The sequence below is a fragment of the Rhipicephalus sanguineus genome, chromosome 9 (assembly GCF_013339695.2).
Source record: "Rhipicephalus sanguineus isolate Rsan-2018 chromosome 9, BIME_Rsan_1.4, whole genome shotgun sequence".
NCBI classification, from domain to species: domain Eukaryota; kingdom Metazoa; phylum Arthropoda; class Arachnida; order Ixodida; family Ixodidae; genus Rhipicephalus; species Rhipicephalus sanguineus.
The window spans coordinates 150,413,221-150,483,772 of record NC_051184.2 but is presented as its reverse complement, the minus strand read 5'-3'; the positions used below and the strand labels follow the sequence as shown (position 1 = coordinate 150,483,772).

At 46.0% G+C, this 70,552-nt stretch overlaps 2 protein-coding genes across 2 annotated transcripts in view; one reads left to right on the top strand and one right to left on the bottom strand.

Annotated features, from left to right (window-relative positions):
• Positions 1 to 10,329: 10,329 nt before the first annotated feature.
• Positions 10,330 to 51,167, bottom strand: LOC125759999 (uncharacterized). The gene is made up of 4 exons (XM_049419545.1): positions 50,027 to 51,167; positions 46,359 to 46,463; positions 10,913 to 11,345; positions 10,330 to 10,451 (listed from the first exon to the last, which is right to left on the bottom strand). The coding sequence occupies exons 1-4, from the start codon at positions 51,032 to 51,034 to the stop codon at positions 10,330 to 10,332; spliced, it is 1,668 nt and encodes a 555-aa protein (XP_049275502.1). The 5' UTR covers positions 51,035 to 51,167.
• A 12,879-nt stretch (positions 51,168 to 64,046) lies between these two features.
• Positions 64,047 to 70,552, top strand: part of LOC119405914 (uncharacterized protein K02A2.6-like) — a 7,206-nt gene continuing 700 nt past the window's right edge. The window contains exons 1-4 of the mRNA XM_037672739.1: positions 64,047 to 64,130; positions 64,221 to 64,931; positions 67,380 to 67,729; positions 69,290 to 70,552. The exon at positions 69,290 to 70,552 is cut by the window's right edge and continues 700 nt beyond it. Coding sequence (XP_037528667.1) covers positions 64,047 to 64,130; positions 64,221 to 64,931; positions 67,380 to 67,729; positions 69,290 to 70,552 — 2,408 coding nt within the window. The remainder of the gene's footprint in view (positions 64,131 to 64,220; positions 64,932 to 67,379; positions 67,730 to 69,289) is intronic.

Below are 70,552 nucleotides of genomic sequence, written 5' to 3'. Positions count from 1 at the left end.
CCGTTTTTTACAACCTTCGAGTGCTTCGACGAAAAATTTAACAGCGGTTTCGAAGATCTAGGAGAATACTGCCAGCACACGTTGGTTCGTCTGGAACGTTAAGAAATGTCTGAAATTGTATTCCATTATTCTGAGGCACCTCTTTAGTAAATCTCAGCCCACCTCCATTAATTTCAAATTTTTCGCTCACGGAAGTTACCACCTTTTCAAGGTCCTCACCACTACAAAAGATCAAGTAATCGTCCACATAACGAACACCTTAATAACCGAATTACCTAAGGCGCCTTCCAAAAGATTGTCAATCTTGCTAAGGTATAAATCACTAAGAACCGGAGCAACCTTAGAACCAATACATATCCCTGATTTCTGCACATAAACGCCTTCCTTCCAACCTACAAGCGTCGACTTTAAATACATGGAAAGGATTTCTAGAAAAGCCCCGGTAGAAACACCACATTTATCGGTGAAAACGGTCTGGTGCGCTTGTTCGTTAATACATTCATTAACACAATTTAACAACTCCTCATGCGGCAAAGAATAATACAGGTCTTCAATATCCATACTGAAAGTCTTACAACAGCCGGGGTTCTCCTCGGAGAGGAACTGCACTAGTGCCTGAGAATACGCATACGAAAAGGGTCTGAAAAACTCAAAGAGGTCAAGCAGTTCTGCAAATAACTAGATACAGCGACTTGCCAGGTGCCTTGCTCTGAAACGATTGCTCGAAATGGGATCTCGTTCTTATGTGTTTTGGCTGAAAAAAACAATTCTAAAGTAAGTGATTTAGCCTTCTTGACATTACAAGCTATTCTCTCAAGATTATGTCTTAACAAAAGGTCGACAGCACGTTGCCTGACTACCGATGGCTTAAGTTTTACCGTCCTAAAATTCTTTTCTATGGCTGTTAATGCTTTTTCTGAGAACTTTTTCTGCTTTTTAGAATGAATACTTACCAACTAGCTCAGCTCTCTGTTATTCTAAGCTTCATTTCTAGTACTCTGAGCCCTTTTCCGTGTTCTCCTACTTATCTGAACAATCCTGCCTCTTTGGCTTCTTTAATTGCTATTTGCTTGGTCCGTGCTAGAGCTTTTTCATGGTTTTCTAAGAATAGAGTTTGCCCAGTTGAAGTTCAACTGTTGTGCGGGTTTCTGCAACCATCTACCGGACATGCCAGGAGGATATGTGCCATATTGACTGCGGAATCATGGCGTCAAGTGAGATTTTACCAGGAATGCCTCAAGGTCCGTTGTTCGACTTCGCGTGACGATCGCCGCCAGAAGCAGATGTACGCCGACTGGATGAGGGTAGCTAACCAGCATGCGGAATTCATATGGAGGGTAAAACTTCGAGAACTTCAACCATGTAAGAGGAAGATTATTTCTACTGTTTCATCGCAAAATAACTTGCTAGTCCTTGGAGGAGCAGCCTTAGATGATAGTCACCGTAAAACCCTAGCCTTAGGTCCTAAATACTGTTTTAAGCCGAACCTGAAACCAATAGACGTTTTAAGTTTGCCGCGTACAATCACTAGACTTGTTCCTGAAGAAGAGCGTTCCCACTGCATTTCAGACTGCGTTGCTAGCATCAAGGGTTCAAATATGCATCTCAAGTGTTCTGATCCTGTCCAGCCTTTGGTTAATTACTGTGTCGAAAAGAAACTCAGGCCAGTAATTTCAGATAAGGAAGGGTATTTTGTAATTATGCCGGACAGTTTGTTCTCAGAAAAAGCATTAACAGCCATAGAAAAGAATTTTAGGACGGTAAAACTTAAGCCATCGGTAGTCAGGCAACGTGCTGTCGACCTTTTGTTAAGACATAATCTTGAGAGAATAGCTTGTAATGTCAAGAAGGCTAAATCACTTACTTTAGAATTGTTTTTTTCAGCCAAAACACATAAGAACGAGATCCCATTTCGAGCAATCGTTTCAGAGCAAGGCACCTGGCAAGTCGCTGTATCTAGTTATTTGCAGAACTGCTTGACCTCTTTGAGTTTTTCAGACCCTTTTCGTATGCGTAATTCTCAGGCACTAGTGCAGTTCCTCTCCGAGGAGAACCCCGGCTGTTGTAAGGCTTTTAGTATGGATATTGAAGACCTGTATTATTCTTTGCCGCATGAGGAGTTGTTAAATTGTGTTAATGAATGTATTAACGAACAAGCGCACCAGACCGTTTTCACCGATAAATGTGGTGTTTCTACCGGGGCTTTTCTAGAAATCCTTTCCATGTATTTAAAGTCGACGCTTGTAGGTTGGAAGGAAGGCGTTTATGTGCAGAAATCAGGGATATGTATTGGTTCTAAGGTTGCTCCGGTTCTTAGTGATTTATACCTTAGCAAGATTGACAATCTTTTGGAAGGCGCCTTAGGTAATTCGGTTATTAAGGTGTTTCGTTATGTGGACGATTACTTGATCTTTTGTAGTGGTGAGGACCTTGAAAAGGTGGTAACTTCCGTGAGCGAAAAATTTGAAATTAATGGAGGTGGGCTGAGATTTACTAAAGAGGTGCCTCAGAATAATGGAATACAATTTCTAGACATTTCTTTAACGTTCCAGACGAACCACGTGTGCTGGCAGTATTCTCCTAGATCTTCGAAACCGCTGTTAAATTTTTCGTCGAAGCACTCGAAGGTTGTAAAAAACGGTATCGCCATGTCTTGCCTTAAATCAGCCCTCACCAAGTCGTGTGAGCACAAAATGAGTGATAGCTTTAACGCACAGGTTACGCGTCTTTTAGATGTAGGGTATCCTCGTGATGCAGTGGCCACGGTCGCTGAACGTTTAAAGAAGTCTATTGTGTTAAGTCCGAGCATGGTTGCAGAAAGCGATAAGAAGAAACGTGTCGTAGGTATACCGTACATTCATTGCGTGTCTCACAGGCTAAAGAAAGTAGGAAGTAGATACGGCGTTAATGTTGTTTTCACGGCTGCCAATAAGCTAGGTAAGATTTGCGCCGCTGTGCAGAGGAAGAATGAGCGAGTAAAAGACAAGAAGCGGACCGATATTTGTTTCGTAAAACACACCAACAAATTCACTGATTGCCGTACGAGTGTGGTGTATAAGATCCCTTTCAGCTGCGGCCGCTTCTACGTAGGACAGACGGGCCGATGCATCAACCAGAGATTATTAGAACATAAGAGATCGCTAACAGGAGGCTCACCTTCTAATCTATCTTTACATTGTCGAGATTGTAAGTGCACGCCAAAATTCGATGAATGCGCAGTGTTGTACCGTCATAGAAATGAAGAAACGCGCCTGATGATAGAAGCATGGCATATCGAGAATAGTGGTAACGCATGCGTGAGCCAACCGTCGATTAACTTGCATAAAGATGAAATCAAATGCCTTAACAGTTATCTTCAACGTAGACCGCCACGCGTGCCGGATTGATAGGTTCGCCTGTTGCATGGGCATGCGCAGATAAGTTTTCGTGCCTTCTTTCTTTTCAGCCGTTGTGCGTCTCTTCAGTTGTTAGTCGGCGTTTGTGGTGTCCTGACTTCTTTCTTGTGTCCTTGTTTGCACGCCCTGTCTTTTTAGAATGAATACTTACCAACTAGCTCAGCTCTCTGTTATTCTAAATGACGTTTCTTGTTGTTTTCTCTGTACGTGTTTAACTTGTGTTCTGTGTACTACGCACTGCTGTAGCACGACTGAAATAAAGTGTTTACTTCTTCATTTGTATACCAGCCCATATTCGTGCGCAATGAGTTCAATAGCAATGTTCATGCGAATACGCATACGCAGGTAAGAGTTTAGCACAGATCTTTCATCGATTGATTACGCGCACGACAGTGATGCAACAAGTGTCCGGTTATTTTATGGAATAAGTGTCTTTTTTTTTTCAAACTAATAATGTCCGCTGCCTTCCATCAATCTATAACTCCACACAAACACTCATGCTAATGTAAAAAAAAAGGATGAGGTTTTGCGTGAAATTATACGACATAAATGTAAGGCACGCCATCGGGAATAATTTTAACGTCTGGGTTCTTCAAAGCGTACCTAAATCTAAGCACACGGGTGGTTTACATAAATTTCGCCCAAAGTTAAAACTGCGCGCGGCAACTCCGTTATATCACTGCCGTGTCATTCCACTGTCTGCTTTTTTTTATTTATTTTTAGGGAACAGTTTGAGTGCCGAAATGTCGGACTTCACTTGATAGAAATATTTCGCTGTAGCGGGACAACAACCGTAGAATAAAAGGACATCTTAAGCAAAGCTACAGCTCATCATGAACTACAGTGCCGCAGACCTAACAACAACGCGAAAGTGCATGAGCCTCGTTTTTGTTTACCACCGACTCGCTAAAACGCTGCATTCACACACTCTTTAATGCTCCACATGTTTGGGGCTATGCCAAGCGCACTTTAGGATGTGCTTGAACCAGAAAGCGGCACCAACACTGAAATGATTCTGGCGAACGAAGGGTAAGACACCAAAACACAGCCCTCTCGAAAGTCGTACCATGCAGCCGAGCAAGCCCATTTGCTTCCGTACACCATGTTAGGTATACGTACGAGCAGTTAAGCTCGCGCTAACGTAACAAAACAAACCGCTCTTTGAGAACGTGCATGACGTACGCGCACATGCAAACACAACGTGGCTAGCAGACGACGCAGGGAGCAATCCACACTAGGCGCGCTTCAGCCAGTAGCCGCCAGGTGGCGACTCCGCTCGATCTCGCGGCCAATATATTACGTGCCGAAAGTACGACAACATTACTATGCACGCCGTGGTGGCGGACTTGGGATTAATTTCGGCCACCTGGGGTTCTTTAACCTGTACGTAAATCTAAGTACGCTGGTGTTACTGCATTTCGCTCCCATCGAAATGCAGCTGCCGTATGCTGGAATCGAACTCGTGACCTCGATCTTAGCAGCGCAACACCTCAGCCTGCTAAGCAATCACGGCGTGTCGCATGCAAGGTCAATATAAATGCTCAGTGCAAACATGCAGCTTAATTCTGTTTACAGTGAGCCGCGACGGGAAATGTACCGCTATCAGCTGAATAAAACAAACGTAGTATTCACGGTACGGTTTTTAAACTGGTGTATTAAGTGAACATGCTCCGCTGCTGTCACATTACAAACGGTTGACTCGGAAAGCCAACGCACAATCTCGAAATGTAGTAGAGCGGCTGCCTCTTTGTTGTAGCTTCGGTTCATAAACGCACTTCCCTTTCAAACGAGCACGGTCATCGCATTTCTCCCCGTTAATAGTTCGTAATACTGCGTACGCAAAAACTGCTTCAAGGTGGCAAGATCGCGAAAGTAGTGCGGCGAACTCTTGACGCCCCTGCTCTTCACACGGTAGAACTTGACGGCCAGTTCTTCGTCGTTTTTAGACTCAGTTCACAATGCAGCAGCACTGCATGCCTGCTTTCCGACGAAGGAACGGAGCGTGAGAAATGCGAGCAGTGGGAAAACCAAGGAAGCGCGACCCGTCCGAGCCTCTCCTCTCTCCGCTGGGGAACTTGAGCGTGGAAAGTGTCAATCACCTATGGCACAGACCCGTGGTAAGTGGGTGTATATGTGCCACACGTGTCTGGAGGAAAGGGTTTGACGACGTACGCGACAGGATTTTCACGTTATTCATGTCATGACCAGACAGGCATGCCCCTTCCATGCCATTTGCGGAAGGCGATCACGAGCACACGGACGTAGGTGGCTAGAAAGATAGATACATAGATAGGAGTGCTCTAAGTGCCTTGGGAACACTAAGAAATTATTTGCATTTAAAATGCGGCAGACCCCACGCATTGTGGTAATCAATTTCATGCAAAGCAGACGGTGAGCAGGAGCCTATGCCGGATTTTTGGTTTGAGCCAAGCATTGCAAGGCGATTCGACGTCTTTGTGTGAATTGAGTAGTTATGCGCATATCGTATGCTTCTCAGGCACGCCGAGTACACTGGCGTGTAAAGGGTCCGACGTAATGGTCCGGCGTAATGTCGACACTCGCATTGGAACAGAGGCGCCAGTTTCATCACCACAAGATGCACGCTACGGGGTGACGATGTGCATATCGTACATAGAAGTAGTAGGTCTGTTCGTGCTACGCTTGACTATAGCTTGAGGAGTCATAGATATAGGTTCAATTCAATTCTTTATTCACCATTAGTACAGAAGGAGGTCCCGGAGTTACAAAACTGTCAGGGGGACCTCCTATTAGTCATTTGTCAGTATCAATAAATTGCATAATGGCAGAAAGCAGTTAAAGAGTAAGAAAAAAAAAAGATGCGAGATAATAATAAGCAGGGCATATAGCAAAAAAGAACAATGGAAAGAACCAACAAAAGGTAATTTTGTACAAGAAACGTAATTCACGAGAAAATAGTACAGAACTAAATATAGACGATAAAAATTGCAATCAACGTAACTTATATAAACATAAGGTATTGTCAAAGAACACGGTGTACAGGTCATATATAAATAATAAAACATCCGGACAACTAATTTTAGCGAAATCTGAAATTTCTAGAAACAACAAACCAAAAATTGGAGAAAAAAGTTCAACACAATTTTATGATACATATTATAAATGAAACGCTTTACGCATATAGTCATAATGAATCGATAGCGAGCAATGTTGTTAGTAGGTGTGACTTCATGTGTTTTTTGAATAATATTGTTGTGCGGCATGCTTTAATATCTAGTGGCAAAATATTCCAGTATTGAATGGCAGTGAAAACAGCTGTGAATTTCCCATAATTTGTGTTTATTCGGGGAAGTAAAATGTTGCTGTTAGATGAAACTCTAGTGTTATTACTATTAGTTAGAGCAGATGCTTGAAATGTATCGATAGCGGTTTCATAGTTAAGTGTGCGATATATTAGTAAAACCAGTTTGAGCTGAACCGTGTAGCGTAATGGTAGTATGCTTAATGAAGTGTAATTTAGTACCGAATGAGACATGTAGCTAGAAAAATTTATGATCCGCAAGGCCTGATTCTGTAAATGTTGTAGATGTGTTAAATGCGTGCTATATGTGTTTCCCCAGACGGAAATGCAGTATTGAAGATGGCTATGTATAAATGCGTAATAAAGTGAAGTTCTGATATGCTGTGGGAAAAACGAGCGTGTTAAAATTAGTACTCTGATACCAAAGGCGATCTTTTTCGAGATCATTTCAGCATGCAAATTAAATTTTAGATGACGATCGAGCTTGATTCCAAGAAAGATGACTTCATGTGTAGGTGACAGAATATGATCATTAAGGATGAGTGAGGGTGCAGATGGGATGACACGTTTATTTGTATGAAAAAGCATGAATTGGGTTTTAGACGCATTGATACGAAGTTTGTTTTTATTGCACCAAGCTGATAAGTTGCTCAGGTCACAGTTGAGTCGGGTTATTATGGTACTCATGCAGTCGCTAGAAGTAAATATAGTGGTATAGTTAGGTTCTTCTCGTTTGTTCCGCTCGCCTCGCTGGTTGCGCGACATCTGCCGCCAAGGAAGCCGAAGGCGAGAACTTTTCATCTGCTGGCACCTTGAGGAAACGACCGCTCCGACATCATCTGGATAGAGACGTTTATTCGTTTCTCTTCTCTCCTTCCTCTCCCTGCACCCCTGCTTTTATTCCCTGTCTCCCCATTCAAACACTCTTACAGTCCAATCGGAAAGCAGGAGTAACTCTCTCCTTGTCTCCCGGTCGGCCGCCGCTGAACGCACCAGGCCCGGATTCCTCCTCGCCACCTCCTCGCAGGAATACCGCCTCTCGCCCGCTCGTCGGTCCGCCGCCGCCGCTCATCTCCATTTCACCCGGTTTCCAGAATGTTCGGCCTCATACGTTGACGGGTCGTCAATACAATAGGCCCGTGCATCATTGCCGCTGCCTTTGGCTGTCACAGCGAAGGCGCAAGTGTGCCTTCCGTCCCTGTAGCCCGGCTCGGCCACGGTCTCCTGTAAGGCACCATAATTGAACCCCTCGGGAGACGTGAGTCGTTGCATCCTTTGTGACCAGCGGACAGTATTCGTTCCACCAACCGGAACTACCGCTTCCGTGTCGGCGCGGGTACGCCGGCCGCGGGGCGGGTAACAATATGAAGGTATTCGGCGAACGTACGAAGTTCGGCCCCAACACCTCCCCTCCAACTGTGTTGCACTGTATCTATGACATGCGACACACACACAACCGCATATTCACACATGTTCACTGACTCGACACGTGAGGCACCACTGTCACTCGTACCTCATTGACTCTGCCCAGCGCACGCGCTGACAAAGCATGTACCCCCCCTTAACTCGCTGTCCCTTTTATGCATCATCGTTAGGAGTCACCAACCGCGACATTGCGTCAGCATTAGCGTTTAGACACCCCTTTTTGTGTTCAATTTCCAGGTTATACTTCTGTAACGCCAACGCCCAGCGTGTCAGCCTCGCGCTCTGCGGAGTGGTTAGAGTCAGAAATTTGAGTGGGTTGTGATCGGTAATCACCTTGATTTTAGCGCCAAAAAGCCAAGCGTCCAACTTCCCCAGTGCCCAAATGATTGCATAAGCTTCCTTTTCTATGGTGGCCCATCGAGTCTGAGTCGGGCTAAGCTTCTTGCTCAGAAAAGCGATAGGGCGCTCCTTGCCCTCCCGATCCTGCTGTGCCAGGCACGCACCAACCGCGTAATCGGACGCATCTGTGGCGAGGATAAATTCTTTCCTCGGATCTGGGGCTTGCAACGCCGACGCCTGCACTAGACAGTTTTTCACCTTGTCAAAAGCTTCCTGCGCCTCTGTATTCCAAGGTAATTTCTGCGGAATACGTCGGCCAGTTAGGTTGGTCAGAGGCATAACGACTTTAGAGTACTCGGGCACGTAGTCCCTATAATAGTTGGCTAGCCCTAAGAAACTCCGAAGTTGTCCCTTCGTTTCGGGAGCCGGTATCTCCTTTATCGCCCGAACCTTCTCTGGATCGGCCCCGTGCCTGCCTGATCCCACAACATGCCCCAAGAATTTCACTTCTTGTTGTGCAAACCGACATTTGCTTACGTTTAGCGTCAACCCTGCCTTCGCCAGAGACGCAAGCACCTTGTCCAAATGTTCCAGGTGCTCGTTCCAGTTCTCTGAGTATATCGCTACATCGTCAATGTAAGCGCAAGCGTAATGTCTATGTGGGGCCAGTACACCATTGATGACCCTCTGATAGGTGCTGGCGGCATTCTTTAACCCAAAGGGCATCACTTTCCATGCGTACTGGCCTGAGGGAGTGGCAAAAGCAGTACAAACCTGCGCGTCCTCGTCGAGAGGTATTTGCCAGTAACCCCTGGACATGTCTAGCAGAGTTATGTACTTGGCTTTCGCTACCTGGTATAACAGATCAGTCGCCACGCTCATGGGAAATGCGTCTGTCTCTGTTATTTCGTTCAGTCTCCTGTAATCGCAACAGATGCGGATGCCACCATCCTTCTTTGATACGCAGACCAGTGGATACGCGTGCGGACTTTCAACCGGGTATATCAATCCCCACTGCTGGAGCTCATTTACCTGCCTGTCTACCTCGTGCACCAGCGCCACCGGCACCCTGTAGGGGTATGCACGTCTCGGTTGCTCTCCTGCTTTGATTTGTATTTGTGTGTTCCCACTTTGCAGGTGCCGGGTTTGTTTGCGAATACCCTTGGATGCCTCGCGATTAAGTCTCGCAGCTGTTCTCTCTGTGTGATCTCAAGATGTGCTATTTCATCAGGCTGCAGCGTCGCCTGCGCCTCTAGCCCGCATGGTGGGACCGGAACCTCTCCAAATTCCTGATCGCCCTCGAATATCACTCCTACTGCAGTTACTCGGGTGTGATATGAGCGGAGCTTGTTCGCGTGAATGGTTCTGCGTGAACCGTCATCGAGTTCAACTAAATAACTGTACGGTCGCAGTTTTCCGACTACAGTCATCGGTCCCTTCCACTTTGCCACTAGCTTCCCCTCTCCTTCCTTCTCGAGCCATAATACTTGGTCCCCTGTGACAAACTGTTTGTCTGTGGCCCTCAAGTTATAGCGTCCTACGTACTCCTTCTGACTGACTTCACTTTGACGGGCGGCTCCTTCGCTAGCTTCTTCCAAACTACTTCGGAGCTTCGCAAGATATTCCGCTGCTGGCATACCCAGTGATTCCGGAACTTCCCAGTCTCCTGACCAAGTCCTTTTGAGAATGGATAGGGGCCCGTTCGGCACCCGCCCGTACATGAGCTCGAACGGTGACCGCCCTGTAGTCGCGTGTGGAACCTCACGATATGCCCATAACAAAAACGGAATCATCCTATCCCACTCGCGCCCGTGTTCACTGACTATGTGAGAAAGCATTCTTTTGAATGTGCCGTTCCAGCGCTCCACTAAGCCGTTGCTTTGCGGGTGATCAGTTGTGGAAAACCTCGGTGTTGCCCCCAGTCTTTGCAACATCTCCTGTGTCAACCTTGACGTAAAGTTGGTGCCCTGATCTGAGCAAATTGTCTCTGGCACCCCATGTTGAGAAAATATCTGCAGTAGCGCGTCACATGCAGCCTTTGCCGTTAGTGAACGGAGGCATACCACTTCTGGCCATCTGGTATGTAAGTCCACGACACAAATAGCATAGCGGTGACCTCTAGCCGAAGGGGGTTCCATAGGACCGATGCAGTCCATGTTTACTGTCTGAAACGGCGCGCTGGGCCTGGCCAGTGGCGTTATCGGTACCCTATCTATCTGCCTCGTCGGAGATTTCACCTGACATCCATGACACGATCTACAGTACTCCTTTACGTCTCGCGACATCTGCGGCCAGTAAAATGAGCTTTTCACCCGTTGTAGTGTTTTCCGCTCTCCTAAATGACCTGCCCATGGTGAATCGTGAGCCATTTTCAGCACTTCTTTGTGCCTGTGCGATGGTAGCACTAGCTGTTTGCACATGCGACCCGCGAGGTGTTCCTGATGATATAATAGCTCGTCCTGAACAAGCATACCATGCGTTCCGGCCTTTGCCTGCGCCCAAGCGTCTCGCAAAGCCGGGTCTGCTTCCTGAGCCTCACGAAACTCCTGTCGTTTGCTTTTGACCGGCTCGGAACCTTCGCTGTTGCTCTCCGCGGTTATGACGCCCACAATCGCCCGTTGCTCCTCGAGTGCCTCCTCTGACAGCTCTACCATGGCTTCGGTCTCCTCGACTGCTGAACACTCGTCTGACACTATGTCACGCTTAACCCTTTCCTCGAGAAGTTGTGCGTAATCGTTGGGCGTGATCAGCGCGTCCGTGCCGTCTAGCAGCTTATCTGTGATTGCACAAAGCACGGCAGACTGCACCGCCTCGGACATCACGTAAGGATTTCCTTCAGTAGCTATGAGCGGCACGTAAGCCAACTCAGCGGTCACCTGTTGCCCGAACGCTCCCGTCAACTTTATCTGCGAACCCGTACCGTTGTACTGAGGTACCACTGCCTTTCTAATGACGCTCACTTCTGCTCCTGAGTCTACCACTGCGTTTAATGACCTACCTGAGCTCTCAGGTGTTACAGTTTCTAGTGAGGGTTGTTTCAGCTCTTTACACTGCGACAACCTGTCTGTCGTTGCTATTCCTAACCCGAATGCAGAAGCCGTCACTCTCGCGACCATTGGACCGTTTTGTTGTCGTCCTGCTGGCCTAGCGCCTTGCCTTGCACCTAAGCCCTTATTGGGGCAATTCCTGGCAATGTGGTCGGTTTCCTTGCACTCAAAACATCGCCTTTTCCACTTCCGTCCGTGGGTATATCTACAGGTGTTTTAGCTTTCTTTTGCCACTCCTCGATATTCGCCTTCTTTTGTGCTGTCTTGCACTTTTCGCTCTCCTCGAAGCTCTCCGCGAGCCTAGCGACACCACTGGGTAGCAAAAAGGCCTCCTGTTGATTACAAACGACGTGCGCTCTCGCTTCCGGGCTCAAACATTCTTTCAAGCGATCCGCGACCACTAGCTGCTTGAGTTCCTCGAACGTGCCTACCTTTGAACTCTGGACATAATAGTCGAAATAATTCTCAAGGCGCACGGCAAACTGATCCCAGGATTCCTTTTCTCCCTTTTCGATCCCGCAAATAGTCTCTTGTACTCCGCCGCCGAAAGCCTGAGACCCTCCAAAATGCTTGACTTAAGCTTAACGTAAGCTTTTCGCTCCTCTGCTGTCAGCCTGCACAGCAGCCCAGGCGCCCTTTCGCTTAACTGTGGCAAAACTAGCCCGGCCCACCATTCGCTCGGAACTTCATACGACTCGAGCGTTGCCTCAACGTCCTCGAACCACATTGGCGCAAGTGCCTCTTGGTTCGGCATTGGTGCCAGTACACCCTTTAACAAGCTTGCAAATTTTAGTCGCCTGTCTTCCTCCAACCTTCCGCCGAGCGATAGGCTGTCATCGCCCTCGTTGGACTCCGCCCGATCACGGGCTCGTAGCCGCTGGCTTTCCAGCATCAAGCGCTGCTTCTCAGTTTCCGCCTCAGCAATTTTCAGTTGAAGCTGTAGCAGCGCTAGCTGCTGTTCCGACGCCGTATCTGACGTGCCACTACCATGACCCCCCGTGCCGCTGTCGGCGACTCCAACGCCTGCAAGTTTCCTGCCCCGTCCCCGTTCATTTCCGAGTTGTCCCTTTCTCTGTCTCGCAAGTTGTAATGCTTTATCATCGCTTGCGCCCGACAGAAAATCAAGAGGTACCCGCCTGAAGTAGCCTTGCGGTGCGCTCTTCCTCCTCGGAATCCGGTGGACTAGCCTTGCTTCGTTGGTCCCGCAGCGCGGTAGTCAGTTGAGGTGGTTGTCGTCAGTCTCGGCCGATGTCGCTCCCCGCTGTCCTCCTCAGTTCAGCCATGCAGATCCTGTCGTTTGTTCCGCTCGCCTCGCTGGTTGCGCGACATCTGCTGCTGCCGCCAAGGAAGCCGAAGGCGAGAACTTTTCATCTGCTGGCACCTTGAGGAAATGACCGCTCCGACATCATCTGGATAGAGACGTTTATTCGTTTCTCTTCTCTCCTTCCTGTCCCTGCACCCCTGCTTTTATTCCCTGTCTCCCCATTCAAACACTCTTACAGTCCAATCGGAAAGCAGGAGTAACTCTCTCCTTGTCTCCCGGTCGGCCGCCGCTGAACGCACCAGGCCCGGATTCCTCCTCGCCACCTCCTCGCAGGAATACCGCCTCTCGCCCGCTCGTCGGTCCGCCGCCGCCGCTCATCTCCATTTCACCCCGGTTTCCAGAATGTTCGGCCTCATACGTTGACGGGTCGTCAATACAATAGGCCCGTGCATCATTGCCGCTGCCTTTGGCTGTCACAGCGAAGGTGCCTTCCGTCCCTGTAGCCCGGCTCGGCCACGGTCTCCTGTAAGGCACCATAATTGAACCCCTCGGGAGACGTGAGTCGTTGCATCCTTTGTGACCAGCGGACAGTACTCGTTCCACCAACCGGAACTACCGCTTCCGTGTCGGCGCGGGTACGCCGGCCGCGGGGCGGGTAACAATATGAAGGTATTCGGCGAACGTACGAAGTTCGGCCCCAACAGGTATCGTCAGCATATAAAATGGATGAGGTGCTAGTTAGGCAGTTGGGAAGATCGTTAATGTATACGAGAAACAAGATGGGACCTAGAAGCGAGCCTTGTGGGAAACCCATTATGACTGGTTTAACATGTGACAATGAACCTTCGAAATTTACAATCTGCGTTCTGTTAGTTAGATAGCTACCTATGAGTGAAAGTGCTGGGCCGCGAATGCCCACAGCCTCTAGCTTATGAGATAGGATGTCATGAGAGATGGTGTCAAATGTCTTGCTAAAATCTACAAATACTGAGCCGACAATATGGCCGCTGTCGAGGGCATGCTTTATATTGTCAGTGAATGATAAAATAGCTGTTTCAGTGGAGTAGTTTCTGCGAAACCCATGTTGTTCAGGTGATAAGAGATTGAATTTTTGGAAATAGTTTGTTAAGCGGTTAACAAGTAGTTTTTCTATGATCTTGCTAAAAAAGGGTAGAATACAGATTGGCCGATAGTTAGATATTATATCTTTGTCACCTTTTTTGAATACGGGAGTTATTTTACCGTGTTTTAACTCGTTGGGAAAAACACCTGTTTTAAACATGCGCGTAATTATATGTGCGAGCACTTCGACAATGTGAGGTGATATTAATTTGATTTTAGAGGGCTGTAAATCGTCAAGACCGGGTCCAGTAGTCCGTAAGCTAGTTATTGTTCGTTATTACGATGATATAAAAGCGGATAGCTGACACTGGCATTGTCCTGACATGACGCTTTTTCTTTTTCCAAAATAGTTTGGACTGGCGTGGCTGTGTGGTAGAATACTTGACTGCCACGCAGAATACCTGGGCTCGAGCCGTGTTTTTTATTCTTTGCCTCCATCGGGATATTTAACCCGTCGACAACACCGCCTACCCCAGCATTACATTGCTCGTGACAGAAGCTCCTTCACACTGTCGGGTTAAATATTTTCTAGGTCTGGGTTGACATAGACTGAGAACGACCTATGGTGCATGCCCGCACACCACGGGCCGCAGTATGCGGGTATGTGCTGCACGTGACTGGTCGAAAGGATTTCATGGTTTATGCCATGGCAACGGGGAAACCAAGTGGCACAAATGACTTTGAATGACAGCCAACACAACTGTCTGTCCGAACCAAGGAGGTAAATGCTCTCTTTAGAATCTACTGCAACGAGCACACTCAGATCTCCACTTCCTGGGGTCCGCAGGAGAGGGCAGGACACGAAGCACAATACTTCAAGGAAGGCGAGACCATCGTAAATCTGGACATCCGTTCGAGGGGTGTGGCCTATGCGAAGTACTTTACGCTGGCTCAAGCTAACGGTCCCGACGTGAGAGCTTATATTGAGATCCAGGGGCAGTGCATTGCAGGAGGATGCAAACTGCACCGAATCATACGCACAGTGATAGACAAGGTGCTTACCATCGGACGCTAATGATCAGGATGTTTGACGTTGTTCACCTTGCAGCCGATCAAGCAGCAGGTGACGTTCTGGTCATGCCAAATGATTCACAGGCCTCTCATTGTCCTTCTCTGAGGAGTCTTGCTTTGCGATCGTGAGGCAATGGAGACCTGGAGGATCTTTAAGGAACAGAAAAATGTGGGATGACACACTGTGGTATATTGAAATTCCGAATCATCCAAAGCAGTAAGGATGTGCGCTTGTTTGTATGACATTTTCACTTTGTATTAGCACAGCAATGAACACACAAAGAAGGAGACATCCTTCTCTATGTGTTCTTGTTCATTGCTGCGCAAAGTGAAAAGGTCATCCAAAGCACCCTTTGTGGCTGAACCACACTGTGCTAGTCTCTGCGTTGCACACAGCAAACCCAAATGCAGACGTCTTCGTGGACACCTAACTCAGGTGCCAAGAGGGGCAATGCATACTGTACTGTGGCGTCCACGTAGATGTGACGTAATAAAGATGCATTCCAGCCATGAACTCAGATCAAAGCCCCCGTGCGAGTCTGGTATACCCTGACGATATGGCACGCCTGACAGGACAAGCTGCCACTCAACCATCTCCAGCAGCAAACGTTCACTTCAAGGATCGCCGTGCAGCACAGTGAGAAACTCGGTTGAGGAGCACTGTGACAGAGCCATTGTTATGTGAACTTAAACTGTGCTTGGGACAAGACACCAGAGTGGAAGTAGACAGGACGAACGCAGAACTGCTCTGGTGTGTCGTCCCAAGTGCAGTTCACATAATAATGTCTTACCAATACATGCTTTTCAGAGATTAGCCACAAACCGAAAGGAAAGTTCAACGAGGTTTCACCCATATCTTTCAACTGGCACGCTCGGAAGGGTGGCTGAGTGTCACTCATGAGATGGCAGCACTGCTGTGCGAGATCTGTTCAGGGCCGTGATTCGAAGCCATAATGAATCCCGTGCGTGTGTGGGTATGACAGACAAGGGACACCTGTGCATTGGGCGAGGCACCACTCTCCCAGCCAGTTTCAGCTTAAATGAATGCTGTTTTCGTTAAAGTAACCGTGGTGCCAGTTTCCCACCCTCTCCGATTATGTACTTTTCCACAGCCTTTGTTCTTCGAAATCTTTTTTTGCGCTAGTAACTACATCAATAAATGAATCGGCCAGCCTATCTGTCTTCATTAATTACTTGTGGCCTTTTCATTCCTAGTGTCCCTAACGAGAAGCTACAGTGTGTGAAGGAATGTTCAACATGCGTGTTGCCAATGACAAGACAGTTCCTGATGTTTTATGTTTGCTTTCAATAATCTGAATTTTTGTGGTGCAGCAGCCAAAGAAATGACGTGGTTATTTCTTTTGAGGAAATGCACTGTGAACAGACGTTCCGCTTCACTCTGGCCACCCTCGACTGCCTTGTAGGGAACAACGTCCTAGGACTTATCGGGATATTAACCTTCAGTTGCTTTGCCCTTCAGTGTCAAAAAGCTTCTTGCTTGATTGCTTCAAAAGCCAGCTGCCGTTCCACTGATGGTCAGTGGCATCTTCCTGCTGCAACTCACAGTGCCAAATTTGTCCTGAAATGTTTAACTTGAATGTCATTAGCTTTATTTTTTTGTCCCTCGTTATATGACTGACCTGGTGCAGCTTGCCCCCGTTTGCAGCCGTGTTTCAGGTGTGACTTGTGAAGAACTCTCTATAAATTTATGTATCAAATATACACATTATACCAAGGCCTTTGATATTCTGTTGCAACAAAAGTATTGTCATAATACGTTAACGTGTTTGTTTTTCAGTAATTAATCTGAATTAAATTGTAATTAGAGATCTATTTATCCTGCCGTCATTCATGCTCAGTTTTGCATAAATATAATCAAATCTCGGCCTATATGTACCATGCAATCTCGTTTTTGGTTATGTTCATTTCGAACAAACGAAAATTATACTTTTGACGTGGCTCGTGGAAAGCAGCACATCGGACTCTTCAAACATGGTTGTGCTTTCTGCAAAGTGATTATGTATAGCATTATGCAACAAAACGAAATTAAATGACACGCTTATTACTCGGAATGTTCAATTCATCCAAGCGTCCATGCATCTTGCTCTTTCTTAGGGACACAACCAGCAAACACAGCCTGTGTGCACGAATGTGTACAACACACCTGAAAAGGTTAAACTATATGTGCCTAACGTGTTTCAACGATCGTGCAAGGGAGCACCGCTTGGCGGTCAGCAGCAACATGGGCGGGCACTTGGCAGACCAGTGCAAGCGCTGTGGTTGTGCGCCACACTTCAGCCAAACCACATTTCTAAAGAGAGCAAGCAGCCGCACTGAAAGGGAGACAGTTGAAGCGTTTCTAATAAAAAGGGCAGATAGCCAGTGCGTTAGTGCCCCATCACTCGATCTAAGCGAGAAGGAAGCTATCTTTTTGAAAGATTGTTCGATGCTCTTTTTTCCTCTCACTAGGGTTGGCACGTGTTCATAGGTGCTGTCATGTTTTCATAGTTCGATCGCGTTAGCGCAGTTCCGGCGCATGCATTGAGTCTGTATTAGTGGCTCATGATGAATTGTTAGTTCTGCCATGTCTCAATTTCTGTTATGGGATTACCTTGTTCGGCAGCCTATATAAATCGGCGCGGTTCCTGATAATAAACAGTTGGAAATTGGCGCTCGTGTCTATCTGTTCGTTTCTTCGCTTCGTCCCCGTCTTCTTTGCGTCATTACAGTTTTTAGATGCGTAGCAGCTCTTGACTAGCCTGTGTAACGCTGTCCGTCCGTCCGCACAAACGCGAGGCAACGAGCTTCCCTCGGCGCAGGTGTTGGAGCGGTGCCAAGTAGGTCACGCCGCAGCTGGGCGTTGACGTCATGCTCCCCTCGCATGCTTCCCACGCAGCTGTGCGCGCGTACGTCACTCTCTCCCTCACCGCCGGAGCGCCCGCAGCTGCCGGCTCCAACGCCCGCTCGCCTCCCGTGTCTGCGTTTCAAACAAACGTTTACACCAGTAAACGCTACACCGAGTTTCGCTTCAAACGAATCTTCCAGCGCTCACCGCAGCACCCGCGTTAGCGCCGTTCAACCCGTGACGCCACCCGTTCGCAACGCTGCTGCTTCGCATCCCATCAGCGTTCCCTTCGAGGAGATGGTCCAATTTTTTCCTCAAGGCACAGCGAGGCTGAATCGACTCATTAAAATAGTCTACATTGGTGTAAGTTTTTACAACTTGTAGTACCAACATTCGTGCAACACGTTATTTTGTTTAGTTTCTTTTGTGGCAGTCAGGAACTCGGCAGTGCAGGCTTTAGTAACAGAATAAACTTTATTGGGCAATCTTGTGCTTGGAAAGAGCAATACAGCCCAGCCAACCAACTCACATCCAGTGGACATTAAATAAATATCAACCATATAATATTAATATTTATAGGATGTGCACAAAACTTAATGTAATATATATGCAATATTCAGAGGATGTCCATGTTGAAGAGAGTGGACATCGATAGATTGTCCACAGCAGTTCCACACACAACATTGATAGGATATTGGCAATATTAATACAATATTTAGAGGATGTCCATTTTGACAAGAGCAAACATCCATAGGTTGTCCACAGCAGTTCCACAGATAACAATGATATAGTATCAAATGACAGTTATTTTTAGGTGCAGGTACCCATGCAATTGCACCATATGCTACTATATAATGAGACTGTTACTCGATATCATTGGGTTTATAGTCAAATTTATTGTCTGTGATATATCAAAGGCCTTGGGAGAGCATCTCAGTCTTCATGATGGTGGTGCTGTGCACTGGTAGCATGCAAATATAAAAATTCACACATGTATATCTGTGTGTGTTAACACTAGTGGTGACACAGCTCACATAAATATGGGTAAAATTGATGCTCAATGAGTAGTGTATGAAGGAAAGCATGTTTATCTGGGCAATCTGGACTTGGCAAAATTACCTCAACAGCATCATAGAGGCAATAACAACAGTTCTAATAATGAGTGTCAGTACCATGAGGTATTCCATCTAAACATTAGAACTAAACTTCTTATATACACTATAATACAAAAACAAAAGTGGCTCTTTCTTTCAAAATACAAGCTAGCACAATGCAGAACCCATACCAGGTAATTCCCTTAGTTCAAATGAGGCTTACCTCTGCCCTCTTATCACATATTTCCTGCTTCAGCTTAAGTCTGCATGAAGCATGCTGAAGCCATTTCTTGATGACACCTTCAATCTCGTTCACTGTAGCTTGAAACAATTTGTTCGACCTAACAGCATCTGTAATTAATATAAAGGTCAAAATACTGTCACTCATTTGTCATGATATCCCCTATGACGAGCATTGGGGAGTACTGGTGGAATTGCAGCCAGTTTTTACCACCTAAATACACTTATTGCAGATATAAATGTGTTAGCAAAATTTCAAGAAACGTAGTGGATATAGTATATCCCTTATAAACACAGGAGTTATTTTAATTCCATATAAATCAAATAATTCACCAGATGTAAATGATTTTTTTGCCCAGTTTGTGGATGAGCTTTTGGACGTAATACAAAATGGCATTACCATCAACAGTTCCAAGTACTGTGTGCAGATTCACAGTTTTGTTTGCGACGCACCTGCAAGAGCTTTCGTCATGATGACAAAATCGCACACAGGCTACTACAGTTGCCCGCGCTGTACTGCAGAAGGCAAGTACATAAGTGGAAGGGTCACTCTGCCTTCAGTGGCTTCTGCAATGAGAACGGATTCATCATTCAGGAGCCAATCAGATGACGATCATCATCGTGGTGCGTCAGTTTTGTTGAGGTTGCCGATTGATGCAGTCAGGGATAACCATTTTGACTACATGTATCTTGTTTGATTGGGTGTTGTCCGGAAACTAATACATCTGTGGCTGTCCGGGCCATTCTCAGCTCGCATCGGGCCCACTTACCGAAAGGAATTGTCGGAAAAGATTGTAGAAGCCAGCAAGTATGTACCAGCAGAATTTGTGCGCCAAGGCAGGGCAATCGCTGAGTTCGACAGGTGGAAGGCCACTGAGCTCCGTCTTTTTCTGTTATACAGGGGACCTGTTGTTACGACTGAAAAACAGCGCTAAAAAGACGGGACAACACGAGACCACGGCGCTGACTAACAGCCAAATGTGTTTTATTCCTTCAGTCAGCATAAATATACTTCACCACTATCGCAATAAAACTACAGAAAATTGAACAACAGGGAGGTGCATCGCTAATGACCGCATTCGCGAGCATTCGAACAAGGTTCAGAAACAAGCTACAGATCGTCAGTTATCTCTTCATTATAACAGTTGCGGTTGCCATCCATCTTTTAATGACACCACTTTCTTGTCAAAATACCATGACGAGCGCGCGCGTCTCATTTCAGAGGCTTATCACATCCACAACAGCGGCGAGGCATGTGTAAGCCTCCCCTCGATTTCCCTCCTTCCGAAGGAGATAGAATTCATGTCTCATTGATCGCCTCTGCCTCTGCGCAGGCTGAGTCTTCAATTTTCTGTAGTTTCATTGCGATAGTGGAGAAGTATATTTATGCTGACTGAAGGAATAAAACACATTTGGTTGTTAGTCAGCGCCGTGGTCTCGTGTCCTTTCTTGCCCCGTCTTTTTAGCGCTGTTTTTCACTTGTAATCATGAACCAACCAGCCCAAATACGTACCCTACGACCTGTGTTCTTCGCGACATTTTGCCAAGTGAACTTTACTTGGACTTCGTAACCTTCCACTGTGCACGCTCAGTGCTCCTCAACAAGAATCTCTGCGTGCAAGAAGCATATCCTATGCACAGCTCCTGCTTGAATGTTTTGTGAGTCGTTTTGCTGAACATTATGGCCAGGAGCACCTCTCATTCAATGTGCACTGTCTCCTCCACCTTGCAGATGACGTCCGCCGTTTCGGTTGCCTGGAAAATTTTTGTGCATTTCCGTTTGAAAACTGTCTCCAGCAGATCAAGAAAGAGCTTCGTAAGCCAGGAGCTTTGCTACAACAGCTCTACTGCAGAATGGCTGAAAAAGCACATGTGCAGGCACAGTCTCAGAGGGGCAGTGTTAATAATGAGTGCACTTTTGGAGGAGCACACAACAGGAGTTTGCTGCCCCCAGGGTGCAGGCCACCTGAGTATTCACATGTCAAATGTAGCACTTTCTACCTGAGTTGCAAAAGCCCAAACAACTGTTGTATCATTAATAAACACCTGATTCTGGCCTCAAAACTTTGCCTTTTATCAGGACACGTCTTCCCCAGTGGTGATAGGGCGTGAATTTCTCATGAAGGAGAATCCTTTTTGGAACCGCTGGAATCATCAAGACTTGGTGTTGTGGTTGTGTCGCAGCTGTCCAACACAAGATTCTGGCCACTTAATAATGCTAAAAGGGCTGTTGTGCTCCCTTTTGGAGAGTCAGTTGTTATTCCTTTGTTGCACGTGCAATGTTTGCAGACTCCTGTTCGCATGCTGGGCTCAATTGTTTAGTGTCTGCCAAGAACAAAGTTTTGGATTGAGATAGCTACTATAGTGGCATGTTTAGTTTGAATGTTTTACAGCGAAAGCTGTTGTGAGATCACAACTGCCACTTTTGGTGGTGAAGTTGACCGCTGGCTACCGCTAGTGTCTATAACTGCCTTTTAGCACAGTAAGAAAAAAAATATCCAGGATCGAGCAGGATTTGAAGCCAGGCCCTCTGCGTGGCAGTTGAGTATTCTACCACGGAGTCATGTTGCCGGAAGCTCCTTCACAAAAAGACCCTGCACATACGTCATGTCGGGCAAGCTATCGCGCGAACAGATGTAACAACGTGGTGGAAGAGTAAAATAAGATCCAGGCGAAACACAATGTGAAATGCATAATAATTAGGTGGTTTAAAGCTTCCCACTCACAAGAAAGGGCTCAGCCATAATTCTTTATCATTGGCCACAGCATCAGCAAAGTGCACATAATGCCTTACAGATGTTTAGCGGATACTTCAAATATCCACGGAACAATAAATAGTTAGTGGGTACTTCCCTACTTTACAAAATAATGATGATTTATGGCATAGTGTACTGTGTTTGCTACTGTACTTGCAGTAGTCACCCTAAGAGAGTTTACAGTGTGCTCTAGAAAGGCCACCCCTCCAGCTTTCGCTGTGACTGTGCTACATGTTGCATGCAGGCCTGGCACTATTTGATAATGCAGCTGCTGCCTGTTTCTGTTAAACTATATTATATACTGTGCCACATTTTTACTCGCTGTGACAAGTTTACCTATTGTAAAATTGTAACATGTTGCAATAAAAGTACATATATTTGAAAATGTACACTGGCCAATCTGCAGGGTGCCTTGGCATCGCAGATGTACTTAATATGCATCGTGTTGCTGGACAAGTCGGTGCATCTAAAACGCAGTGAGCACAATGCAAGGACATGCATTTGCAAAAAATGTCTTATATTCACATTCTTTGATTTTGTTTCGTTGACCGTTTCACTCATGTTCTGAACTCTTGTTCAATATTTCGTATACGTCTTTCGGGTGTTCAGTCACTCGATCCTGTACCTGTTATTGCTCCTGTGTCCTACCTCAGTGTATTATTGCAAATGCCGTTGTACTTGTTTTTCATGTTCGCGTCTTCAGTTCACACCGTATGTGTTGTTATCGTAGGTCATATGTGCTTTTCTTCCGATGTTTTTTTTATTCGTTTGTCGACTGAAATGATGCAATGTGTAATATTGTAATGCGATGTACCCACTACTGCCATGGCACTCAAAAGGCAGCCGGCAGTATCTGATAAATATAAAAATGTGGAAACGAGTGGCACCCTAACAAGGCTTTGTTATGGCTTCACTTCATTTGCGTAGAATTCATTTTATATGTGCATGCGCACATGTTCATTGCTGCTTGCTGTCTGGAAAAAGCATATGCTATGACTCGCATGGCATGTACTTCTGTTCCAAAATAAGTACATGTGAAAAATGTGATTGAATTTACAAAAGTCTTTTTTTTTTTTTAACTCACACGGTCCTTTGTGCATTTGTCTAAGACGACTCGAAGGCGCAAGCCATCTTCTTGTTCTCAGTCGATGCAGTGATCCTGCCCTGCCACGCTCCGAAAGCTTTGCACACCTATAGACGGATGGATGGATGGATGCTATGAGCGTCCCCTTTAAAACGGGGCGGTGACATGTCTGCCACCAGGCTCGAAAAAAAAAAAAAAAAAACCCTTCCTTGTTTCATGTTGGCCAAATACCTTATCTACATTGATTAAATCTATGTTATTATACCAAAAAATATAAATTCACGGTCCATCTCTCTGCCTCTTAAGGCAGAATGACCTTATTTTTCCCCATTATTTATTTTTGTTCTTTATCTCTACTTTTCTGCCACCAATACTCTAACCGTCTCTTACTTATTTCTATCGCGGACGTGTTCAGCTTTCCATTGTTGTCCCTAAAACCCAAGGCTTCATGTAGACTCGTGCCCACACGTATACCTGGGTGAATATCGCCACATTCAATCAGTACATGTTCCATCGTTTCCTTAGTTCCCCCGCAGCATGTACATTGTTCTTCTTCGTTACTAAATCTCGCTTTATAACTACGCGTTCTAAGGCAGCCCGACCTTGCTTCAAACAGTAAAGCGCTTCCCCTTGAATTATCATAAAACCTTTCCCTCCTTATTTCGTTTTTTCCTTTTCGGTAGTTACTCAGAGCCGGCTTCTTTTCCATCGCTGTCATCCAATAAGTCCTCTCCGCCTCTCTGACCTTCCGCTTAATGCTCCTTGTTGCCATATCGCCCGCACTGCCAGCCGTATATTTACTGGTGAGCCTCCTAGTTCTTTTTCTCCACTGCGTGTCAACGCTTTTTCTATACAAATACCTGAAAACCTTCTCTGCCCATCTACTCTCCTTCATTTTCCTCAGCCTCTCTTCGAATCTCATTTTGCTCTGCGCTTCCCTCACCTCAAAGCCTGTCCATCCCATATCACCCTTTACCGCCTCATTTGCCGTCTTCCCGTGAGCGCCCAACGCGAGGCGGCCCACCGTCCTTTGATTTACATCCATTCCTGATTGCACCTCTGACTTCATGCACACCACTGAGTTCCCAAATGTAAGCCCCGGAACCATCACACCCTTCCACAGCCCTCGAAGCACCTCGTACCTATTGTATCCCCATAAAGCTCTGTGCTTCATAATTGCAGCATTCCTCTTTCCCTTTGCTACCGATGCTTTCTCTTGTACCTCCATATATCTATCCCCCTCATTTACCCATACTCCGAGGTACTTGTACTCGCTTACCCTCGGTATTTTTTGGCCCTGTATTAATACCGTATGGTCTCCGTGATCATTGAATACCATCAATCCACATTTTGTTGCACTAAATCCTAGTCCTAGAGCCTCACACTCCCTTCCGCATATATCTGCCAGTCGCTGTATATCATCTTGACTGTCCGCAAATAAGACTATATCATCAGCATAAAATAGACCTGGAAGCTTCTGCTCAACCATCGCTCCGACCTGTTTGTGTGACAAATTAAATCCAATGTTGCTACCTTCTAGCGCTTTTTCCATCCACGCCATGTACAGCATGAATAACAGCGGGGACAAAGGGCATCCCTGTCTCAGCCCCTTGCTAATTTCAACGCTGTCCTTGCTACTTATTCCTTCCCATTCTATACAAACTGTATTTCCTCGGTATATTTCCCTCAAAAGCTGTACACAGTCGTCACCTATGCCCACTTCCTTCAATATATCCCACAAAATTTCCTGATTAACGTTGTCATACGCCCCGGTGATATCTAGATAAGCTACGTATAATGGCCTGTTTTCTATTTTAGATATTTCTATACACTGGGTAAGAACAAACAGATTATCGTCTAACCGCCTGTCGATTCGAAATCCATTCTGAAGTTCTCCCAAAATATCATTTTGTTCTACCCACGCTTCTATTTTTAATTTTACTGCCTGCATCGCCAACCTGTATAGCACCGATGTAATTGTTAGCGGTCTATACGAGCGAATGTTATCCTTTTCTCCCTTGCCTTTATAGATTAAGTTCATTCTACTTTTTCTCCAACTGTCTGGTATTTCCCTCTCCTGTAAGCACTTTTCTACGGCTTTCAGCAGTGCTTCTTTAGTGTTATGTCCGAGTTCGTTAATGAGGCTGACGGGAACCCCATCTAAGCCCGGAGTAGTGCGCTTAGGAATTTTTCCTTCGGCCTCTTCCAATTGAAATTCTCTAGTACTACATCTTCTTCGGTTGCACTCCTTTGCGTACTTTTACTCACCGGGGGAATCCCCTGGGGGACCTTTTTAAACGAATCGGCTGTTATCTTTCGGATGTCTTCGATACCTGTCTTCGATAGTAGGCAACCGGGGCATAAAAGTGTAAGACGAGTGTGTAACGGCATGTACACGTTACCGGTATTTCCTAGTTATCGTGTTGACGGTTTTTACGTGTAAAGAACTGCCTCACAACGAGGAGAAGGTACAAGTCTGTCACCTGTCTGTTATGCAAAATTGCTGCCATCTGTCGGAGGTTTGACGAAGCTACTCATTCGGCGCCATGTTGGAGGCTTGTGTCCGAATCGTATAGCTGTCGCTGTTATAACTTCAGAGCGGCGTCACGGGCGGCCAATGAGAGGGCACGACACGATGACGTAAAATGACGAAGTGTGTGGCGACCAGTGGCGACCATGGGTGGCGACATGATGTCTCGACTATGGCCTCCGAGATGGTGGGCGCGCCCGCCATCTCGGAGGCCATGTCCCGACTCTCGACGGCGGGAGTGGCGGGAGGAGGAGGCGAGGTTGAGGAGAGGAAAAGACGCTTTTCTTCCACCCTCGCTGGGAGCGCGGCTATGGTCTGCGCGCTAAACAGGCGTGAACAAGGTCCGGCTAAGGGACCTTAGGTCCGGCGCGGCTTTGCTCCTCCACCATGATGCCGCTTCGCGGCGGTTCCCGGCGGTTCGAGTCTAGCGCGGCCAGCAGAACGAACTAGCTGGAGATGACGCTCGACGGGCCCGGGGGCACTCTCGGTCCCCATACATTGTATCACATTTTATTTCATCAATTAAGCGATGGTCATCGATGTTCGGCGAATGATTTTGTGTCCTTCACGTGCATGCATGGTGGGCTAAAAGATAGCAAAATTTGGTTTACCGATCTTCACATGTTAAAATGGGGAGCAATATAAACGCGCTACCCTTTCTTTTTATAGCGCATGCGATTCAGGTGACCAATATTTACGATTACGAACGTATACGAGCGACCGAAGTTCATATGTGCGCATTTTAAAAGCAAAAGCTCTAGAAAAAAATGTTTACTAAACGTTTTAAAAAGACTTCTTGTAAAAAACGTTTTTTCAACGTCTTCTAAAAAACTTCTTGTGAAAAACGTTTTCTCAACGTTGCATAATATACCTAGATGTCTGCATACCCTTTTAGTCGTTTCAAGAAGTTTTTTAGAGGTTTTGTGTTTCGTGGGTTGATTCCGCAGTGACTGGGAACCCACTGAAATGCCACTCCATGATTCGACTCCGTAGCTTCTGAAAGCGCTTTTAATATCGCGTATACTGTATGCACATCAATATGTCTTGGAAGTGGCAATTTCCACTCATGCAAGTGCCGCCAGAGAGTCTGTAATTATGACCCACTTTCTTGGCGTCGTTGATATAATGAAGCTTATGGCTAACAAAATTGCTATGAGCTCCGGTGTTGTTGAAGAGGAGAGATGCATATTCTTCACGTAACTCCGGAATGATAAATGCTGATGTCGCAGTCTTTTTGGCGACAAGGCCGTTGGTGTACACGTGATGTGATGTCAAACAGGTGATGTGATGTCAACTGCTGCGCGGCAATGATTGGCACTTCATGCTTGCTGTGAAGTCCTTCTATTGACGTTTCAATAGTTGGAAGCTCAAACAGCCATGGCAGGTAATTTAGGACTATTGGCCAATGTGTCGACACAGGAAGTCGTGAAATGTTATGTTGGTACACATGGTGTATCTGCGCTCCGGCGCAGTTCTCAATATTTGATAAGAGTGGATGTGAAGAGTGTTGCGTGTCTAGGTGAAAGAGCTGCCGACAGGTCTCCACATTTCGAATTGCTATAAAGTTGGGTTCTCGTGCCTCTGCCCATGTCAGAGAACTTATGTTGCCTGTGAGACCCCCAGACATATGCGTAAGCTTCGGGCTTGTAACAGCTGAAGTCGGCGTAGAGACGTCTGAGAGATGTTGTGGAGAACTGGCGTGGAGTAGGCAATCTTCAGTCAGATCACTGCACAATGGACGTGGAGTAGAAACGCAGATGTACCGCCCCATTTTGTTCCCGCTATGCGACGAATAACATTTATGGTACAGTTCACTTGATTTGCTAGATCGGCAACATGCTGACTCCATCTGAGTTGGTGGTCTAAGGTAACACCAAGGAAGCAGTCTCAATTCCCTTATGTTTCTAAATTTAATACGTTCTCAGGCAAGCGGTACGACAGCCACTATCCACTTCCCCTGCCATATGATAGCAAAATCCTGCAGTACCTCTGGGAATATTCCCAAGTGAAGCTTCGTTATATGTTTGAAGCAATTAAAGTGGATGAAAAATCACTGCTATTTTTCGTCACTTTAATTCCTTTCAATTTAAGAGACAATTATTGTACTCTGGTTAAAAAAACAAATAATGCCCCGTATGCATTCCTTGGCTAATTCGTTTCTTTAATTATGCAAAACAGTGGTGGCAATGGGACTCCATACGATTGTTCTTAAACACCCTTATTTAAAGTGGTCAGGAGGTTGGACAAGACTGACAGCTGTTTACAAATTTTACATAACTGAGACTTTCACTCCAGTCAGAACGATTTTGCGTCATGTAGTGCGGTCAATATCGCGTGCCAGCTTGCAGCGAGCGTACCGCCAGCGAATTTACATGGGGTTAGGTCCGGACGTCCGGGCCACCCCGTCAATTTTTTAACGTGCACCGTCAAAACAGTACCCGTCAGGTCGTAAATGCGGTTTACATGGCAACTACGTATGTGGAAATAGAAGTTATGGCGAGTAACAGAAAAGTGACGGTCCAGCTAAAACTCCTAGCAGACTCGCCGAGCCCCTTCTCATTTAAATACTTACGCAACAATGCTCACAAAGGCACCATTATTTGGTGCGCACCGCTTGGCAGAATCAGTGCGTTATTATTAAAAAAAAAAAAACTTACAATCATCAGTTTTGCGCTGAAAGCGTAGCGCCATCTGTTGGGACTGCGTTAAAGTAATAAGTACTGCATGCCCATAACTCTCGTAGATGGCGCTCACTTGTAGCACTTATTCTATTAAGTTTGTATTTTGCCTTTTTATGTCTAACAAAGCTTCAATTTTTAATTTGAAAGACCGAACAAAAGTTTTTTTTCTCCTCGCAAACTTGTTGCTTTGGCACTTATAAAAAGGGCACTAGGTGACGTGAGCTACTATCCGATCAAAGCCTTATCCATCCATACGTTCAATGAAAAAGAGGGAAGAGCGCGCCGGAGCGCGCGAAGCTGAAGTAGCGAAACCGTCTGTTGCGGAAATATGCCCAACGAAAGTTCTAAGACGCGTTTCGATGCTTCGTGCCCGTGCTCTGACGTCACGTTATCACCAGAATGTCACAACATAATGGATCTTCGAAGCACCAACGAGTATAACATGACAACTAAGCTAGTAAGTACAACCATGTGATTTGATGAACCTCGTCCGACTTGGATGCGTTTAATGTTGATTTTCTCAAGGACTTGATTCTCGCAAACTCTGCGAACTATTTGTACTCTCAATGTAAGTGCTCAATGCATGCTCGACTGCATTAACGCGTTCGTTTAGAGAGGTGGCGATTAGTTTGAGTGAATGGCTAACAGAAAGCGACGACCTGCCGATCAGACGACAGCGTGCATACCACATGCAAACACAGTGCTCGCGGCTGAAGACGTTGGCGCCGTCCGCGGCTGTCACCTCGCGTGAAGCTTCCTCTCATGCTTGAATTATTGCACAACGTCCTAGCTTGGAGTATGATCATTTCTTATATAATAACGGCGTCGGTGTTTACACAATTGTGGCAGAAACGGTGGCTGAAGCGGCCGACTGGTTGCCCTAGACAAGTGTGATTTGGACTGTATACAGTCGTCAGCAAGTTTAACACGAACCTCCGCCTGCTCTGAAACAGTTTGACGCTTGCGCCGCGTAGCTTTGGGCTCTGTTGCCGAGACATTACCAATTAATGCCGAAATACTATCCAAGCATACCGAGGATAATACCTCGGTAATACCTCGGCAACAGCGCTTCGCGGCTGGCATTAGTCAAAGTAGTCCAGGTCACGAGTCTGAGCGTTCGTGATAAGCTTGCTGACGACTGTACATTGATGCTTTGGTCACAGCCGTGGTTGGTTGAAGACACAGACAACATGGCTGTAGTATATTCTCGTCTGCGTGTCTTTAAACAACAGTTGAGAGAGAAAAGACATTTATTTGGTCCAGAGCGAACAGTACGAGGCGTTTATACATCTAAAATCCGGCTGATTCCATGTCAGAACGGGAATGCCGAGCCTCTCTGCCATGTCACGGGCCTTCACAACAGCCAGGATCTAGTTGTAATAGCTGGTGTCGTATTGCAGCAGTCCACCAGTTTCCATGACTGCAGACCTGCAATGCAAGGCATTGCCAGAGCATGTGTTTGAATAAGCTACCACTCGGCAATCTGGCCATGTTGAGTCCATCTCCATATGTATCATACTCAGGAAGCTCCTTCAAGGATATCAACCTGTTTGCAGCATTTTGAATTTAATTGGATAGTGGTCTGCTAAGTTCATGGTGAAAGGACGGAACACCCAGCTAGTCTCCCTGTAGTGCAAGGTAATCTCATGAAAGTAAACTAGCGGATCGCCAAACTCTGGCTGTTTTCGAACCATTACCGGGCCCCACACTGCCGCAGCACGATTATGAATCCTCATGCACGATTATGAGCGATCTCATTGGGGTTCAGTTCAATTGGCATTACATCCAGACCCTAGTGAGCTGAGAACTAGACAATTTGAATTTCATCCTGTAAGGGCCTGCGTTAAGGACCCTCATGGCGTTTTTGAGATGACATGATTGAATGCCCTGACGGCACCTCGTGATCCAGTGTAAACAGTGGTTTGTTCATGGTCTAGTAGTGCCATAGAGATTTGTGTACTTTCCGATGCCAGAGTTCTATTATGACTTACATATTTGCAATTTTCACTGTTTGTTTACAAACTCGCCACAATGGTCTACTGGTTATGGTACTTGACTGCTGACCCGCAGGTCGCGGGATCGAGTCCTGGCTGCAGCAGCCGCATTTTTCATAGAGGTAAAAATGCTTGAGGCCCGTGTACTTAGATTTAAGTACATGTTAAAGAACCCCAGGTGGTCGAAATTTACAGAGCCCTCCACTACGGCCTCTCTAATAATCATATTTTGGTTTTGGAACATTAAACCCCAACAATTGTTACTGTTTGTTTACAGCACACATGGACATTACCCATATACCTGAATAACAGTGCGGACAACGTATCGATCAATGTTCAGCTAGTGCCAGAGCTCCGGTTGAATGGAGGGACCTTGCCATGAATGTCGATGGTCTGAAGCAGGCCGAGACATTGCATATGTTGCTGACAGGACTATCGACTGAAGGTACAGTCTGATGATAAACACTTGGCATTTTGAGAAATCTGTTGGTTCTGCTGAAGCAAGGGCAATTCTTGCACAAGTGATGACGAAAAGAATGTCTCCGAAAACGGGTCAGCTTTTGAAGAGGCTAGCTTGAAGTTGGCTAGTTTACAGCAAACACTTGAGTGGTGGATTATTTAAGGCCTGCATCCTATTTCTCCCAAAGGTGCAGCACCCTTCTTATTATGCAGACATCTTTGTCATGACTGCTTTCACGATCCTGTTCAAGTTGTGTGAGAAAGAAAGAAACTTTCATTCTCATCAGCTCTGCGTAAACTATGGAGATGCAATGATGCTAGAAAATATCGTCAGATCAGTATCCAGCTGAAACAATTTACACTATTGCTTCACAATCAAACCAAATGCTCTTTGAAAGAACTTGCACATCCTAAAGAGTATTAAGTAACAGTGCTTCTTGACTGGGCATACGCGTGCTCTTCGAGGCCACTAGGACAGTTTGTCAAGCGATTGTGCAGACTAGGACAGCATCCTAGTGATTTTGACTTGTGTTGATAGGCACGATTTTTTGCTGAAGCAGCATCTCGAGGAAGCACCCAAAACGATCTGATGAACGTAACAAGATATCCGATGCAAGAAAAAGTTGCATCACAAATTCTTAGAAGTCAGATAATTTTGAGCATCAACTGGATGTCACATTCGGTTCATGGACACTCGTATGATGGAAAATCACCTATGTCATCAGCATACAAGAGTGCCTTTGAGGAAAATTCTCTTTGATACTGTGCATGCAGCCACACTCATTGCAACAGAATCGAAAGTTGGGCTAGTTGGATATGCATGGTGTAAGCGCATGAAGAAACACAAAGCGCTTGTTCTGTGTTCTTTTGTGTTTCTTCGTGCTCTTAAACCACAGTTACACCACTCTCATTGACTTAAATTCAGTGTCTCTGCAGATGTCGACTTTTAAGCAACAAACAGGATTGCTAAGGCGCTCAGCAAAACTTCACTTTTGGAATGACATACTGCTCTGGAAACCTTTCATTCACTTTCCAACACAATAGCAGCACCAAAGGCACATGGTTTTTACACGGACCTCGGGAAGTTCAGCTCAAGCTCAGTTTCCCAAGCTTAGTGCTTATCTAACAGGCTGGAAACGTCACACAGATGATCATGGCGTTCATAATTGATCCTCTGGAATGTACTGGACATGAGTTTACCAATTGTAACAAAGCTTCAAAAATGAGATAAAGAAGTTGATGCATACAATATGATTCACACAACCATCACTTATATCAAGTCCGTGCACAGACAAATCGACATGGAGTTCTGCAACTGATTTCAGATGGCTGATGTACTAATTCTGCCAACACAGGCTTCACAACGCTACAAGTTGGCTTTTCAGCACAAATGCGTGAACGTGCCATTTTGGGATGCAAGCCTTTCTCAATAATGTGATCTAAGAGATAAACGCGTTTCACCAAAAGGACTGAGTGAGGAGTGCACCGCTGTGAATATTGTTGTCTGTTATTAGCTCTGTTGATCCAGAGAAGCTGAGACAGCACTTGCTCGTTAAGGAAATAGATCTGCCGTCACTCAATATAGGGCTGTAAAAATGGTACCACTATTCAATGCAAGAGGAATGCACAGACAGCAAAACATTGGTATTTTGATCAGCAGTACTGATAAAGATGTTTCTGAACTGTAAGACCTCCTTGTGCAGTGGAGGAATTGTGCTATGTACAGGTGTTGAGATAGAGACGAGCTTTTCCTCCTTGCACCACACTATAACTTTCCCACCATTGACAAAGACAGGTGAAAGTCTGGTGGGGCTCCTGCTGCTTTGCATCTACTGAAGCATGGGCACTGATTCAGAAGTCTTGAGCTAGTTTACTACGAGACATTGCTGTAGTATGTTTGAAAGGTATCTCTTTTACAATTAAGATCTGATGGAGACTCTACCACTGTCAGTGACCCACGTTTGTAGCTGTGTGAAAGTGGTGAAACTGAAGAAAGCTCCCCAAAAGATGACTCCTTCATCTCTTTGTTTCAGTGTTTTGCACTGCTTCGCTTGTTGGCTTAATTGAGCTGGAATATTCTGAGAACTGCTGAAGTCTTGTCGTTACCTTATCGTGATACAGGCATGCCTTCACTGACATGTATATGTTTCATGTGTTAACATTTCAACAATATTTTTCAAATGTCATATGGTAAATTTCTCATGCCAATAAAGTGATGATCTTCTGGACCTTTACTGTCTGGTATTAAAACGTAGCAAAAGCTTTGCGACTTGAACTTCTTGACATCGTGTAATCAGTGCCACATTTCAACTCTTGAAACACAAAGCATTTTGATAGCTATGTCTGCTAGTAAACGTTGTGTACTGTGTCTTTTCCTGTAGCACAATCCATAGAATGTCTGTCGAAGCCTTCTTTTAATCTACAGGGACAGTAAGGAGCTCTATAAAAATGTCTATTTAGCTATGTAACCCACACGCATTACGATGCACGGCCTCTATTGCCATAACGTGTAATCTAATTTAGAGAATCAAACCCAATTTTTTAGTACTTCAAAACAAGACAATTGTTCACTTTCGATCACTATTTCGATGGCGTGAGGACACACACATAATTGGTTTTCAGAAGCTTTTTATAGTCTTCTATAAGTAGGGCTACTTTCTTCTTTTTGAGGGAAGTGATTTTTAATGCGCTTTTTTTTTTTCAATTTATGTTGACCTAGCTGAAACAAGCCATCCCCACGCTCTGCCTAGTTGCTTTGCGGTGTCTAACGTAAAATAGTTCACAGTGAAAAGAAGCGTCGGCACTTCTCATATATGCAATATTCGCGACATAAAAACAATCGTAGCTTTTCTGAACAGTCTCGGTGGTCTGCTGAGACAGACATCAGCACGAGGTTCAAGGTGTGAGGACGCACGTGCAGAGCAGCCAAAGGTTTGCAGATGGTGCTCTCGTACAAAATATCAGCGCCCATCTCATAGCGCGAGACATATCGTGCAGGCCGCCCTCAACACCGAGTAAAGACGAACAGAGGACGCGCATATTTATGAGCCAGACTTAAATGACATCGTTGCATGCCGTGCACGGCCCCCTGTATATTTTACGTGCGCAATTTACATTTTGCCAACGAAAACCCTACATTCTCGCACAGGGGGTCCCAGATTTCTAGTCACTACTGGCGAGGGGTCAGAGACCCTCCTAATATGCTAAAGAAAAAGGGAGTGCGTTTAGCTGATGCATGCGCACGTGGCTCAACATTCACGGTGTGGGTTTCTTACCTTTATACGAGTGAAACGTGAAGTTCTCTACTTCTTCTTTAAATCCATGTTCGCGAACATGGTGCTGACGAAGATCTAGAAGCTTCAAAAAGTACTTTGGACACAAGTCGCACGCGATAGTCCTTCCTTCACCGCACTCCTTTGTTTTTGCTGTTGCCAAGGCCTCTTCTCCGTGGACATTTTTTATGTGCCTTTTTAAATTGCTCGCATTTGAAAAAGCCTTGTCGCAGAAAGTGCAGATCTTGTCAAGTCTCGTGGAGGTGCTAGCGCGCGCCCCGGCGCTTTCGCTGCCGTCCATCGAGAGCGTCCGACAGGAGAAAAGAATCGCTCTCCGCTAACTCGGGAGACGGGAACGCGAGGCTCACTTGTTGCGGGATCGGCAGGAACTGTAGGTAAACTGGGAAAACTTGGTATCGCCTCATAGGGAATAATCGAGCTCTTGATTTTTCTCGTGGTTGACGCTGCACCGTCCCTAGAATTCCCCAGAAAGCGATGTTATACGGAGCGGTGACGTCTGCAACGAACTAGCCAATGAGAGCGAGGATCACCCTCCTGGAGTTACCGCTTCGCCTGTCAAAGGGACAGTTTCCCTTCCCTAAGTAGAACTATAGTAGCCGACCAAGAGATGCCGCTGTACAACAGGAAACGGAAATGAGCATTATGCAATACGGCTGCCGCTTTTTGTTTTTGGCTGCTGTGCAGTGCGCTCCGGTTGCTCGTGCTACAAAAGAAATGAATGTATATGCCACGTTTTGTTCATTTATCGAGCCCCGAGAGTGTCGTAATAAATCTTCTGCACTGTCTTTCGTGTGTATTCCGTGCCCCAACCAAGGAGGTTAAAATAAAATTTGCTGGAGTGGAGGAGGCGCCCCTCAGCTGAAGCCGCGCGCCGCCATATTGCCATAGGCAGAAGGCGCGCCTTCCGCAACGTATGCTGCAGCGGCCGCATAGATGTTCCAGATGTTCTCTGGTGTGGTGGCGTCCGGGCGTTGTTGGGTACATCGTGCGTTGCGTACGGCTATATAAATCGAGCGAAAAGGTACTCTGGGGTGAAGTTTCAGTTGTAAGCAGAACATTTCGAGCTCGATGAAAGCTTCTCTGTATGCCGGAACGCATGCTGACAGCTCGCAACCTGTCTCTAATTTCACATCTGACGGTCATTCTTTTTTCCTAACCGGTATCTTAAGAAGCCAAATGTTCGAAGCACGTTGGGGCAGGCTGTTTGACGGGAAGTCTGGAAGCCAAAAGACGGCGATCACATATATGTTCGAGGCACTTCTCGCCGAATTGTTCCGACCGGACTATAGGCTGCGACCCGGTAGTTGTTCGACTGTGCTTGACGCATTTGTAAAACACTTGCAAAACCCAGTGATAAACATTCTTGTGCTTGTTGATAGCACTGGTGCGGAGCGCAAATAGGAAAAGGACGCACCGTTTGCTATTCGTTGAAATTATATAAATAGGCGACTCCCTAGATTTCGTTATCGGTTGCCCTGTTGTGTTATAAAAGGGTAGCTCGCAGCTACGAGGTTAAGTAACGTCATTTGGGCAATACACGAGGACCTGTTTTTTCTTACATTCGTGCCTTTTCTTTTGTTACTTGTATTGCTTTATGCAGCGCAGCGAGTAAAACAAACTGTGCAATGCTCGTTCCAGCTGCAAATAAAACGACCTAACCGAGGCCCCGGGGTACTCCGGCCGTTATATGTGTTCAAACTGAAAAAAGTTGTTGAAGATGTGACAGTTGCATCACCTACACGGCAGCATTACGAAGAAACGCTTCATGTTTCCTAAGGGGAGATAAACAGTCCAAGATGAAAATTCTGCAGCAGAAAAATTGCAGGCTGACCAAAGAGAGCGAGGTTCGATCCTCAAGAGATAATAAACAAGATCAAGGATCAAAAGCTCATGTCTGAGTAGGGCAGGGGGGTGTTCACTGCGGTCTCTCCACAAACATACAACGCCTCCACAGGGCACGAAAAGACCAGTAAGGCACGTATCCATCCGAGCTGCGGGCGTTTGCGTTAACGCTGCACTTCTTTTCTCCATCAGCTTATGAGTATGTACATTCGAAGTTTAATTGAGCACTGTAGGAGAGAATTCCACCAAAAGAAATGCTGCCTTCATAGATGAGTCACTGTCTCGAAAAAGATAGCCCAATGCAGCACAAAAACTCTGCTGAACTTTGATTGTTGATGACAAATGAGGAAACATGTTGGGATTGTGGGCGACTAAGTAGGTAGATATGTGGACTTTGGGCTGGAATGCATGATGACAGACTGCGTGTATATATGCTCGTTGGCTTAAACTTACGACTTAATAGGATGCCACTTGGGCGTTTTTTATTGATTCATTGACAGGATAAGATCCAACGAAATAGTATCGAAATGCTATATATCTACTGAAATAGTGTCGACTGCAAGCTGAATGCCCATTTTTGAAGCACGTCCATGCAAACCTAAAACTATTTTTTTTGGAGGTTATGAGCTTATCTTGAGAAAATAAATGGCTTTCAAGCCTTCATGAGCATATCCTTCTTGGTGAGCATATCCTTTGGTGTGGAGCTTTGGACACCCACATGTATATTCCTCTCAAAGAAAGTGGCCAAACTCCACATATGCGTAAGACTCCGTCACATGACGAATGGAATGAACAGGAAAATGAGTGCCGAGAAGTGAGGTGTGCTCTTACGAAGACGATTATATTTAATAACCAATGATACAGACCCTTCATCGGTGTGCATGCTTGCAGGGAAAATGCCAAAAGAATCAGAATAAAACCGACTGCGTTCTTATCGGCCATTTGGCTTCTTATTCTTGACAACTTCTCCCTTAATGCTCGCCATAACCGTTAAAAACCACGGCGGAGAGACGCGATCAGCGCGGCGGGCGCGCTTTAGCTCCCGCTTCTTGCCTATGGCAAGATGGCCGCCGCGAGCGGCGCGGCTTCACTGCGGCCCATTGGCAAGTATAGGCGGCCTCCACTCCAGCAAGTTTTATTTAAACCTCCTTGGCCCCAACTGTGTGAAATGCTACGAAGGTGCCAGAAGACGCCAAAGCCTCAACTGGCATTAACGCACACAACACCGGCGATGAGTAAGCTTGATTATGTTTTATTACATATTCATAAATCATTACAAGACAAAATAGACGAGAAAACCTGGGCCAGCGGGCGCTCCTGCGCCTTCCTGAAAAGCGCCCCCTTTTTCGGAAATCTCGTTATGCGGTCACGCACGGCGCTCCGCCGCTCTGTCTCGCTGCTATCGCTGCACGCGCGCTCGAGCTTTCTCCCTCTCCTCCTCTTGTTTTCTCTTCGCTCTTCTAGGCGCTCGTGCGCACGTTCTCCTCTCGTGCTGTGCTGAGCAGCAGTGCGCGTGCTCTTGCTCGCGGTGCTCATGTTAGCGTTGATCAGGACGTCTTGAGGGGCTAGTTGGTTCATACTATGCAGGAAAATTTGCGCTAAACTAGAAAAGGACAACACAAAGAAGGAACACTTAAACAGATCGAGTGCGCTCGATCTGTTTAAGTGTTCCTTCTTTGTGTTGTCCTTTTCTAGTTTAGCGCAAATTTTCCTGCATAGTCATGTTAGCGTGCTTGCGCGATAGCCTCGCGCTGCGCTTGCTCCGGCGTTATATTGAACTGCAGGTCGTGGTCTTGCGGGGTCGGTGGAGATGGTGTAGAGCACGTTTGTCAAGAGACTGGCCAAGCAATCCACCCTTTTGGTCGAGGTAATACACAGATTGTCGAGAAAATGAAAGGTGGAAAATAAATTAGTGCGCCATACTTTTAGAATGGTGAAAAGAAGTAACAGCATGATCGTTTTATGACGAGAACTTCTGCGACCTCGGTGTGTGCATATGAGAGAGGCGTTTATAAATGACACAACCAGCATGGACTAATTCATGCCAACCCGAGTTTGGCATGAAAACCACCCGAAAACGGGCGTGTCCTCCCGAAAACGGATTTTAAGCTGGGATTCTTGTAAACGGTTTTTGAGGTGAACTGCACAAGGGCAGAGGATGAAGCACCACGACGAGGACAAGGGAACGAACGATAGGACAAGGGCTTCGTTCTGTTGAGTGTCGTTGTTCTCTTCGCGCTGTTTTGTTCTCTGCTCTAATTATGATGCAACTAGCCCACATAAAACCCATGCACCAGGGCGAAACAAGAAAGGTGCGTTCGCGTTTGCTAGCTTCACTGTTCCGTTTTTGTACAAATTCTCCCCAAGGTTGAGGTGGGCTGTTTTCCTGGCCCTGCGGTTTGCGACAATAGAACTGTGCGAAGAAAAAAACACGACTGCTGTTTATTTCTTTTCAGAGTCATTTCGGAGCAACATAAAAGCCACATTGCTAACATAGTACACACACACACGCACACGCACGCAAGCAAGCGGGCGCGCACACACACACGCACACACACACGCACTCACGTACTTTAACAGAACACAGAACAGAACATGCTTCGGAATTTGAATTTCTGCAAGGCTCCCCAGTTGAAAAACCCACCAGAGTGTGTTTGGTGTGTTCTGGTGTGATCTGGTGTTATCACCAGAACACACTGGTGTGCTCTGGTGGATACACCAGCCTGGTGTGCTGTGTTCTGGTGGGAAAACCGACCCTTCGTGGTGTGTTCTGGTGGGGACGTGTTCTGGTGGGATGTGTTCTGGTGTGAAAATCGACCCAGTGTGGTGTGTCCTGGTGGGAACGCGGACCCAGTGTGGTGTGTTCTGGTGGGACGTGTTCTGGTGGGATGTGTTCTGGTGGGATGTGTTCTGGTGGAATGTGTTCTGGTGTGCTCAAGAAATATATTTTGTGCTTACTTCGACTAAATTTTTTTTCAACAAAATGCACTCCGACTCACACTCCCTCATATTTTCCTCAACCAGACTCACTCGGACTCAAACTCACCGAAATATTACTGAGCCAGACGCGCTCACACTCGTGGCTCAGTCTGAGTGAGTCAACTCATCAGTACGTTCACTTATAATTAGCTTTTCCAACCATGGTGTCAATGCTCTTGAGCTTCTTTGGCATTTAGTGTTAGTATACCCTCCACACACTGGAGCCAGGAAACATGTACAACATATTTTAGTTTAAAAGTTTTTGTCGCCCAGCTTCTGCAAGACAACCCCATAAAAGATCTTATCAAGACGAGATAGCACAGCTCACTAGATTTGCAAACTCTGCGTCTGGGATGCAACCAACATTGCTGTTGGAGTCATTCGCTGCATGTCGATTCACCCTTCATTGTTTACATGTAACACGTAAAACCTACAGCAACCTAGAGAGTGCTGCAAGAACATGAAGTGTTACTATCCCCTCGCGACTTGGTACGTACATCACACTGTTTACATATATCACTACGATATTAATATTGAAACCAAAAATGTTTTAGGGAAGCGGTATTAAAATATATTAAATGCGCTCTGAACTATACATTATTCTACTGTTCTTGACACCAGACCTTTTATAAGCAACATTATAAAAACTGCTGAAATTCGTAGTACTCCTTCAACGCCAATATTGAACATAATCTGGCCGTTCCCTCCGTGGTCCCTTCTGATCTCGCACCTTCAAATAAGAGTTATCAGTGCCAATCCAGTAAGCACATTTACATTGAAAGGCAACTCACACAAGATATTTTCATCAGTAATGTCCCATGAAAGAGATTGTGGGTTAAGGTCAAAGCAACCCATCTCCGTAACTTACGCCTCTGATCAATAAGCATTTAGATGGAGTAAAAACTTTCGTGCTATGAAGTATGCAGTTAATTGTATGTCATGCAGACGACCTAAAGAATTATGATATCTCCAATGTCGTAACAGGTGCACAGATTAAATTTGGTAAGTCTTAGGCAGATGCGTTTTGAGTACCTTGATGTAGATCCCCATGATCTTTTTGGTAGTAGATGTATCCATTATACAATCTAAATATAAATAAATATATGTAAATGTACGTGTTTGTACTGTACCACCCATGGCACAAGACAGCACGAGATAACTATATGGAGATCTAGTACATGCACACATATTCGTTGGAAAGCAGACACTAGTTGATCAGAATAAAAAGACGAAGGCAGAGTCACATTTGGATTTATTGACCACATCAGCATGGCACAATTTTTGTACTTCTAAGCGCAATACAAACATGGTGAACTGTTGTAGGCATACATGAATATCCAATAAAATAGAATGCAAAATAATCAAAGTAACAGAGACATTCGTTTGAAAACTTCAAAAACCCAGAACACTGCAACGTAAAAGTGCTCGACACATAGAAACATTGGAAATGAAAAGCACATTTCAAATGAAAAGCCAAAACCAACCGAAGTGAACCCATTAAAAATTACGAGATATTATGGATGGCCTCTGTTATAAGGCTGACGAGCAGAGCAAAAAGAGAACAACAAGCCAGCTGCAAGTACCAGACATCACTTCTGGCAACCCAGAACAGAAAAATAAATTCACTGACAGGCACAAGTCAAAAACAGCCCAACACAATTTTTTTATGTGGTGCTAAGCAAATAGCATCAAAAGAGTGTTTCAAATGTTTGTAGTTAGGAGATGGTTGCAAGCGATTGCAACTGCAATTCATGCACTTTGCAGGACAAATATGTACAAGAAAATACGCAAAAAAAAAACTAAATTCAAGATATGAAAAGATATTCTCTCCCAAATAATAAATAATTACTCGGTGCATGAGGCATACAAATAATAAAAAGCAGAAATATACTGCTGCATACCTAGGCATTGACAGGTGCACAGTTTGACCTTGGAAAAAACAAGCCTTGTACACTGGAAGATACGGTACAAATCTCGGGTACCCATGCAGAAGAACACAGACACACCAGTCTGGCTCTGTTCGGTGCTCTTTTCTAGCTAAAACAATGTTATCTACCCCAGACTTTGGAACTTGTCAACAAAGGCATTCAAAGAAACGTTAACAGGTGGACGTTCATTGCTGAACCAAACTGCTCGAATCAGGATGTTGCTTCAAAGAAGAGGCACAGGCAACTCATTCAGAGAGACCTGGATTGGCCATACTGAGCCTTTGCTGGATTTGAAGACTGGCGAGCCATCAGCATTCAGAGTTAAAGTCAAGTCACTCCACCTCATATTCAGCACATGGCGCATCTTGTACAGCTCACCATCTGTTATATCCAGTGCTGGGCAGTATCGAAGATACATGTATCTTCGATACTATCTTAGATACTTTTCGGGTATCTGGTATCTGTATCGCGATACGTCTCGCAAAACAAGTATCTGTATCTGTATTTCCGATACATTGAAGAATGTATCGTGTATCTTAAGATACAAGATACTGCGGTCGCACAACCACCGTGCGAAGCAATAAACGCTGGCTGAGCTCCGCTTCTCAAGCTGATACTGCTGCCACTAAGTCACCGGAATAAAGCTAAAGGCAGTGACAATATTTTATCTTTCCGCAAGAGTTTTCCAGCGAAGATAGGCGATAAGCTCTGAGCGTCCCTATATATTGGTTGAGCAGAGTTACGAGATGGCGCTCGCGTCGTCTCGACAGACAAGCGGCGAACGTCTGCGCCCAGCCGAATTTTAGGGGCGAAGCTCCTTAAGGCGGCACCCGTTCGTCCCTCGTAGTCGTCGTGGTCGTAGTAGTGAGTAACAAGTCTTACGCTTTGACCTCCAAGGTGGTGCCGGTGGGAGATTTCTCCTGTGCGTTGTTGAACAATAAAAAATTCGCAGCGTGCGCGTTAACTAAAAGCCGAATTCTTCTGTCTCTCATTCCCCATTAGCAGCCATTGGCATGTTCCAGTAGGAAACGTTAGTAGAAGGAGAAGTGTAAGTGTTAGCTAAAAGCCGACTTCTTCTGTCTCTCATTGCCATTAGCAGCCATTGTTTACCTCCAAGGTAGTGCCTGGTGAGATTTCTCCTGTGCGTGATTAAACAATAAAAATTTTGTTCAAAACGCCGTTGATTGATGAAATAAACCAACGAAAGACGCCAGATGTTTTGTAAAAGCAGAACGAAAGAACGCCAGATGTTTTTCTTAAAGTGTAGTAGTAGTAGTTGCATGTAGCCACCTCGCCCGATCGTCAACGGGCGAGGTGGACCGGCAACGGCGCGAGGACCCTGCCGTACGAGAGTTAAATCACACTAAAAGACATACTTTGCGGGCGATACACTCTAGTGAGCTTTCAACTTTTCGTCTTAATGTACATGATAAAGAAATTATTTCTACGAAAAACGCAAGGCACACCTTGAGCAATATGTTTGGTTTTGGGACGCTAAATGGAACCATGAGGCGATGCGAAGCCGGAGCACTTGCACGATCGCGTTCCGTTGTCTTTCGTTGGGCATGCTACCGACCTCGCGTCGTGGAACGCGCGTCCTGTCTTCCCTCTAGCCTTGCCTTTAATTCGCACAGGGCGAGCGGGGAATGCGGTCGCTCTTGGCGCTCTTTCGCTCGGGAGCGGACTTCTTCCTTGCATTTCACCGATCACAAGTGATAATGAAGGGACCACGTAAACCAACAGTACAATAAAAGTTTGATGTTTAATATATACACGATGTTTCACACTCTTTATATTATGTACTGGGCGCATTTCACGGAAGAGTTTCACGGTTTACAGATGATTCCCTCCGTAGCTTCGCCCCACTCATCATCATTCACCCCGTGGATATGCTGTGATTTTTTGTTTAATCGTTTTTTTTAGTTTTGTCAGTGCCATGACATCTGGCACTTAGCCACTCTCCTGTGCCGCGTATTACAATGCGTGCGGCGTCTTTCGCACACATGCTGATGCCGCTGTAAAGTCATTATCGAAGTTCCTCTCGTGTGGTGCTTCGTTACGAAGTCTGAAGGATGCAAGAATGGCGGGTTGCTTTGCCTCTCGTGGCTTTCACACTTCGGCGATTTGAAGGATCTCGTGAATGTAAATTTGCATTACATGCAATGAGATTGACTTATATGCAAATAAGATTCTAACAGCTATAGCACCAACGGTACCGTTGCTGGATTTAACAGAACAAGCATTCACCTAACAGACGCTATCTTGGCGTACGTCTGTTTTTCTTTTATTCAAAGAGTTTTTAAAATCATAATTTGATTGTTAGCAGAAGTTATTTCTTAGCTGGTCCTTCGTTTCCATCCCAGTACATTACTTATGTATCTACATTGTTTTTTTTCTGCGTTATTTTGCTGCTGTTCTTCTTCAAGTGGAATATAAATTTATATACTTATATTCCACATGCTCCGTTTTTCTCATGAGCGTCCCAGAGTCGTTTTACGCAATTTTCATAGGCACTGAATGTAATTGTCGTAGCTATTAGGGGTTACCCGCCGCGGTGTTCCAGTGCTTATGGCGCTTGACTGCTGGCCCGAAGGTCGCGGTAGCCGGATTTCGATGGAGGGAATATGGTAGGGGCCCGTGTGCTTATATGTAGGTTTTAGAACCCCAGGTGGTCAAAATTTCCGGAGCCCTCGATACAGCGTCTTTCATATTCATATCGTGGTTTTTCGACGTAAAACGCAACAATCATTATTAGCTCTTACGGGTGCCTCCTATATCGTGTTTTTATACTTATTCGCTGTGTTTGATACGGAACCGCTTTTTTATTTTACTTATATATATTTGTTTTCGTTGTTTAGGCTTCCCTGAATCATTTTACTGTTGCTAATCACCAAGTAATCGGATCTATCAGTGTCAATAACGCGAATAACGGCGGTGTCCTGCAGCGCTTTGCGCAACTGTACAATACGTCTGAAACGTTTCTGGGCTGCACATGTTCTTGGTGACGTACACCTGTCCGGTGATCCGTTATTACGAAAACGGTAATATGTTTACCGGCAAGGTAGAACTCCAAAGCGGTATTTGCGCCATCGTGCGGAGACTTCGTATAGAAGTTCATATGGTTAGTTAACAACCCGCTTGCTGGTCAGCAAGCAGCTAGAGCAGCGACTAGCTCCTATCAGGTACAAAAGCTACAAGCAAGAACCGCTATCAGCGAAATGTATAAAGAGCTGTCACGTTAAGCAGCTAAAACAGCGCCAATAAGTTGTTTCGCATTGAAACACATATACCTTGAACAAGAAGTACAACGCTTTTGAAATACGAACAGAGTTTTCATTCAAATGAAACACAAATGGTCGCAGTTAATAAATTTTCAAGCGAACATCTATAGGCGTTTAATTCTGCATTATATAGATATATATTAACAAATTTGAGAATGTATCGAAGTATCTTAAGATACAATTGGAATGTATCGTATCGGATACAATCAGTGTTGCAGTATCTTATATCTGTATCTCAAGTACTTCTTGCCTGAGTATCTTGTATCGTATCGCGATACAATTTCAAAGTATCTTTGCCCAGCTCTGGTTATATCCTTGAATTAATCCGTTTAGGTTGAAGCGAGCTTTTGTAAGTTGTTGCCAACAATGTTTCCCATTCTTTTCAGAAGCTGCTGCAACTGTATCTTTAGGTCCATCAGGATAAAAAAACTCCCTTTCTTCAGCAGTGCAGAAAGTGGAAACACCTGGGAGCAAATGCGACAGAGCTGTTCATTGAGGCCATGGGTTTCAGTCAAAAAATTGCACTTGTGGGCCTGAACCATTTTAGATTTTTGTAAATCCCAAAGTTTTCGACACCCATACTTAGTGGACAGAAAACCCTCTTGGCCAAATATTGCATTGAGCAACTTCAACAAGCCGTCTACTTGGGTCCATGGTAGTCCAGCTGCCACAACGAAAGTCAGTACCAGCAGCATGGCTTGCAACCTAGTTGTGGAAATGCCAGGAAGATGTACAGATGAATTTGCCGCGATCAACTCAGAGAGATCAACATCTGGATCGTTGACGTCACAGTCTTCTGGGTCTGGCCTATCTTCTGGAATTTCTTCGGCACACTGAGCTGTCGGGAAACTGCCTGTCCATCTCTGGATTGCTGTCCTGTGCACTTGTCCCGTCTTCCAGACCAATATCATCATTGTCCGAAATTTCGGGAAGCTCGTCATCTGTTACCTGACCTTGAGAACTTGGCTCATCTTTCTGCACGACGCTGTCATCAGATCGCTTACTGGAGGTTGGCCCATTTAAGAAAAAAAGACGCATTGCCACATTTTCACTTATTCAACACGTCAGCACAGAACAAAGCTGTTCTTAGCTGTGGCTTTCAGTTTCGGGGTCAGTACAGAGCAGATCACAGGGCCTCGCAGTGTGGCCAAAGTGAGGCTTCGTATAGAAGCGAGGACTGCATTGTGCTGCGAAATGTCAGGGCAGACAAAGTTGAGTGGTAAACTTTCAAGCACAGGTGAACCTTTGAAAAAAGCACCAAGATGAGGTGATGATGAGGTAAGTGGAGTTTAAAATGCCATGCCAGTGTCAGTGTTCAGGAGTTTCCACTTTCAGAACGGTGAACATTTCTCAAAACAGTCACCCGACGTGAGCATCGGCTAGAATGGACATGTCGCAGAGTCAACCGCAACGTTCATGCAGAGATGCCGAAGCTACACGCTTAACAAAGGAAGACTTCAAAACAATATACTATAGCCCGAGGAAACACCAACATAAGCTTTGCAGTTTCGGCGGTGTTTGTGAAGAGGAGCTGCCTGGATTTTGTTTTAATTACAGTACACACATGAACTGTTGTCATTAAGAAACAACAAAGAGAACCAATGTATATGGGCTATAAGTTGGAAAATTTCAACAATCCAGAACATTGTGTTATACATCTGGTTGACTATGACTGCTACAAAATTTTTATATAATGCAATACTGACTCAGGAGCTTTGAAGACTAAAAACACATTTGAACTGGAACTCAGCAGTCTCTGTCCGCTGAGTAGAGTAGAGACCAAAGGGCGCAAGAAACGAGCTGCCAGCACCAGACATATCACTTCTCTATTTGGCAACCAAGCACAGAAAAATTAATTCACTGCCAGGCATGAATGGAAAAAGCTGCACGTAATTTTCGACGATGCACCAAGCAAATCGCATCAAAACCATGTTTCACTGTTTCTTGGTAGGAGATCATTACAAGTGATTAACACTGTACCTTGTTTTTTGTTTAGTTTACGTATAGTGTCATAGTGAAAGAATATGTATAGTGCCATAGCACATGGTGGTTAGGCAAGCAAAATCAAGGTTAAACAAAAAAGGAAGGCTGAAAATATTGCAGAAATCTTTATGACAAGACCCTCGTCATCAAAGTAGGCGGCACTGCATCAACACAGTGAGATTATAACAGGTGCAGAGTAAAAGAGGACATGTGTCTGCAGCCCACAAGCTCACCATGAAGGAAAAGAAAGGAAAACTCTGCACATTCTAATCTGTTATGCCATGAGATACAATGCCAGTGAGTGCTATGAAATACACTAACGTGGATGAAGGTGATGGCCCATGATTGTTCACGAGTAAAGTTTTCTTAATGATAAAGTATGCAGGAGAATACTGGCCAACACCTGAACTACAGCACTAGAGCTCCACTGTCGAATATTCTATTAATGAAGAAGATGTGGCAGTAATCACTGCCCTACATATGTACTGGCAGATGCTCGATGCTGTACATGAAAGGTAAAAAATACTGCTCACGAATAACTTCCTGGCATAACAATAATATCATTGCCCCTGCGGCAAAGACACCCTGAACCTGAAAAACATTCCCACTGTGGTCTTCAAAATAACTAGAACATGTTTTTTCGGCACGCGTGTATTTCGCACCGAGCAATACGATGCCTCCGACACGAGCCCTGAAATATTCTCCGACGGTTACACCTGCACCAAGAGCTTCCGTTATTAGTGCTTGGACATTCTCCTACAAAACACAGAGAGGCAGAGGAGCACCTAACACACAGGTCTGGCTTTGCTCAGTGCGCTTTCCTGAAATTATTGCCTGCTGCTTTTTCATATAAGGTGGCAGAGTCACAAGGCGTTTAAGCGACTGCATCACCCCGTGCATAACTATACGTTCAGTTATCTGCCTAGGCACACCTTTTGCTGCGGACACTAACTTCAAGATCTCTCCATTGCCTCCTTCAAATGGAAATGTCGAAGTGGCCCACAGTGGTCCAGTCATCCTAACAGATTTTTCCCAGTGAAGAAGCTGATGGACATTGAAAGTCTGAGCAGCTGCACCATACAGTACGGAAACCTCCTGAACAAACCCCTGCAACAATCTCTGAGCAATAAAGGTCTCGGACTCCTCGACAGTTTCCTTCAGCAGCACGAAGACACTTAGAAAGCATCAAGAAATGCCCGATTTACCTCGATGAAAGAATGCCATCGAGACATGGGACACTGTAATACAAAAGCCAGAATTTCCATTCAGTTGCCTTCCAAAAGGCCCTTTCTGAAAGTGGCCTTGGCAGCCTTGCGAAAGAAATTGATGGACGAACCTTCTTGATGCCCTCATTGAGCTCCGCCATCCTGTTCCCAATGTAGAAGGCTTTGCCAGTGGAGGTCAGCCAAAGTTCCGTGATCTGCTGGGTGACTCCTTCAAGAACGCAATGCATGTAGTCTGGCGGTATATCGCCGACTAGACCCAAACGATGTCAGCTTGGCAAGAGGCGACGGCCCCTTTATGCCATCGACTGTGCAGTTCCTCCTTGCGGGAAGAGACGTTGCCAACAGCACCACATTGTGGCACCTCTCGACCATGGCGGCCGCTCCTGCAAAACCTTTTAGGGGCGAAGCTCCTTAAGGCGGCACCCGTTCGTCCCTCGTAGTCGTCGTGGTCGTAGTAGTGAGTAACAAGTCTTACGCTTTGACCTCCAGGGTGGTGCCGGTGGGAGATTTCTCCTGTGCGTTGTTGAACAATAAAAAATTCGCAGCGTGCGCGTTAACTAAAAGCCGAATTCTTCTGTCTCTCATTCCCCATTAGCAGCCATTGGCATGTTCCAGTAGGAAACGTTAGTAGAAGTAGAAGTGTAAGTGTTAGCTAAAAGCCGACTTCTTCTGTCTCTCATTGCCATTAGCAGCCATTGTTTACCTCCAAGGTAGTGCCTGGTGAGATTTCTCCTGTGCGTGATTAAACAATAAAAATTTTGTTCAAAACGCCGTTGATTGATGAAATAAACCAACGAAAGACGCCAGATGTTTTGTAAAAGCAGAACGAAAGAACGCCAGATGTTTTTCTTAAAGTGTAGTAGTAGTAGTTGCATGTAGCCACCTCGCCCGATCGTCAACGGGCGAGGTGGACCGGCAACGGCGCGAGGACCCTGCCGTACGAGAGTTAAATCACACTAAAAGAGATACTTTGCGGGCGATACACTCTAGTGAGCTTTCAACTTTTCGTCTTAATGTACATGATAAAGAAATTATTTCTACGAAAAACGCAAGGCACACCTTGAGCAATATGTTTGGTTTTGGGACGCTAAATGGAACCATGAGGCGATGCGAAGCCGGAGCACTTGCACGATCGCGTTCCGTTGGCTTTCGTTGGGCATGCTACCGACCTCGCGTCGTGGAACGCGCGTCCTGTCTTCCCTCCAGCCTTGCCTTTAATTCGCACAGGGCGAGCGGGGAATGCGGTCGCTCTTGGCGCTCTTTCGCTCGGGAGCGGACTTCTTCCTTGCATTTCACCGATCACAAGTGATAATGAAGGGACCACGTAAACCAACAGTACAATAAAAGTTTGATGTTTAATATATACACGATGTTTTACACTCTTTATATTATGTACTGGGCGCATTTCACGGAAGAGTTTCACGGTTTACAGATGATTCCCTCCGTAGCTTCGCCCCACTCATCATCATTCACCCCGTGGATATGCTGTGATTTTTTTTTACCTTCGACAATAGTTCCTTTCAGAAAAGACGCCAAGAACAGCCATAGTATCCGTTGAACTGTTTTGCATTCAGCAGAGCAGCTCGTGCATGCGAGTCGACAAAGCGGCACACAATTTCCACAGCAGAGTGAACAACTTGCTGTCCAAATGACCATGTTATCTCCCCCAGACCTTTGAATTTGTCAACAAAGACCTTTCAGAAAATGTTAACAGGTGGACGTTCATTGCTGAACCAAACTGCTCCAATCAGGATGTTGCTTCAACGAAGAGACACAGGCAACTCATTCAGTGAGACTTGGATCGGCCATACTGAGCCTTGGCTGGATTACAAGACTGGCGAGTCATCAGTGTTCAGAGTTAAAGCCAAGTCACTCCGCCTCATATTGAACACACAGCGCATCTTGTACAGCTCACCATCAGTTATATCTAAGAAAAATTAATTCACTGCCAGACATGACTGGAAAAAGCTGGACATAATTTTCTGCGATGCACCAAGCAAATCGCATCAAGACCACGTTTCACTGTTTCTTGGTAGGAGATCATTACAAGTGATTAAAAGTGTACCTTGTTTTTGTGCTTAGTTTACGTATAGTGTCCTAGTGGAAGAATATGTATAGTGCCATAGCACATGGTAGTTAGGCAAGCAACATCAAGGTTAAACAAAAAAGGAAGGCTGAAAATATTGCAGAAATCTCTATGACAAGACCCTCGTCATCAAAGTAGGCGGCACTGCATCAACACAGTGAGATTATAACAGGTGCAGAGTAAAAGAGGACATGTGTCTGCAGCCCACAAGCTCACCATGAAGGAAAAGAAAGGAAAACTCTGCACATTCATGGCTATTATGCCAAGAGAGATACAATGCCAGTGAGTGCTACGAAATGCACAGACCAACGATTTCATCCACGCGACTGCACGTTAGCATGTAAAGTTTTCTTGCATATCACTTCTGCGTGCGAAGATTTCGAAACGAAACTATGGACTAACATAGTATGTATGACAATAGTGGCCAACATCCGAACTACACCACCAGTGCTCCACTACTGTAACCAAGATTAGACCACACACTTTGTCCACTAAAAAGAAAAAAAAGGAGGAGCTATTGATACGCATATGTACATGGCTTCAACATGTACACTGTTGTAAGGTGCACCATCTTAACTGGCAAAAACATCTTGCATATTACAAGAAATGGTACACAACATTTAGTCACTTTCAAAAACATTTGGAATTTTCGCTAAAACAAATCTTCCCCCTCGATTGACAAGAACACATGGCGAAGCCACGTTGCTTTCACGCAACAGACACTGCCCTACATGTACTGGCGGATGCTCAATGCTGTACATGAAAGGCAAAAAATACTGCTCACGAATAACTTCCTGGCATAACAATAATATCGTTGTCCCTGCGGCAAAGACACCCTGAACCTGAAAAACATTCCCACTGTGGTCTTCAAAATAACTAGAACATGTTTTTTCGGCACGCGTGTATTTCACACTGTGCAATACGATGCCTCTGACACGAGCCCTGAAATATTCTCCGACGGTTACACCTGCACCAACCGCTTCTGTTATTAGTGCTTGGACATTCTCCTCCAAAACACACAGAGGCAGAGGAGCACCTAACACACAGGTCTGGCTCTGCTCAGTGCTCTTTCCAGAAATTATTGCCTGCTGCTTTTTCAAATAAGGTGGCAGAGTCACAAGGCGTTTAAGAGACTGCATCACCCCGTGCATAACTATACGTTCAGTTATCTGCCTAGGCACACCTTTTGCTGCGGACACTAACTTCAAGATCTCTCCATTGCCTCCTTCAAATGGAAATGTCGAAGTGGCCCACAGTGGTCCAGTCATCCTAACAGATTTCGCCAAATGAAGAAGCTGATGGACATTGAAAGTCTGAGCGGCTGCACCATACAGTACGGAAACCTCCTGAACAAACCCCTGCAACAATCTCTGAGCAATAAAGGTCTCGGACTCCTCGACAGTTTCCTTCAGCAGCATGAAGACACTTTCAGAAAGCAACATGAAATGCCTGATGTACCTCGGTGGAAGAATGCCATCAAGACATGGGACACTGTAATACAAAAGCCAGAATTTCCATTCATTTGCCTTCCAAAAGGCCCTTTCTGAAAGTGGCCTTGGCAGCCTGGTGAAAGAAATTGGTGGGCAAACCTTCTTGATGCGCTCATTGAGCTCCGCAATTCTGTTCCCAATGTAGAAGGCTTTGCCAGTGGAGGTCAGCCAAAGTTCCGTGATCTGCTGGGTGACTCCTTCAAGAACACAATGCATGTAGTCTGGAGGTAAACCCCAGACTAAATCCAACGATGTCAGCTTGGCAAGAGGAGATGGTCCCTTTATGCCACCAATTGTGCAGTTCCTCCTTTTAGCAAGAGACATTGTTGACAGCACCACATCATGGCACCTCTCTACCATGTCCGCTCCTTCGTATGGGTACTTGACAGCTCCTGAAGGATAAATAGTACCGCTTAGTTCGGTTCCACTTAGTTGAATTACATTTGAAGCCTTTTATAAGAGACGTTGATTTAACAGACACTTGGGTATACGAGACACCAGTGTGCTACATGAAAATAGGTTTTGATAAGATAATGCATAACTTAGTACCCTGCTTATAAGAGACACCTCGCAATATTAGCTTTTAGGCCGCAAAGTATCCAAGGCTTCCTTGGACACTTTGAGACATCAATTAGGACAGCGGACATTTTGGCGCTTATACAGCAGACTCATTAAACAGAACCCCTGTAAATTATATTTTCCATTTAACAGGAGCTCTATTAACTGAGAGATGAACAAGTGTGCAAAATAAAAGTGTGAAACCAATTATATCACAGTCAATTCCATTTAAGCAGCAGTTCAGTTTAATAGATTTTTGTTAACCGAGAATGCACTATTCATGAAAACCACCCTGATTACATGCCGTACTGTGCTAAATGAGTCACAAATAGCTATCTCCAAGCACCTGACGTCTGCAGATGCCACAGATCATTTGATCACATATAGTTTGTGCACATGTACAGTGGATAGCGGAAGCTCCCGATGCTAGCTGCCGTGGTTTTCTTTTTGCTATTTGCATGCAGACTCTCTGCCTCTTGCTCCCAAGGTAGTGGCTAAGCAAAGGTTAATATTAAGACTGCTACGTTCCAATATTAAGTAATGTAAAAACTTCTTTACCTTCCACAAGAGTTCCTTTCTGCAGACACCAAGAACAGCCGTAGTATCCGTTGAACTGTTTTGAATTCAGCAAAGCAGCTCGTGCAGGCGAGTCAACACAGCAGCAAGCAATTTTCACGGCAGAGTGGACAACTTGCTGCGCAAATGACCATGTTATCTTCCCCAGACCTTGGAACTTGCCAACAAAGGCCTTCAAGAAAAGGTGAGTAGGTGGATGTTCTTTGCTGAACCAAACACCTGCAATCAGGATGTTTTTCCAGCGAAGAGGCACAGGCAACTCATTCAGCGAGACCTGGATCGGCCATACTGAGCCTTTGCTGGATTTGAAGACTGGCGAGCCATCAGTATTCAGAGTTAAAGTCAAGTCACTCCACCTCATCTTGAGCACATGGCGCATCTTCTTGTACAGCGCACCATCAGTTATATCTTTGAATCCATCCGAGGAGGTTGAAGTGAGCTTTTGCAAGTTGTTGCCAACAATGTTTCCCGTTCTTTTCAGAAGCTGCTGCAACTGTATCTTCAGGTCCATCAGGATAAAAAAACTCCCTTTCTTCAGCAGTGCAGAAAGTGGAAACACCTGGGAGCAAATGCGACAGAGCTGTTCATTGAGGCCATGTTCTTCAGTCAGAAAATTGCACGTTGAGCAATACGTGTGGACCTGAACCATTTTAGATTTCTGCAACTCCCAGAGTTTTCGAAAGCCATACTTAGTGGGCGGAAAAACCTCTTGGCCAAATATTGCATTGAGCAACTTTAACAAGCCGTCTACTTGGGTCCATGGTAGTCCAGCTGCCACAACGAAAGTCAGTACCAGCAGCATGGCTTGCAACCTGGTTGTGGAAATGCCAGGAAGATGTACGGATGAATTTGCCGCAATGAACTCGGAGAGATCAACATCTGGATCGTTGACGTCACAGTCTTCTGGGTCTGGCCTATCTTCTGGAGTTTCTTCGGCACACTCCGAGCTGTCGGGAAACTGCCTGTCCATCTCTGGATTGTTGTCTTGTGCACTTAGTCCGTCTTCCAGACCAATATCATCGTCCGAAACTTCGGGAAGCTCATCATCAAGATCTTCCAGCACGACACTGTCATCAGATGGCTCACTGGAGGTTGCCTGCAGGGAAACAAAAGATAAAAAATCACAGCATATCCACGGTGTGAATGATGATGAGTGGGGCGAAGCTACGTAGGGAATCATCTGTAAACCGTGAAACTCTTCCGTGAAATGCGCCCAGTACATAATATAAAGAGTGTGAAACATCGTGTATATATTAAACATCAAACTTTTATTGTACTGTTGGTTTACGTGGTCCCTTCATTATCACTTGTGATCGGTGAAATGCAAGGAAGAAGTCCGCTCCCGAGCGAAAGAGCGCCAAGAGCGACCGCATTCCCCGCTCGCCCTGTGCGAATTAAAGGCAAGGCTAGAGGGAAGACAGGACGCGCGTTCCACGACGCGAGGTCGGTAGCATGCCCAACGAAAGCCAACGGAACGCGATCGTGCAAGTGCTCCGGCTTCGCATCGCCTCATGGTTCCATTTAGCGTCCCAAAACCAAACATATTGCTCAAGGTGTGCCTTGCGTTTTTCGTAGAAATAATTTCTTTATCATGTACATTAAGACGAAAAGTTGAAAGCTCACTAGAGTGTATCGCCCGCAAAGTATGTCTTTTAGTGTGATTTAACTCTCGTACGGCAGGGTCCTCGCGCCGTTGCCGGTCCACCTCGCCCGTTGACGATCGGGCGAGGTGGCTACATATAACTACTACTACTACACTTTAGGAAAACATCTGGCGTTCTTTCATTCTGCTTTTACAAAACATCTGGCGTCTTTCGTTGGTTTATTTCATCAATCAACGGCGTTTTGAACAAAATTTTTATTGTTTAATCACGCACAGGAGAAATCTCACCAGGCACTACCTTGGAGGTAAACAATGGCTGCTAATGGCAATGAGAGACAGAAGAAGTCGGCTTTTAGCTAACACTTACACTTCTACTTCTACTAACGTTTCCTACTGGAACATGCCAATGGCTGCTAATGGGGAATGAGAGACAGAAGAATTCGGCTTTTAGTTAACGCGCACGCTGCGAATTTTTTATTGTTCAACAGCGCACAGGAGAAATCTCCCACCGGCACCACCTTGGAGGTCAAAGCGTAAGACTTGTTACTCACTACTACGACCACGACGACTACGAGGGACGAACGGGTGCCGTCTTAAGGAGCTTCGCCCCTAAAACAAAACAGGAGTGAGCCAATAGTCTCGCAGTGAATTTTGGTTCAGTCATGCATGGGAGCAGTCAAGACCTATAAACAAGACACTCAAATTACAAGTATGACAACTGGTATGTGCAGATGCTCAAAATAACCAGGCCATGAGGTGGCGAATCTGATACAAAGAATGTTGAGAGATTTGACAGGACAAGCACTAGTTCTGTCGTACCATGCATTCAGTCTCTTTTAGCATTACAATCACAATCCCGTGAAATATTCAACAACTCGCCCAGCATAAAACATGTAAAACAGTGGTGACATGCTTGGTATGTGCGTGTGTCTACAGCAAAAGCTTGTTGGCTCGAATTTCATGGGACCGGAGAAACCGTCTGAACCAATCGAATGCCGTATTACCGAAAGTGTCAAGAAAACAATTAACAAATGAGTGTTTCATCAATAGCGCATTCGTTTGTGGTTTTCAGAGTTTTTTCGTGCGCGTCCAAAATTACAGTATGCTATTCTAACTAGCCCACGAATAAGCACTCCTGACTTGAAGAACAAGACCACGTAGATGAGAAGAGTCGCTCGTGCTGTTCGCCTGTGTGGCTCGTTTATTCTTTCTTTGTAAAAACATTTTTGTGTGATCAACGATGACCAAATACAAGATTAACGACCCGCCGCGGTGAATCAGTGGTTACGGTGCTCTGCTGCTGACCCGAAGGTCGTGGGTCCGATTCCGGTCGCATTTCGGCGGACGCAAAATGGTAGAGGCCGGTGTACTGTGCGATGTGAGTGCACGTTAAAGAACACCAGATGGTCGAAATTTCTGGAGACCCCCCCCCTCCCCCTCTCCCTCCAAACGCGTACACACCTCCAAGCCCAGAGACTGGTTGGCCGTACAGCACGGCACAGGCGATCGAGGGACTAAAAAATTGGTGCACACTTATCCTACGTCCAGTCTCGTCTGCGCTGCACGTTCAACCAAATATATTAGCTTACCAACTCGCCCAAATTACCGTGATAAACCAGGAAACTTTCATGCCAGTTTAGAGGAACCGCTACCGTCCAGCAAGTTTCATGAGCGGCGAAGACGTTAGAGCAATAACGACATGAAGAGGGGCCAAATATAACAGTACACAAAGCGTGCACAGACAAGGTCAAAAAACAGCGTAGTTCGGACCCAGAAGATAACGGTACTACACGGAGAAACACCGTGGTGCCGTGTTACGTACGCTAGAAAACGCAGCATAACTCACCGTTGATGCAGCAGGCGGTTGTTGCTTTCGCTGGCTCCACACAGTCTGTCGGGGTACCTTGTGCGACGACGAACCCGGTTCCAAGTAGCAGCGATAACGACGTTTCGGAGGCATGGCGTCGGTATAGTCCTCGTGCGCTCAGTTGATGGCGCCACCGCTCTCCCGAGTGCGCAGCGCCAATGCGGCCACTTCGCGCATTTTGTCCCTGTTCTCCTCCCGGCGCGTACCTCGAAGTTTTGTGTGGCGAACGTCGATGCGTGAAAATTTGGACGCAAAACAAGCCCTGCTTGCTTTTTTGCGGCTACGGACGGATAGCAAACGTTCAGGAATACTTGAAACAAAGTAGTTCGCTTCGGCGTGGCGACTTGTACGCCGCTAATCACGTTTACTGCGTGAGGTAAGAACTCCAAGTGCCGTCAATCCGTCGAAAATATTCGGAAAATGCGTCGCACAAATAAAAAGCGTGGAGTACGACGAGCGTTTAGAAGCCAGTAAACTTTTTTTCTTGGCGTACGATAGAGAATACTTTTTATCGGCAGCCTCGCGCGTCGCTTGTCCTGTGACCGGCGCGCATTAGCAGAAAGCGGGGATAGTTGAAATGACATATTAGCAACGATAAAAAGATAGAGACCGCATGAAGTTCCCGTCTTTTAGTTTTCTAGCGTTGTTGGTACGTGAAACACTTTGCTAAATTATATTTTTGAACATGTGCAACTGTGTTTTTTGTCTAGGTCGTGCGATCATGAAGCCGATCCTGAGGCCCGTCAGTCCTACAGTCGTGCACAGCCGACCAATTGGGCACTGCAGAGGAGTGTCTTGCGCCGCAATCGTTGCCGCAAATCTCCGTTCAGGCGAACAGTAAATAAGAGGATCAAGGGAACCAACAATGTGTCAATATTACCTGGGGCAGTAGCGCAGCCAGAACTTTTTTTTTCGGTGGGGGTTAAATCATACTTTATGTATCTTCGTCCTTGCGCGTTTCACTGTGTGTGTGTATACATATCATAGGTCGGCAAAAAAAATGGAGCTCACTCAGACTCACTCAAGAAATATATTTTGCTCTGAGGGCTCACTCGGACTCAGACTCACTCAACTTTTTCTCAACCGGGCTCACTCAGACTCAAACTCACCTATACATTACTCAGCCGGACTCACTCATGGCTTCACCTTAGTCTGAGTGAGCCTGAGTGAGTTGACTCATTAGTCCGTTGCCGTAAAATTAGCTTTTTGGATCATAGTGTCAATCCTTTTTAACGCCAATATCTCACATAATCGGTGCTCTACGATACGCCTTTCGATCTAGCACCTTCAAATACGAGTTATCATATATCATCATTATCGTATATCAATCCAGTAAGGACATTTTTATGAAATATGCAACTCACAAGAGATATTTTTATCAAGTGCTTCCCATTAAAGAGTTTGCTGGGGGCGGTCATAGCACCCCTTCCTCTAACTCATACCTCTGATCAATAAATATTAAGGTGGCACGTGAATCCTAGTGTGCTGAGATATGTGTGAATAGACTTGAGTATGAACTTAAGCCGATATAAGGCTGATAGTAATGCTGAAGATGAGTAGATAGGACCAAAAGTCGGCAGCAAAAGGTGGAGCTCACCCGGGCTCACTCAAGAAATATATTTATTTATTTATTTATTTACAGATACTGTCAGCCCTTACAAAGGGCTATAACAGGAGTGGAAAACAGTACATAATAACATAACGATCATTGTAGAATCAGAACATAATTAACATGTACAATCAGAACTTACAGATAAAGGGACAAAATGAAGTACACCAAGAAACGCAACCAGATAATAAGATTAAATGCACTAGATCAAGTACAGACAAATAAAGCTTTGTTAACTACAAACGAGAATGTGATCTATGTGTTTTAAGAATAAATCTACAGATGAGCATGAAACAGCTTCTTCGCTCAAAGAATTCCAATCCTTAATGGCTCGTGGGAAGAAGCTATACTTAAAAGAATCAGTGTAAACCGCAGGAGCACGAATGAACATTGAATGGCGATGTCTAGAAGTTTCACGACGAAGAATATCAAAATAGTCGGCATACCTTATATGAACATGATGATTAATAATCAGGTAAAGATATTTAAGTCTTTCGTATTTAGTTCGAGCCTGAATCGTGGGTAGCTCGGCTAGTGCACACAGTTGAGATGGTGAATCCGTCCAACGATATTTATTGAATATAAACCGGACTGCTAGACGCTGAATTTTTTCAATTTTCGAGATGTTGGTAACAGAGAAAGGATCCCAGACAATTTTAGCATATTCTATGATGGGTCTAATAAGCGTCTTGTAGGCTAAACATTTTGTTTCTTGCGTTGCAAACGGCAAATGGCGCCTAAGACACCAGAGAGACTTGTTGGCCCTTGCACATACATAATCTATGTGATGATTCCAGCGAAGATCACTCGTAAAAATCAAACCAAGGTACTTATGTTGTTCAACTCTTTTAAGTTCATGATATTGCGCTTAGGGCTCACTCGAACTCAGACTCACCAATATTTCCCTCAACTGGACTCAGTCGGACTCAGACTCGCTAAAATTTTCTTCAAACCGGACTCACTCGGACTCAAACTCACCAAAATATTACTCACCCAGACTCAGACTCACGACCCGATCTGAGTCAGTCGACTCATGAGTGAGTTTGCCGACCTATGATACATACACATGCAAAATAAAAGAAAATTCGGGAGTAAGGACGAGGAAGGGTGTCAATAGCCAGTGACTTGGATAGAAATCGAAAGAAACTGTGCGAAGACATGCCCAGTTTGCTTATCGGGCGCGCCGAACGGCTGCGATCCAACGTTTTCGCCGATCAGCCTCGTACGAATTCCATGGAAAATGATAAAATTGCACATTCGGTAGTTTCCCGGCCGTGTTCTTGTAGCTCTTATGACATGCGAACTCGCAAGAGCAGATAGAAGTCGACTTTTTTCGCCGCGTACACACGCTTGCGCTGCTAGGGGTCATCGCCTACCTGCTGCGGCCAAGCGCGGCTGTACGGAGGGAACAGGGACATTTTGCCAGCAGCCGCCGCAGTGGCGCTGCATATCCGATTTGAAACAGCAGCGCACGAGGCCTATACAGCAGAAAATCCGAAGCGCCTTCACATACTATCCTACAGGCCTGCTGCTGAAATCACGTAACGATATACGTGACGGCCACAAAAAACCTATAGTATGTATGGTTGCATGTTAGGATAGCCCCCATTTCAATAAGGCAATAACTTGAGCCACCAAGTTTTTTAGTGACTGCATTTACAATCGGAGCTGTGTACACGTAATCGACCATGCAATCTACTCTTATCGTACAACGAACCGCAAGATGCCGGCTCCTGTCTGCCTTGTTTTAATTAATGTTTTTAGTTGCGAAACTCCCCGTTGATCCTATGTATAGGAACTTGTGTTCGCTATTGGCCAAAATTTAGAGTTAACTAGTTTTTGCGTCATCTGTCGGCGAAAAACATAACTAATAAACGCTTGCAGCAATGTTAGCATTGCGTTGAGCAGCTTGCAAAGAACGCACCCAGGGGTAATGCTGCAGAAATTTTGTTGTGTATTGCTGCTCCTAAATGACCCGACAGTTTGTAGTTCCCTTCCTCCACTTCCTTCGCAAAGTTGGTACGGGTTTGGGCATGGAGTTTCATACAATAATGAAACTCTATGGGTTTTGGATTTAGAACACAGTTTCCTAACTGGTGTGTGAAGAAACTCTGGTTTTATTTTATATTGACACATAGATATATGAAGGTAAACAGAAGTGGACATATGTAGGTAAAACTAACCCCTCTGTTTGGGTGGCAGCGCCCGCCACCTAGCCGTAACTTGCCTTTTTTTTTCATTTTGTAGTTTTAACAAATGTATGAACCAATAAATTGTTTAATATGTACTAATTGACTAATTGATGAGCCATGATATTTGATGAAGTAGCGCACAAACGACACAATAACACACACATATCCGCAGATACAGTCTAGAGCTTGTGTTTGGGTCGTTTTAGATATGCGTGATTGTGTCATTTGTGTGCTATTTCAACAAATATCAATAAATAGTTAATTCTGAAGACATCCACCGTTTCTTTCATGGGCTATGTATACCTATAGTTTTCCGCCACCAACTTTCTAGCCTTTTCTTGATGCAGATTCCTTTACATGCGCGGTTACATGCAGATGACATGCTTACACTGCAGATGACATGCTTTTTCTCTGTGTAAATAATGCACGCGTATACACTAGGTTATTAATAAAATACGATACTGCACATGATAAAACTGACGCATGATCGTTGAATATTGATGACGTGTTCTTGATATTTCGTAAAGACTTGGATGAATTTCTGAGCTAATAAGTGCCACGTGTAGCGCAGTCAGAGGTGTGCTTTGAGGTGATATACCTTTGCCATCGGCTTCAAACTCGTTACATTTTGTGTATGTATGTACTCGCGCACATGCAAACACGTGCACGCTTTATGATGCTCTAGTTGTACTGCCAGGTATACCTCAAAAACAGATATAAGAAATCAGTTATTGTAGAGGAACCCTTCCTTGGTTTTATCGAGGTAAGGAAGAAAGATGCTGAGAGCTTCGTTAAGGTGATCCTAAGCAAGCTAGAAGAGGACAAGACGGACCTACAGGACTGTCGGTCACAGTGCTACGGCAACGATGCCGTGATGGCTGGACAAAAAGGTAGTGTCAGTCGAAGAATAGCGAAAAAAATGCAGTGGAAATCTTGGTAAACTGCGAACATCACTTGCTCAACTTGGTTGGAACATGCTGCAAATGAAGACACCATGGTGATTACCTTTTAACACGAAAATGTTTTATGCCGGGGTCGACCAAGACTTTAGTGACGAATTTCCGTCACGGATATGACGTTGATAAAAGGGACGCTAACGGACGAGAAGGAAAGAAACTCTAAGATAAAGTTCCCGCGCCGGGAATCGAACCTACAACTTTGTGACCGCGACGATTAGAGCCCGGTGCTCTAACGACAAAGCTACCGAGTCACACGCGCCTTATATCTCTCACATTCTCTCTCTCATGGTGCTCTCCGTTGGCGGGGCTAGGCGCGGCTAGAGTGCCTCGATGCGCACGCCCCCGCTTAGAGTGGCGTCAGCTTTTGAAAGGGCATGTGCCGCCTCCTCGGCCTTGGCGGCAGCGTGGCCGCCATTTTGAATCTCCCGCCCGGTTAGTCGTGCGTGGCGTGCGTGTTGTTCTTTGGTTGGTGCTCAAGTTTCCGCAGTTTTATGCGCTCGCTTGCGTCACCATGTCCAGGTGTTGCGTGCCGCAGTGCAGCCATCATTCTAGGAACAACTGGAAGCTGTACCGATTTCCAAGAGACCCAAACAGACGGCTTCTTTAGACGGTACAAGTCAAGCGTGACAAGGGGCATCCGACGAATGCATCATACATTTGCAGCGTAAGTAAATATTTTTTTGAATGCGTGGTAATTTGATTAGCCAGCATTACTTGGCGCACCATTATTTCTTTGTTGAGAGCGTAGGCAACGTCAGGTAGTCAAACGTCGTAAAGCGTACTGTCCACGGCATTCCGACAGTACACGAGCCATTCTGGGTATCGACCACGCTGTAAGAAAATGCGTCAGATGGAAGGCCGGTGTATATATATGAAATATAAAAGCACCCGTGTCGTCATTTCGTGCTGGTCGAAGGGCCTCGAGTGTTTCAGAAGACGTGTTTCAGAGTAGTTTCGTTTTATGAAAATGTTTTACCCTGGCTGCAGCGCTTATTTATTCGTGCACATGTTCCCACTACTCGGTCGATATTTGAGGGCCTCTGCCGAAATCACAGCAATTGAATAAAAAATTATGCTGTTCCTACTAAAATGTGTAATGTCACGAGGCCGGCACCGCGCCCGCTTTGTGTGTATCACCGTCTTTGTCAAGAAGGGGCTTTTTGTCAAAGAAAGCAAGCATAATGTTGTGTTGTTCTTAGAATAACAGAGAGCTGAGCTAGTTGGTAAGCATTCATTCTGAAAAGACAGGGCGCGCAAACACGGACTCAAGAAAGGAGTCAGTACACCACAAACGCCGCGTTTGTGGTGTCCTGACTCCTTTCTTGTGTCCGTGTTTGCACGCCCTGTCTTTTTAGAAGGAGTGTTATTCTTACGTGGTAATTAAGCACGACCCCATTGGAGCTTTGAGTACGAAGCTCTTGATGGAAAAAAAATCTGCAACTACCGCCTTGAAATCACGTCTGATAGACCGGCCCTTCGTCCGCGCATTAGACTGAATTATTCTTGCACGAAATTTTAGTGCAAAAATAGAAGGCGTTGCCCTAACAGCCGGCTAGGTTCATGACGACGTTCACTGAAACGTCTTACGTGAAAGCGCACGTGAGCTCAGCTGATTTAATTTCATTTGTCCAAGTCACTGCTAGATCTTGCCCCGAACCATACTGCACGCATAAATGGAGGTTCAAGCACGAGGACAGGCATTCGTTCTTGAGGCGAAAGCCTGAAATGCCCCATCAAACGCGAAGTTTGGCCGTCGGCGTCCCGCGGCGTCGGGGACGAGTGATGCAAAAAAATCATCATAGCGTGATGACGTCACCATACGACGTCATTGAGACGTCACACATTGTCAACACATGATGACGTCATCACATGACCTCGTAGCTTGGTCAAAGGTGGTCTGATCACGGAGGCAATGCAAATACAGGTGTGGTGCATCCGATCTTGGAGGCATGCAAAACCACGTTAGGTGCTTTCGAGAGTGGTGGGGCAGGATCAATAAATCGACTGAGAAGAAAGAGAAGATGGCTCTCGCCTTCGAGTCACTTTAGGTGAATGCATAAGGGACCCTTTGAGTTTTATGTTTTACCAGACCGTCAACAGCCAATTCTAATTTTCTTTGCAGGCTCGCTTTGAACTGAACAAGTACTAGCAAAACCGTGTGGATGGTTGAAAAAAGCTGAAACCGAATGCAGTCCCAACTTTGTTCTCCTTCAGACGTAAGGTTTGAACCTTATCTCTGGCATTACATAATGAAGTAGCGATTGCAGGCATTGTATGTAGTTAGAACCAAAGAGGAACCTTTATGCTGCGTCCAAGTTAATTCGTACAGTGTATTTCACCGTCTCTAGGCACTTCTGACCCGCCACACTGGCAGCAGCTTTCCACTACCAGGCACGAGGCCGTGAACTGGTTATGATCTCACGTGCAGTGACTATTTTATTCAAAGAAAAACACTCATACGCACGGGACCCCAATGTACGTGAAAAGTTCCCTGGTGGCCTACTTTATTTTAAGCCCTCAATTAACGCCCTCTCACAGCCCACATGTAGCTTTGGTACACAGAGCTCCGATTCAAATTAGAGGCTTTTTTTGTAGGGAGGAATTTTTAATACAATTTGGTTATGATACTGTGGAAAGTCCGTAAGATATGCATTAGGCAAAAAATGCCAGGCCTGCGCTGAAACTGCAGCACAGTCACAGCGAAAGCTGGAAGAGCGGCGTTTCTACAGCCCGTTGTATCCTCTCTTGGGGCTACCAATACAAGTACACTAGCAAGGTACCCACTACGTCATAAATCACAATTTTTGTGAAGTTCGGAAGCACCTACTAAGCCAATATTCGTCATTCAGCGGAGAAGCGGGGCACCAGCTACATGTCTGTAAGGCATTATGTGCACTTTGTTGACGGGATGACTGATGACGATGAATTATTATGGCTCAGCCCTTTGTAATGGGTGGGAAGCTTTAAACGGCCCGCCAGGTATGCAATTTGCATTGGGCGACGCCCGGTCGCTATTTCCCTCTCCCGCCATGCTGACTAACATACGTTGACGTTGGATAGAGAGAGGGGGGCGAAGAACTTTACTGAGACCCCGAGGAAATGGATCTTAATGCTGTGGTGCGCAAAGGAACGAAACACGAAGGAAGGCAAACGAAACACGGCGCAAACTATCAACTGAAAACTATCAACCAATACAAGTGCACTTGCGAGGAACCCACTATTATTATGAGAGAAGCATTCAAGTACAGTCCAAGAATTATGGACTGGATACGCCGTTGAATATTCAGGACTTTAACTGTTCTTGAATAGTTGTAGTGCATGAGATTCAATTTGTAGCGCGTGATCTGTTCGTTTAGTTCCCGTTGTGTTAACATCTGAGTTATATTGTGAAGTTGTAACTGCTACCAACCGAGTGTGCATGTGTTCGTGATGTCTGCGCTGCCTCAACTGAGAATATATTTCGTTTGCGTTATCGACTCTCGGCTCTGACTCGGTCTTTGTACCACAACCGGCGTTCACTGGCGCACTAAAAGGGACCAACTCTAAATTGTCCGCGCTTTCGTGGTGCGTTTTCGGAGGGCTGAGACGCCAGCCCTTGGAATCCGCCCGGCGATTGCCATCCCCATTAACGGGATCAGTGACACTTGCTGACCTTACAAGAAAGTATACTGTATACTGTCGTGTACGCGCACATCAACTGACACACGACCACTCCAGAGGTTGTGCCTCGCTTGCCGGTGCTGCCTGACGCGCTCACGCGCATGGCGCCTTCCTCAGACTCTCGTCCCCAGCTCCTGCATATCGTGTTACTCTTCTGCCCTCGCTGTAACTTCCTCTGCCTCCTCTCGTCCGCTTCTAAAAGAAAGCAATAAAACAGTCTCCTGCCAGCCGCTGTCTCGTGTGGTTCCTGTGCTGCGGGGCTCTGAGCCCCCAACATAACACTGGCGACGAGAAGTGGAATTTTATAAGTGCGCAGCACTCTAGGTTACGCCCGTGGCTACTGGAGGAATGCAGGCCGCCATCGAGCCTTTTAGCGGCAAGAACTGGTCATCCTGGATCCAGCGCCTGACCTTCTACTTCGTGGCGAATGACGTCTGCGACGAACAAAAGAAGCGCGCGCTCCTCCTGACGCTATGCGGAGCCGACACCTTTTAAACTGCCTGCGCTCTGGTCGCGCCGAAGACTCCTGGAGAGGTGGGCTATGCCGACATAGTTGCCCTTCTGCAGAGGCACTTCGATCCGCGACCGTCTGAGTTGTACAGCCGGTACGTGTTCCAGCGACGCGACCAGCGGCCGGAAGAGTCGATCAGCAACTACGTTGCAGCCCTCAGAAGCTTGTCAGCTGACTGTAACTTCGGAGTGCCAGCGACAACGTCTGCTACATCGACGCCACCGGCAGAAGGTCACGCAGCCGTTCTGGCGAACCCCACCATGCTGCCCCAAGATGTGATGCTTCGCGACAGGTTCGTGTGCGGCATCCGCGACGAGAATCTGCAGCAGCGACTGTTCGCGGAGAAAGACTTGACTTTTCAACGCGCGTTGGACTTGGCACTGTCGTCCGAAAGTGCGTCAAAGCAGCAACGAGGGCTTAAGGGAGCGACGAGCTCCGCGGAGGTGCACAAGACTTCGCAGTCTAAAAAGGAAAGCACACATTCGGCTCAGCAACGGCGCTGCTACCGATGCGACGGCTGGCACGAGGCTGACACCTGCAAGTTCAGGACAGCGCAATGCCGTTTTTGTTCCAAAAAGGGTCACATCGAGAACGCCTGCATCTCCAAAAAGAACAAAAACAAAGAAGGCAACCTCAACGCCCGGCAAGGAACTCACATGGTTAACGCCCAACATGTGTGCTACGACCTCGAAGACACCGATAGGTGCTACGACCTACATGCTGTGAGTGGGCGACAACCCTGCCCTAAATTCCTCGTTGACGTGAAAGTCGAGGGAAGGCCCCTGAAATTCGAAGTCGACACGGGCGCCGCATGTTCTCTCATCAGTGAGGCTACCTACCACCAAACGTGGCCATCGAACGCCCCAAAGCTTTCGAGAGAACCCCTAGACTTACGCACCTGGTCAAGGGAAGAACTTGACACCGTTAAAGTGTTCCAGAAAGGGGTAGTGGGCTGACTGGAGGCCGTGCACTGACGCACTTTATGTCTCACCTGGTAGATGGCGCCACCACCACCTGCAATGTAAGCGACGCGTTGCTGCCCTCAGCGCGAAGGTTAGTTTGCCAGCGCTTCAAGCACAAACTACTCTTGTGCAACCCCTGTACATAGCCATTTTCGTTACTTTTTTTCTTTTGCGTGAGCATATTCTTGCTTTGGCCGTCGTTCTGGCGCATGAAGTATCGCTAAACATGAGCACGTCATCAGCGGGCGCCGGATGCAATATATGCTGTAAACCGCCAGTTTTGTATTGCAGTAGCGAGCTCTCGCTTAAAAAAAAAGATCTCGCAGTTTTATTGCGTTTAGATAATTAATTAATTTATGGGGTTTTACGTGCCAGAACCACTTTCTGATTATGAAGCACGCCGTAGTGGAGGACTGCGGAAATTTCGACCACCTGGGATTCTTTAACGTGCACTGACATCGATTGCCTTTAGATAAAAGAGACTAATATTTTCATGCTAGCGTTTGTACTCGGTAGTCTCTTTAGTGAGGTCATACTCTCACTAAATAAAACAATATTACTACAAACTTAAGCACCTTACGCGCTCTCAGTTGATATATTCTCCTGAAAAGTGCAAGAAAATGTGTGGGAGTGCACAGCAGGAAAGACCTATCCTAATCATGCCCAAGAAATAAAAGACCGAAAGTAAGGGTAGACCATGCAACCAGATTTTGCTTCTTGAAGACCCCTCACATGTTGGAAATTATATTTGTGTAAGAAATTGCATGCAAACACCGCTATCAGTTGAGTGCAAAATTCAGTTAGCAATTCTGCTGACACTATAATATGCCTAAAAGGTTCATTTACACTCTTTTCTACAGAACTATTTGTCCGCACTCCTGTATTTAGAAAAATGAATTTGTAGTGAAGGTGTGGAAAAATGTAGACAACAATCGTTCACGGAAATAAGTGAAAAGTTTATTTGGTGGGGCAGCACAATGACCTTACTCCACAAAAGCCATGCGTATCAATCACTTTCATTTTTTTTTTCAAAGTGAAAACAGATGGAAAAAAGCTGAAATATCTTGAAGAGGGCCTTGCCCCATTTTGTACTTATCAGCGTGTGCGGCAAAAAGCATGTCTCCTAAAACAGCCCAATAGATGCCAGAAAAATACTCACAAAGAGACGCTAAATATTTTCAATAGCATACTTAGCATAGCATAAATTTAAAAAGTTCACAAAAGCACATGAATACTCAACACATATTGTTCACACAATAAGTAAAGACACTGAATCAGAAGAAATACTAAAAAAATGACAAATAATCGACACATTTCCATTCAAACACATGCATTTTTATACAGATCTACTGACGTTCTGGTAGATCATATTAATCGCACTGTTGATGGTACGCCAAGGACCAAAGCCACCATTCAAAATTGAATTAAGCAGAGTTGGCACTTATTCAAGGGTTTATTGCTATAGTATGCATGGCGAGTGGCATTGCTTGTTTTTCAAATCTGGCATTTTCTTGTATTTGGTTCAGTGAAACAGAAAAAGAATATTCAGAGAAGATTCATACTTCAAGTTTAACCTACACTTGTAAAATCTAAACACAGGAACAATAATAAAATTTAAAAAATCTTCTATAGCAAGGAAAAAAAAATTAAGAGCAGCGGCTTATCTTTAAGTGCTTTGCTTTTTGGCGTTTGCCTGCTCTGTCTGTGTTTAGCCCCTTAATGTAAAAATGAAGTCGCGTAACAACATAGAATTGGATTATTTTTTGAGAGAGCATTGAGGCATGGCTTGGGCACCCAACCTCTTGCCAAAGCCTTGCTTTCACAATGGTCAGCACATCTAAAATGCTGTCTGCATGGAGTTCTTCACATGAAAAGCAGCCCGTGAACAAGTCTTGCTACCAATCTACATTATTCACAACTACAGGAACTGAAAAATGAAACGTATTGACGAAGCAATGCTCGGCCGAAAACCTGCAGCGACGACGAAACACAGCAGCAGCCCTACAGCAGCGGGGCGAAGGCGCGAAGGCTCCCATTGCTGACGATGGTAGCGCCGCCACGCGGGCACTCAGGAAAACGAAAACTCGTTTACATTTTTTGCGCCGCGGCAACGTACCCTCTCCCCGGAGAGTGGGCTCACTACCCAATATTCTAGAACACTATAACACCGTCGGTTCGGCACAAGTTCGTGTGCGTTTCAAATCAAAGGACTACGTGCTGCCCCTGCTGGTAATGAAAGGGACTGGGAGCAACCTGCTCGGACGTGACTGGTTTTCAGCACTGAACATCCGTGTCCACGGAATAAACCAGGTCGCCGAACCAAGTCAAGAGATCCAGGCGGTTCTTGCACGCCATCCTGATGTATTTAAGGGAGGTATCGACGGCTACGTGGGTCCATTGGTTCAGTTGGACTTGGAAGAAGGCGCTACACCCAAGTTTTGCAAAGCACTTCCAGTGCCCCTAGCTTACCAAGAGCCTATGGAGGAAGAGCTCGGCCGCCTGCAAAAGCAAGGCATCCTGGAGCCGACGCAACACGCCGAAATGGCCACACCTTTGGTGTGGGTGCGCAAAAAGGATGGAACATTTCGCGTTTGTGGAGATTACAGGAGCACAGTTAACGCGGTGGTCAAGAAGACGGCGTACCCACTGCCGACAACTGCGGAGGTGTTCGCAAAGTTGCGCGGTGGGACGACATTTTGGACGTTAGACCTGTACCAGGTCTATCAGCAGCTTAAAGTGGACGATGAGACAGCCGCATTGCTCACCGTCAACACCACCAAAGGACTGTTCAAGTTGAATCGCCTCCCTTTTGGAGTATCCGCTGCACCAGCCATCTTCCAGCGGATGATGGAGACGACACTGGCCGGAATTCAGGGGGTGAGTGTCTACCTTGACGACATTATTGTCAGCGGGAAGGACGTTAAATAGCATGCGCAACGTCTAGAGGAAGTCCTGTCGAGGCTAAGCGACAAAGGTCTGCGACTCAAGCAAGAGAAATGCCGCTTCGGCATCAGCTCAGTCCAATTTCTCGGTCATAAAATCGATGCTCAGGGTGTCCATACGACCGAAGAAAAGATAAAGGCAATCCTTGAGGCGCCAAAACCGACTGACAAGACCTCTCTGCAGGCTTTCTTAGGGCTTCTCGCCTTTTACGATCGTTTTTAACACGAAAGTGTTTTATGCCGGGGTCCACCAATACTTCAGTGACGTATTTCCGTCACGGAAATGACGTCGAACAACATACACAATCAGATGGCAAAGAAAAAAAGGTACCGTCAACGGGCATCGAACCCACGACCGCTCGGTCCGCAGCAACAGATGCCGGGCACGCTATCCATTGCGCCACGATCACATACTCTGAAGGCTTTACGAACGCGCCTTTTATATCTACCACTCTCCCGGTCGGCTGGGTGGTGTTGACCTCTGGGAGTGGTAAGGTAAAGTAATTCGTCATTGCTGTGGCCTCCGCGACTAGCACCTGCAACGCGTTACGCGTCCGTCCCATTCGGCGCGTTTTCAATAGAAGTTGAATTTTGTCAATGCCTTAACACACCGCAAGGTGGCGACCTTTGCCCAAGCGTCGTAAAAGCGTCGGCCTCGCTCAGCATATAGCTCTGCGACGCGCGCCTGCCTCAGCTGGCTGTAACACCGCGTTCCATGCTCACGCGATCTCGCCCCGAGAAAAATCGCGGCAGGGCTATCGGGGCGGCACGACGCGCTTTGCGTTTCCCTCTAGTCCGGCTGTGGTGTTCAATCACGTTTTACCATGCCGCGGGATGGCGACCAAGTTCTGCGTCCAATATGCGACGCTCTTCTGGCTATCACACCTCGTTCTCTGATTACGCTTTCACCGTTAACTGCTACAGCTACCACAAGGGTTTGTGTAATCATTTAACATGTACGTTAGTCGTCGGGATGGAGATGTACCACCAATCATCAAAGTGGGTGCATACAGGTCAAAAGGCGCCATTAGCTGCCAGACATCAATATACATTGTGCAAACTCTCTTATATCAATTTGTACAGTACGCATTCGGTTACTTCTGTAAGGGCACGCTTTACTTTCGTGTTATTCCGATTCCTATGACGGAGGGATCAACCGTTTTTTTTGGAGAACAGAGCGACAGTAGCTGCAGAGTTGTATGGGCTTCTCGAGAAGAACACGCCCTGGAAGTGGGAGAAAAAACACCAGGATGCGTTCGAGATGCTTAAGAAGATGATTCGGTCTTCGACAGTCCTTGCACATTATGATGAAAAAAGGCCTCTCATTCTGCCTGTGGATGCGTCACGATACGGCATCGGCGCAATTCTCGCTCAAAAGGATGCGTTCGGCCGAGAGGCTCCAATTGCATTCGCGTCACGAACTTTGGGAACCGCTGAGAAAAACTACTCGCAGCTCGATAAAGAAGGCCTTGCGGTAGTTTATGGCGTCAGCCACTTTCACCAGTATGTCGCTGGCCGGCACGTGACCGTATTAACGGATCACCAACCGCTCCTAGGCATCATGGGGGAAAAGAAGCAAATCCCTCAGATATTGTCACCGAGGATGACTCGATGGTGTCTTAAATTGGCCACATATGATTATGACTTGGTGTACCGGCCTGGACGTCTGCACCAAAATGCTGACGCGTTCAGCAGGCTGCCACTGCCCGCGCAGGTATATGAGCCACGCTTCCCGGGAGATGTGCTTATGCTTGCATCCGCGCCACGTTTCGAGCTGTCACCGCGTCAACTGGCTGAGCTCACCCGGAGTGACCCACTGTTATCCCGCGTGATGACAGCCATCTCAAACGGAGAAGTACGCCGGTTGCCAAAGCAGGAATTTTCGGCGTTCACAAAGCTTGGACACGAGCTTTCGCTACAGGAGGGCTGCGCCATCCGGGGTGCCAGACTGGTCGTTCCAGAGAAAGCAAGGAAAGACGTGCTCGACTTAGCACATGCAGGTGACAGGGGCGTGGTAGCTATGAAGGCGTGCGCTCGAGGCTATTTTTGGTGGCCCGGTGTCGACAACGACATAGAGCGGGTGGTCAAAAGTTGTGCAACTTGCTGCCAGCACCAGAAAACGCCAACTAAAGCACCAGCTCCCGAGTGGAAACGTGCGACAACACCATGGCACACAATCCACGCGGACTTCGCTGGGCCTGTGGAGGGAAGGATGCTCCTAATTGTAGTCGACGCATACAGCAAGTGGCTCGAAGTGCGCACCATGCGGAACATACAGTCGCCGACACTGATCGAGGAACTGCGAAACCTGTTCGCAACTTTCGGCATTCCCGAAAGGGTGGTCACGGATAACGGTCCGTCCTTTGTTTCTGCGGAAATGGAAGAATTTCTGAAGAAGAACCGGGTGACGCACATCACAAGTGCACCCTATCATCCGGC

Coding starts and splice junctions, on each gene's coding strand:
- LOC125759999 (XM_049419545.1), bottom strand. CDS start 51,034: ATGGTAGAGAGGTGCCATGATGTGGTGCTGTCAACAATGTCTCTTGCT. Junction 46,464..50,026: donor ACAGTGGGAATGTTTTTCAG/GTTCAGGGTGTC, acceptor AATGTTTTTCAG/GTTCAGGGTGTCTTTGCCGC. Junction 10,452..10,912: donor GGCAAAGGCCGGAACGCATG/GTATGCTTGTTC, acceptor GCGCTACTGCAG/ATATTTTCTCAACATGGGGT.